This window comes from Aegilops tauschii, chromosome 1 (assembly GCF_002575655.3).
Source record: "Aegilops tauschii subsp. strangulata cultivar AL8/78 chromosome 1, Aet v6.0, whole genome shotgun sequence".
In the NCBI taxonomy this organism is placed as follows: domain Eukaryota; kingdom Viridiplantae; phylum Streptophyta; class Magnoliopsida; order Poales; family Poaceae; genus Aegilops; species Aegilops tauschii.
Genome location: NC_053035.3, coordinates 449531675 through 449592622, shown reverse-complemented (window position 1 = coordinate 449592622; position 60948 = coordinate 449531675). Strand labels below are relative to the sequence as shown.

General features: G+C 46.0%; 3 protein-coding genes across 4 annotated transcripts; 1 reads left to right on the top strand and 2 right to left on the bottom strand.

Annotated features, from left to right (window-relative positions):
* Positions 1-11213: 11213 nt before the first annotated feature.
* LOC109746120 (uncharacterized) lies at positions 11214-14637 on the bottom strand. The gene is made up of 4 exons (XM_020305235.4): positions 14425-14637; positions 13024-13146; positions 11767-11886; positions 11214-11666 (listed from the first exon to the last, which is right to left on the bottom strand). The coding sequence occupies exons 1-4, from the start codon at positions 14456-14458 to the stop codon at positions 11602-11604; spliced, it is 342 nt and encodes a 113-aa protein (XP_020160824.1). The 5' UTR covers positions 14459-14637; the 3' UTR covers positions 11214-11601.
* A 189-nt stretch (positions 14638-14826) lies between these two features.
* LOC109746112 (ER lumen protein-retaining receptor A) lies at positions 14827-17942 on the top strand. The gene is made up of 6 exons (XM_073500664.1): positions 14827-15086; positions 15224-15489; positions 16234-16349; positions 17263-17336; positions 17422-17485; positions 17572-17942. The coding sequence occupies exons 1-6, from the start codon at positions 14996-14998 to the stop codon at positions 17606-17608; spliced, it is 648 nt and encodes a 215-aa protein (XP_073356765.1). The 5' UTR covers positions 14827-14995; the 3' UTR covers positions 17609-17942.
* Positions 17943-24825: 6883 nt separating this feature from the next.
* Positions 24826-26465, bottom strand: LOC109746122 (enoyl-CoA delta isomerase 2, peroxisomal-like). Of its 2 annotated transcripts, none has more exons than XM_020305238.4 (2): positions 25436-26465; positions 24826-25242 (listed from the first exon to the last, which is right to left on the bottom strand). In XM_020305238.4, the coding sequence occupies exon 1, from the start codon at positions 26170-26172 to the stop codon at positions 25453-25455; it is 720 nt and encodes a 239-aa protein (XP_020160827.1). In that variant the 5' UTR covers positions 26173-26465; the 3' UTR covers positions 24826-25242; positions 25436-25452. The 2 variants fall into 2 exon arrangements, with proteins under 2 accessions (XP_020160827.1, XP_020160826.1); XM_020305237.4 differs by having other exon boundaries at positions 24826-25059; positions 25436-26463.
* Positions 26466-60948: the final 34483 nt, after the last annotated feature.

Here is a 60948-nt window from a genome sequence, read left to right as displayed (position 1 = left end):
CGTATATCTATTCCCTATAACCATAGCGTCATCGAACCTTAAGTGTGTAGACCCTACGGGTTCGGGAACCATGCAGACATGGCCGAGACGTTCTCCGGCCAATAACCAACAGCGGGATCTGGATACCCATGTTGGCTCCCACATGTTCCACGATGATCTCATCGGATGAACCACGATGTCGGGGATTCAATCAATCCCGTATTCAATTCCCTTTGTCTATCGGCATGTTACTTGCCCGAGATTCGATCGTCGGTATCCCGATACCTTGTTCAATCTCGTTACCGGCAAGTCTCTTTACTCGTTCCGTAACACATCATCCCGTGATCAACTCCTTGGTCACATTGTGCACATTATGATGATGTCCTACCGAGTGGGCCCAGAGATACCTCTCCGTTTACACGGAGTGACAAATCCCAGTCTCGATTCGTGCCAACCCAACAGACACTTTCGGAGATACCTGTAGTGCACTTTTATAGCCACCCAGTTACGTTGTGGCGTTTGGTACACCCAAAGCATTCCTACAGTATCCGGGAGTTGCACAATCTCATGGTCTAAGGAAATGATACTTGACATTAGAAAAGCTCTTAGCAAACGAACTACACGATCTTGTGCTAGGCTTAGGATTGGGTCTTGTCCATCACATCATTCTCCTAATGATGTGATCCTGTTATCAACGACATCCAATGTCCATGGTCAGGAAACCGTAACCATCTATTGATCAACGAGCTAGTCAACTAGAGGCTTACCAGGGACATGGTGTTGTCTATGTATCCACACATGTATCTGAGTTTCCTATCAATACAATTCTAGCATGGATAATAAACGATTATCATGAACAAGGAAATATAATAATAACCAATTTATTATTGCCTCTAGGGCATATTTCCAACAGGTTATCCAACCAAATATCCACACTTCCAATAATGAGCATCAAGAGTGTCATTGACCTTGTGAAAGCCATCTTTCATTACAAGGTGAAGTACGGCAAGGCATGGAAGGCGAAGCAAGCCGCATTCAAGATGTTGTATGGCAATTGGGAGGAAGCATACAACCGACTCCCTAGGTTGTTGTTAGCTTTGGCCGCCACAAACCCAGGCATGGTTCACGTGGTTGAGCCTCATGGGCACCAAACATTGATTCATAACGGGAGGACCATCCGAGTATTTGGCCGTGCATTTTGGGCCTTTGAGCAATGCGTGAGGGCTTTTGAGCATTGTCGGCCCGTCATCGCCATTGATGGCACGTTCTTGACCGGACAATACAAGGGCACTTTATTCGTTGCAATAGCAAGTGATGCCAATAACCGGGTGTTGCCTTTGGCTTTCGCTTTGGTTGAGGTGGAGAACAATGAAAACTGGGAGTGGTTCTTGCGTCAATTGAGAACAAGGGTATTACCGGCTGAAAGGGAAATTTGTGTCATACAGAAAGTAGAAGCATATTACCACCAATGCCTGCCCTATCTGTGATCCTGCAACACGCATCGTCCAGCTGCATATGAAAGAAAAATAATGTTAAGTTGACAGCAAGGTTGCATTGGTAATGAACAAATGAGTTGATAACAAAAGAAACCAACTACCTGTCGGTACAAGTACGCAAGAGTCGTTGAACCCCAGCTCCATTTGCTATCGAAGACGGTCAACGCCTTCAGCCACATCCATGGAGCGTTCTTGCCGTGGAGTCAGGAAACAAAGTCCTCGAGACAACGTACCATATATAGACACGAGCGTGTGTCTGTATCACATCATCAGTGGCATCCGCAGGGCAATGCGCAAAGTTTGCTTGAATCCACGTGAAAGTAGCTCCGGCTGCTTTCCTTTCCTTCTTCTTCGGCTCTTCTCCCTCCTCTACATCAGCCTCAGCCTCGGTAGGAGCCATACCGATAAGAGCAATCATCTGCTCGCGCCACCCATCAGAATCGGTGCTCATACAGAGAGGCATCCCGTCGATAGCAAGATCGGTGATCAACGAGACATCCTCGAGCGTCACGGTCATCTCCCCAGTCCGAAGATGGAAACTGTGCGTCTCCGGCCTCCACCGATCAGCAAGAGCGGACACCAGTGGAGCGTTCAGATTCGGCGTCGACCGGCTGACCAACTGAATCCACGGGAGTAGTCCTGCCTGCTTGATGTACGGTGTGTACCGCTCATCGTAAGGCATGGCAGGACCAGAGACCCCGTGATACCGAATCTTCAGAGGTTCAAGCTTCTGCAAAAAACAAGTAATGACAAATCTTAGGGCATGTCAATTTCAACTAAAGGAAAATTTGCTAAATATTTAGATTACTCATTATTACCAGCCCCTTCTCGCGCATCATGTAGGGCCGGTGTTGTGTGTCAATGGCATTGTCGAGAAGCCAAACCATCCTTACAAAGTTCAAACAATAAACATATATGAGTTCATCTCAAATATCGGTAAACACTCAACATTTCATATGTGTTCATCTAAACATCTCATATGTATTCATCTACAAGAATCTCAACATCTCCTTCTCACACAATGAATAAATGATTGTAAATTATCATATATATCTAGTATGTCATATGTGTTCAAGTAAATCAACATATAGCTACAAAACTCAACAGCTCATAATTATCTATAAAACTAGGCATCTCATATATATCTAAAAAAATTACAATCTATTGTGTGTGTGTGGGGGGGGGGGATCAAAGGTTCCACCTAATCTTGGGCAAACAAAGATACAAACCAAGCAAATTAAAGGTTCCACCTAATCTTGGGCAAATCCCTAAAATTGCAACGCATTTACGGAGGAAAAGAAAGGGAACAGAGGAGTTTACCTAGTAGGAGGGATTGGAGATCGAATCCGGGCCTCAAAACTTCAGATCTGAGAGGGGTGTGGGGGGATCCGAAGAGGGCGCCGCCGCCGCCGCTCTCTGTAAACAGAGCAACTTCCTCAGAGGGGGAAGAACTGCTGGGAGGGGCTGGCCCGATGCGGCTTAAGTCAATGTGCAGCGCTGCACTTTACACAGTGTGGCGCCTAAGCCTTAGGCGCTGCAATGCTGTCTGTGGGGCCGCAACTGGACCAGGGCTGCCACGCTGGTAGGAGGTGCGACGCCTAAGGCAGAGGCGCTGCATGGTAGTGTGCGTCGCCTAGCTGTCGGGCGCCATACGAAAGGGGCAGCTGAGTGAATTTTTTTCGAAAGCAGGTCAGTTTGTGATTTGATTTCGCCCTCAGGTCAAATATGTGATTTCTGCCACTCTGAACGTGTGTCTGGTCGACCGAAAGCTCGAAACAAGGCCGGTTTTCGAAGCATGAAACGACGACGTACGTAATGCTACGCCTACGTCGTCGGTCGCAACACGTACACACGCCGTCTTGTGTAAGCTGTAACTGCAATGCATGGGCGCGTGTGATCTGCACGGAGTAAAGTCTGCGCCGCAAGATGAGCAAAATCAAAATCACGCCAACGGCAGCGTTGGGGTAAAAAAACAAGAAGAAAAACGCACACTTCACCGAGTTGCTCGGGCATTTCCAAGCGTGCGCATGACTCAAAAGCAAAAGCAGCCGTGCTACTATACACATACGAAGGCCGAACGCGTGAGGGCCACTCAACCAAGCAGTGCGTGGTTCGTACGTAGTAACTCTGACGTAGAGTACGTATGAAGAAGGGTTGCCGGCTCTGCACTCCGCTAATTCCTTCCTTACGCTAACCGCTGGCAGCGACGAGCCAAGGCTGGCTAGCTAGCTACTAGATTCGATCTAGGGACAAAATGACAGGCTATGCCCTAACCCCGAGCTGCGTACACGGACCGGTAGTACGAGCATCCTGCGGCCTGATATTGGGCTGAACAGGAACAACAGCCACCATTGACCACGTACGTAACGTCGCGGGGAATCTGTGCACGGAAAAGTTACAGCACAGTAACACTAGTGCCATCAAACGGTGTGCGGCACGGCATTTGGCGTGCGTGTCCCGTGCCTTTTCGCGCGTGCCCCCGGGCCTCGTTGGCTTCGACCCACATGGACAGGCAGGGCGCGCCAAGGAGTGGCGATCGACACCGGCGGCAACAGAGCGAGCGGACAACACCGTGCAAGGAAACGCATAGCCCGAGACGAGCTGGTAGAGCGTTCATGTACGTATTGGATCTTGTTTATTTATGTGCTTCTGCTTGCCTAGCACTCCTCCTGATCGGATACTGCAGCCCATGACAAAAAAAAAAACCTGCTTCTTGTACCGACCGACCGGCGGTTAACTGCGCGCGGGCCAGTCCGAACCGGCGGTGGTTCCATCGCCGATCACATCTCAGATCCGCAATTAGCTCACCCTCGCTTCGTTTGCTGCAGCTATTCTAAGGGGCTGTTCGGTTTCATGTAGCTGGGCTCGACCACGATTTCTTCTTAATGTAGACGATATTTCCAACAGTAAACATTTTAGTTTATGATTATTTGGACATTTAAAATATTTTATAGCATTTAAATGTCCAAATGCAAATAACATAAGATTTAATCCAGTGACCTTATGATGTCCTAGAAAAGTGTGCATCATTTTTTTATAGGTTCTAAACCAAGGCAAAGATGATGAACATTTTAGAAGGGTATTTCAGGTTCATTGAAAAAGATTTTAGTAAACCCTAGTTGGATTGAGGGGGTGCTGGGGGTTTCTGTCATCCCCATTTCAACTTTCTGTGAAAAGTAAACATGATGCAGTCACTCTAATGCATGCACTAACTAGAGTGATTCCTGCTCGGTCGATCTTTATCCCCTACCTGTCTCCGTTCGCCACGGCGCGCGACGCTGGGGTAGGGTTTCAGTGTCCGCCCGGTCTACTCCATTAAGCGATCCGATGGAGAGGGGAGAAGGAAGTGGACCGGTTGATCCAGTTGATAAGTTGCTAGAGAAGCTGCATCTGCATGAAGAAGAGGACGAGGGTTTCCTCTGGGAAGAGGTGGCTGAACCGCCTGCCCGTGTAAAGCGGCTAGCAATCGCGAAGGTACACACCATCAGAGGATTCAGCCCCAGCGCTCTATATGCAGATATGCGATCTGCTTGGAACCCAGCGAAGGAGGTGATTTGGAGGCGGGTGGATGACAACCTGTTCACCACGCAATTTGGATGCCTGGGGGATTGGAATAAGGCTATGGTCATGGGGCCTTGGTTTTTCCGCAATCAAGCGGTGCTGATGGAGGAGTATGACGGCTTCGGTAACCCTAGATCGGTTGTTCTGGAGAAGCTCACTGTCTGGGCGCAAGTGCACAAACTCCCTGATAACTTTTTGCATGAACAGATCGTAAGGGGCATGTGCAGGCCAATCAGGGAAGTAAAGGAAGTTCAACTCAGATTACCTGCTGATTTTGTGGGCGAATTTGTCAGGGTCAAAGTGAGCATGAAAGTGGACAAGAAGCTAACCCGGTTTGTATCGATGACGAAGGATGGGAAGAGAGAGTGGTACCAAGTAAAATATGAAAAGTTACCGATGTTCTGTGGAGTTTGTGGTCTACTGGGACACTGGTATGAAGAATGCGGCAATGGAGAGCATGATGTGGACAAGTTGGAATGGGGGGATTTCATACTGGCAGATGGAGGTCGCAGCAGAGGAAGAGGAAAATCAAGGGTACGTGGCTATGGCGGCCATACGGGCTCAAGTGAAAACCCTCTGGGTAGGGGTGGACGTAGGGATGATGATGGTTTTGGACGAGGAAGGGGTAGAGGAGCTAATATACCCACTGAAAGCTGGCGTCTTAATGCTGTGTCTCTAGGTGTCCAGAATAAGGAACGTAACGACGGGGATGCACAAACAGAGGCCCTTCCGAGCCAAGATGTCCGGGCTGCAGATGGAGGTCTGCTTCGCAAAAGAAGCGCTGCTGACTCAGTCTCGAATTATGCAGATGGCATCGATCCGGAAACGGTGGCGGGAGCAATAGTACTGGTGGGAAAGGGATCTGAAGTGGCAGATATAGTACAACAATTTGATGGCAGCAGCAGCTCTTCAGACCTTTTAAGCACGCCGCAGAAAAATGCAAACAAGAAGAAGATGCGGGGTAATGATGGTGTTGCTGTGGATGAAAAAGCAATGGAGACAAGTGTAGATGATGCATTGGCGGCTCCCCGTGTGGGAGACCGCCAGGTACAATGAGTGCAATATGCTGGAACTGACGCGGTTTGGGTAATCCCGCGACAGTTCGAGAGGTTCGCGAGATGGCGACCAAATTTACCCCAGCCGTGTTGTGTTTAGTTGAAACTCAGATCCAAAACACGCGTGTTGAGATTCTAGCTTCTTCTTTTGGTTACAATAAATCTTTTGCAGTTAGTAGCTCCGGTCGGAGCGGTGGTCTTGTACTTTTTTGGAATGGGGAAATAAAACTTGAGGTGTTGGGCTATTCGAAGTATCACATTGATGCAAAAAATTCTGACCTGGGGTTGGCACCCTGGAGGTTAACCTGTATTTACGGTGAAGCGCAGGTCTCGGAGAGGCACAAGACGTGGGATACAATACGCTCACTTGCAGCATTATCAGGAGAACCATGGGTGATGCTGGGCGATTTTAATGAGGTTTTGCTCCATTTTGAATATGAGGGAGTAGGCCAACGGAGTCAGACACAGCTTGATGGCTTCAGAGAAGCCCTTGACGTTTGTGGACTAACTGACCTCGGCCACACGGGCTCCCCATGGACTTTTGAGAAGAGGGTATCTGGAGGCACTTACACAAGGGTTCGCCTGGATAGGGCGGTAGCTGATACAAACTGGTGCTCGTTATTTCCGGCTGCATCGGTTGTGCACGAGACAGCTGCTTGTTCTGACCATACCCCTATTTTGCTGAAGTTCTCGGATGATCTTATTAAGAAGGGTGGCCCTAAGCAATTTAAGTATGAGCTGATGTGGGAAACACACCCAGAATTAAAAGCTTTCGTGGACGGTGAGTGGAAGAAAGACCGCGATAGTCTGACAGTTTGTGAATTGAAGGATAAACTTCAACAACTTGCCGGTGATTTGTCTAGATGGGATCGTCAAACGTTTGGTAATGTGAGGCGGGTGATTAAAAGGATGAAACACGAGTTGGAGATCCTACGTGCTTTTCCAGGTCGAACTGGCCCCTCTGCACAAGAGCTCAAGATAACCGAAAATTTGGTAGAGCTATATCATCGGGAAGAAATCTTATGGAAACAGAGATCACGTGTTGATTGGTTAGCACAAGGTGACAAGAACACCCGGTACTTCCACATCAGAGCCACAATGAGGAGAAGAAAGAACCTTATCAAGTCTTTGACAAAAGGGTAACGGGGATGTTGTGACAGAAATTGACGAACTTGAGCAGATGGCGACTCAGTTTTACACAGAGCTATATACTTTTGAAGGGGTTACCAATATGCACCAAGTTTTGGACTCGGTTTCAACCAGAGTCACCCCTGCAATGAACGCTTCTTTGAATGCTTCATACACAGGGGAGGAGGTAAAAACAGCTCTTTTTTCACATGTTTCCAACAAAAGCTCCAGGTCCAGACGGCTTTCCGGCCCATTTCTTTCAAAAACATTGGGACATTTGTGGTGATGAAGTGACTAAAGTTGTCATACGCATACTGCATGGTGAGGAAAGTGCGGAGTGCATCAACAGTACATACCTGGTTCTCATACCGAAGGTTAAATCTCCTACTTCCCTTACTCAGTTCCGTCCAATAAGTTTATGCAACGTCCTGTACAAAATTGCTTCAAAAGTTGTTGCTAACCGTCTTAAGGAGATACTACCGGAGATTATTTCGCCAGAGCAATCAGCTTTTGTGCCAGGGCGCATGATCACGGATAACATTATTATGGCCTATGAGTGTCTCCATTTCATGAAACGGAATAAAGCTCTAAAGCATAGGAATTGTGCCTTGAAATTGGATATGATGAAAGCATATGACCGAGTGGAGTGGGATTATTTGGAGGCTATAATGCTCAAGCTGGGTTTCTCCGAGTTATGGGTACAAAGGGTAATGAGCATGGTAAAATCAGTCTCCTTCTCTGTTCTTTTCAATGGGAGAAAACTTGAGGAATTTAAACCTTCTAGAGGTATTCGGCAGGGAGAACCAATATCACCCTACCTTTTCTTGTTAGCAGCGGAGGGCCTTTCAGGCTTCCTCAAATCCAGAGATCAGTCGTCGCAAGTTGGAACCACCTTTTATTTGCGGATGATAGCCTGCTGTTTTTCAAGGCAAATAGTGCAGGGGCGAGGGAGGTGTCAAACTTACTGAATGCTTACTGTCAAGCTTCAGGCCAAAGGATTAACAGTAGCAAGTCCTCAGTCATTTTCAGTAAAGGTTGTCCAGAATCTACCAAACTGAAACTCTTAACGAAAAGTATCTGGGAATGCCATCTGATATTGGATCTAGTAAAACTGGGGCTTTCAAGTACCTAAAGGACAGGCTTTGGAGCAAGGAAAGGGGTGGATTGAAAAAGCAATCTCTGCTGCAGGGAAAGAAATTTTGATCAAGTCCGTAGCGCAGGCGGTCCCAGTTTTTTCTATGTCATGCTTTAAACTCCCGAGGGGGCTGTGCGAACACCTAAACAAACTCATCCGACAATTCTTTTGGGGCAGCAAAGAGGGCAAGCGAAAGCCCCACTAGGTCTCTTGGCACACAATGACACAACCAAAGAAGTACGAAGGACTTGGATTCAGAGATCTTGAGTTGTTCAACCTTGCATTATTAGCCCGACGGGCATGGCGTTTGTTGATTACGCCTGACTCTCTCTGTGCAAAGTTACTCAAGGCGATTTATTATCCGGAGGTGAACTTCTTGGATGCCGCTGTGGGCTCTCACCCATCGCAGGTATGGCGATTGCTGGTTGAGGGGAGAGACATGCTAGCTCAAGGCATAATAAGCAGGATAGGAGATGGGAAGTCCACGCAGATATAGTCACATAACTGGATTCCCAGAGACACCTCAATGAAGCCGATTCCCTGCTTGTCGCCGAACCCGCCCACTATGGTGGCGGAATTGATTGATCCCACAGCAGTAACGTGGAGAGCTGATATTCTACAGCAGCACTTTTTGCCGAGTGATGTTGAGGCCATCAAGAACATACCATTATGCACCATACCCATGTCAGACTTCTGGGCTTGGCAGTATGAGAAAAAGGCTCCTTTTCAGTGAAATCAGCCTATAAACTGCTAGCAGAAACAAATAGAAGAGGTGAGGATTTGCTTGGAGGGCGGACATCAGTTTCAGATTTGTCCCAGGAGGAGAAAGGATGGAGCTCGCTCTGGAATATTAGGATCCCTTCAAAAATCAAAACCTTCCCGTGGAGACTCGCGAGACAATCCTTACCGACAGAAGATGTGAGAAAGCAAAGGCATATGAGTATCGTCGAGAATTGCCAACTATGCGGTTGCATTGACTGCTGGCAACATTCTTTAACAGAGTGTTCGATGGCACGTTGTGTATGGGCTTTGGTTGATGAGGAGATAGTGGAAGTTATGGCTGGTATTCGTGAACCAAATGCCAAACACTGGTTATTTCAGGCTCAAGAATCACTCTCGCAAGCACAGTTTGTGGAGATGGCAGTCACCTTGTGGGCGATCTGGACAGCCCGGCGCAAAGCAATCCACGAGGAGGTCTACCAAAGTTCGATGGCAACGCACAAGTTTGTTCAACACTTCTTGTTTGATCTGGAAACAATCAGCAAGCTGAACCAGAGGACGATGAAAAGGCCATCAGTGGCTGCGCCTTCGAGGTTGGCTTGGACGCCCCCGCTGAGCGGACATATGAAAATCAGTGTTGATGCAGGCTTATCTGACACAGGTACAACAGCAGCAGCAGCAGCAGTATGTCGGGATAGTACAGGCTTGTACTTGGGCTCTTCGGCGCTGGTATTTTCAGGAATTACTGATCCTGGAGTGGTTGAAGCCTTAGCTTGCCGCGAAGCACTTGCTTTAGCAGAAGACCTCTCGCTTCAGAACTTTGTGGTGGCAAGTGACTGCAAAACAGTAATTGATGACATACAAAGAGGAGAGGGTGGAGCTTATATGACAGTCATCAAGGAGATCTCCATGCGAAGATCCTCTTTTAGTTCATGTGTTTTTACTTTCGAAGGTAGAGCATCGAACATTGATGCACACAATCTTGCCAAACATTCTTTGATATTTGATCAGGGCCGCCACTTGTGGCTAATTCACCCCCATGACCCTTCATGTATCCCGCTTCATACTTCAACCAGATGAATAAAGTGTGTTGGCAACTCAAAAAAAAAAATGCACTGACTAGGGTTGTGACAACGTAGTAACTCTAACGTAGTACGTACATGAAGAAGGGTTACCGGCTCTGCACTCCGCTAATTCCTTACGCTAATCGCTGGCAGCGATGAGCCAAGGCTGGCTAGCTAGCTAGCTAGATTCGATCTACGGACAAAATGACTGCGTACACGGACCGGTAGTACGAGCATCCTGCGGCCTGATATTGGGCTCAACAGAAACAACGGCCACCATTGACCACGTACGTAACGTCGCGGGGAATCTGTGCACGGAAAAGTTACGTAACAGTAGTACCATGAAACTGTTACGTAACAGTAGTACCATGAAAAAAACGATCAGGATTTCTCAAAAAAAAAAAGTAGTACCATGAAACGGTGTGCGGCACGGCATTTGGCGTGCGTGTCCCGTGCCCTTTTCGCGCGTGCCCCCGGCCTCGTTGGCTCCAACCCACATGGACACATCTCAAAAAAAAAAAAACCCACATGGACACAGGCAGGGCGCGCCAAGGAGTGGCGACACCGGCAACAGAACGAGCGGACAACACTGTGCAAGGAAACGCATAGCCCGAGACGAGCTGGTAGAGCGTTCATGTAGTACTACTCTAGTACGTAGTCCGTACGTATTGGATCTTGTTTATTTACGTGCTCCTGTTTGCGTAGCACCACTCATGATCGGATCCTCCTTGTACCGACCGACCGCCGGTTAACTGCGCGCGGGCCAGTTCGAACCGGCAGTGGTTCCATCGCCGATCACATCTCAGATCTGAAATTAGCTAACCATCGCTTCGTTTGCTGCAGCTACTCTAAAAATCAATCATGTAGCTGGGTTCGACCACGATTCTTCTTAACGTGGACGATAATGCCGCGTCTGAAGCTTGTCATTCTAAACGCAAGGGATATTCCCCTTTTTCCCCGCAAAAAAAAAACCGCAAGGGATATTGAGTACTACGTAAAAGCAAATTATTTGGGCAGTACAACAACAGTGGTGTTGGTACAGTTTCATAGGACCAGTTTAAAGGGACAAATCAAGAAGAAGCAATCAAGCAGTCTGTCCCCATTATGATTGCTATATAGAGCAATCAGCAAGCGCAACGCATGGATCAAAATCACAGCGACACCACTGGTGCAGCTCCCTTCAGCAGGACAGAGGAAAGGAGTAGATAGATAGCTCAAGGACTACAACCGCCCTAGCAAATAGCAATAGCCAGCAGCGTGACTGTTGATAGCCAATGACCCTTCCATGATTCATTCCACCGATATGATATGAACACGACCCCGAACCAGCGACAAACCAACGATTTTACGTAACTTACACGGACCAGCTTTATGTACTACTCTCCTCAAACGTGTGCACGTCTAGACGAGCATCGTTTCTGTATCAAGCGTCCGTTTTATGCCGACGCCGAGTTTTTATTTGTTCAGCCATCACGGATCAGGTTTGTCGGCTCACTCAGAACGTAATTGGGCAGCTCGTACTTTGCACCTGCATCCATACAGTTCTCACGGAAATTAGTTTCGAGAGAAAAGACGGCTGAACAATAATAGCGCAACTTGTGAAAGAGAAGACAGCAACCCAGGCTCACCTCTCTCGTCGTAACAAAGCGTGAGGTCAGGATTCGATACGATGATTCCGGCACTGTCCACTATGGTCTGCGCAAGGGTTAAATCGGCGTCTGTAGCGGCCCTGAGTGCGTCCCAAATCTCTGCACAAACAATGAGTAGCTCGTCACCAAGGCCATACTTGCAAAACCGTCTCGCCATTGTTAGAAGAATGGTGTTCAAAATTCAAAGCATCTGACCGTTGTATAAACCATTAACCTGTACTATCATCGGCTCAGACAACTTTTGCATGTTCTTAGCTGCTTGTATTGTAAAAACAAACTGAGCAGAAGTTATCCAGATCGGCGAATAGATTGACTGAACACAAATGAAATCGTCTGACTCCTTGTGGCTCTAGGATTGTACTTACATTTTATTTCGTAATTTTCTTTCATCTGATATGGCTTGAATATCAAGTACTGCTAATCAGTACCGTTGAGCCCAGGGGTCATTATCAACTCTTAATAATGAAATTCTTGTTATATCTTGTTCAAGGTCCTGAACTTTTCGCTCTGAAGAATTTTACTTCGGCAGATAAAATTTGATATGGCTTGAAAATCATGTACTGCTAAAACTAGTACCGATGAGCCAAGGGGTCATTATCAACAGGTCCTGAACTTTTCTGTCCTGGAGAATTTTAGTTGGACAAATAAAATTTAATATGTAAGGCGCGATAATTTGAACAGTGAATTTTGAGTATATATACCGAGAACAAATATATCTGTAGCCAACCAGAATAGCGACAGAAGTATGGACGCAGATTTGGTGAAAATCTGAATTTATTTTTTTAATATACATAGTCAACCGGTATACTCGCATATGAAGTTTCACATCCGTGGCAATCCGGGAAAAAATTACAAAATCGAAGCTAATCGAAGTTATATTAAAAAACACTGTTTAATAAATAGTATAGGCGCATTTGTATTTTCTTCACTAAGAATACCATGGGTGTCAATACATCATGAAACTTCACACCTGAGTAGAATGATCGACTAAGGTTCATACCGCAAAATTTTAGAATTTTTTATTTTTTCCTAGTATTTTTTATGAATTTAATATTCACATGGGTGCACGCGCACCCATGTTCACCTTTGCATTTTCGCAGAAGTATCAAAATAAAACCACAAAGAAATGTTACCATAACTTATAGAGACCACGAGCAACGTTGCAAATCCAACCACCCTCCTGAAGCTAAAACAGGGCATTAACTTCCAACCAACTACGTATAAACGGTTAAATACCTTTCTGTCCACCATAGTGTGGAGCTGTGTCCCAGAATTCATCACGCATCTGTTTGAGTTGCGCTGGTGTTATTGGCTGAGTGTGCTTCCAAGGCTTAGGCTTCCTTAGATTCTTACTGCTCTCTGTATTAATTAAACATAAAATGTTAGTTGATTACTGAATAAATCCAAAGGCATCAAGAAGTAGCTATCACGTTAAGGGAATTTGAAAATATCCCGCAAAGTCCGTTTCAAAAACAAAACAAAAAAAAAATCACAGAAAGGATATCATCTGTTAAGAGGCGATGATATAATTTTTCCAACACAGAAGCAGGACTCTAGTCCAGTAATTGCTGACAAAGAGCCATACGCCCATGTTTTATCAACTCACCACAATAATACCTAGCTCAACCGTATCCATAAATCAACAAACATTTTTACTGAAATGCTCCACCTCATAAAGTAATATCATGTAATTTTCTGAATGGCACAAGTGAAAGTACATCCTAAGTTACCTGGTCAGTAAGGAAGTGGAATCAGTGCTAAAAGTAGAAGGGCGCACTATATCAGTGATCACTGAACAGACAAATATTTAAAGGGGGAAAGATGTTCACTTTAAATAGACCAAGCATTGGCACAAATGAGTGCGTCTTTCTGAAATGCTCCACCTCATAAAGTACCAGGAACTAGATATAAAGTACCAGGAACTAGATACGGTGTTAGCAACTGATATAAAAAAATTGCGCTTAATCCTAACAAGCTCTATTCTATCAGAAAATGAAGTGTCACATTTGCTTTTGCAAGTTATCATTTTTCTGAGATCGTAGATGACAAATTTCATCTGATTCACAATCCAGACTAATGATAATTTTATTTTCCCACTAACCAAATCCAAATGCTAGCTACCTCCATGAATTCGCACTGCTGACTTCACTGTAAGCCTGACCGCAAAGGGGACCACGGACCAAAAATTACTCAGCAAACACTGACAAATCTAACGACAAAACGATTCGTAGTAATCGTCAGGTAACACTGGCTAAACCTCGTCCCCATGAACAACCCTGCCGCTCTTGTGCAAAAATAAGTGTTAACAAAATTCAGGCAACGAATTCTTTGGCTTCTTGGCGGGCGCTCTGAATCGATAGCTTCAGGTGTCCATTTTCGGTCAAACATCAACTAGAGTATAAGAAATTTAAACGGGTGGCAGTACAACAATTGAAGTCATTCATTATATAAGTAAGAAAAGCCGAGGAAACAGATCAACAGAACGAGTTAACCTTACTCCTCTAGATAAAACCGGACAATTCAACTCTGATATACGTAGTGATCTTTAGTCCAATTAGTACTAGGTAACAGGAAGAGAAGCACGACTGAAGACGAAGCAAGAGAAGATAACGCCAGGCAAGGAAGAGAGGATGGTACCATCAACTTTGGGTGTGGATCCAGCGCAGCCCATGGCCGCCGCCGATCAGGCGATCGGACGACGGGCGAACTCTCGGGGTGGAGCCGGATCTCGCGGCGGGAGCAGCTGAGGCTCCTCCGCTGGGAAAGGAAGAGGAGAGAGCAGAGCAGAGCAGGGTGGATTGCAGCGGAAGCGAGACGTCGAGGATCAGCGGCAGAGTGACGAGACTCCAGGCGACAAGTCAGGGAGAAAAAAAAAAGGAGAGCCGAGCAGAGAGAGGTGTCCCGCCACGTGGCCTCCCCCAACGGCCCACGTGGCCGTCAGGTACGGATCCACTCGCCGGCCGCCAGGTGGGCAGCACCAGCACCCGACACCCCCTCGAGCCTGACCCACCGCACCGACGGCCACTGCCACCCGGGCCCCACCTCCCGGACACAGAGCACGCCGCACCTCCCCCCTTCCCGTCCCTTCCATCGCCACGCCTCGCGTCCCCTCCGCCATTCCCCCGCCGCATCTGGAGCGAGCTCCCACCGAATAAACCCCCAAAACCTAGTCGCCGCCGTCGCCGTCGCCGGCGCCGCCGCAGCAGCCATGAACGCCTTCCGGTTCCTCGGGGACATGACCCACCTCTTCTCGGTCATCGTCCTCCTCCTCAAGATCTACGCCAACAAGTCATGCTCAGGTACCAAACATCCCGCCGTCCTCTAGGGTTCCGGCCGCCCCCCCCCCCCCCCCCCCCCCCCCCCCCCCCCCCCCCTTCCTTCCCCCTCCCTCTCCCCCTCGCCCGCCGCGTCGCTCACGGATCTGGCTGCGCCGCAGGGGTGTCGAGGAAGACGCAGGAGCTGTACCTGGCGGTGTTCGTGGCGCGGTACCTCGACCTCTTCACAGACTACATCTCGCTCTACAACTCCGTCATGAAGATCGTCTTCATCACCACCTCCGCCGCCATCGTCTGGTACATGCGCCGCCACCCGCAGGTGCGCCGCACCTACGACCGGGACCAGGACACCTTCCGCCACGTCTTCCTCGTCGCCGCCGCCTTCGCGCTCGCCCTCATCTTCAACGAGCGCTTCACCCTCCGCGAGGTGATGTCGCCTCATTGATCCCTACCTTGCATTCTTCCTTGCCTTTCCGAATTGATGTTGCTGCGAGATCTGAGATGAAAACGGTTACTTTCGCTTAATCTGTGTGCTATAAAGAAATATATATTTGTTCTGGTGTAGTAGCTAGTAGATTGTTTAGGGTCACAATTGGTGTGTGGGAAATTGGCTGCTAGTCCTGCGTGACACTGCCATTTAACAGATTCAGCTGAGTATGGCCAGTGGAGCCACATTGTCAAACCATTTTGCAGTTTGATCTTTCACAAAATACTGGGGAAATTGTTTTTATGCAGTGATGACCAGACTTGACTTAGATATATGGCAAATTCCAGAATAATCATATCAGCATTTCAATCTATTTACACAACAGTCTGGTACACTAGAAAGCTCCAGTATTAAGCTGAAGCCTGAAGGTGCCACAGTCCTAGAGAACTTACATGTTGAATAAAAGATGAAGAATATACATGTGTATATGCTGCGGTTGGAACTTCTAAGCTTTAGCGATTCTTTACAGTGTCCTCCACAGTGTGCATATAGTCAGCAATTCTTCTTATTTGGGTAAATTCAGTTTGACTCATCTGTCTGTATGTTCGCTTGTGTGCTACAGCTTATCTTATTTAGCTGTGATTTCGGTACTTAGTGACCCATAGTACATTAGTGAAATGTGACCAATTATAGCAATCATTATTATGGTGACTGAACTTCTCATAAAATGTTGTCACTGTACAGATATGCTGGGCATTTTCGATTTACCTGGAGGCAGTGGCGATTCTACCTCAGTTAGTTCTGCTCCAGAGAAGCAGAAATGTGGATAACTTGACTGGACAATATGTTCTGTTTCTCGGGTATGGGTTTATGCCAAATAGGCTTATCTTTTACTAACGAAACCAGTTTTCATCTCATGATTCATATAAGTTCTGTTGTACCCTACATGTTCATAAGATATTATGTATAAAAGGTCTAAAACCATCAAGTGTTGGATTGTTCACACCTCACAGGGCAAATTTAATAGCTGTTGTTTAGCTGTTTGAATTGATAGTCAGATTATGTGCAATCAAGTATTGAATTGTTCTAGAAATATAACCCTGTTTAGCTGTTGCAATCAAGTATTGAATTGTTCTAGAAATATAACCCTGAATGTTTATGGGATATTTAATTTAAATTGTTCAAGTTGAACACCAATTATTTTGAACTATTGATTGCATTGGAGTTAAATAGAGCACACCTGAATTGGTGCATCCATGCTTAGTTTTTTGGGTGCATTTGGTTAGACCTAGGTCAATCGTGAACTGAAACTTCCAAGTTTAATTAGTTGTAGCCATGTTGGTTACGTTGCGCTTAGCATATACTCCCTCCACTCCAAAATATAAGGTTTATTAATTTTCTGAAAAGTCAATCTTCTATATGTTTGACCAAGTGTATAGAGAAAAATATCAGTATCTACAATACCAAATCCTTACCATTAAGATTCATCATGAAATATATTTTCACATTTTATTTATTTGTTATTGTAGATGTGTATATATTTTAATACAAAGTTGGTCAAACATAGAGAAGTTTGATTTTTGGAAAAAAATAGTACACCTTATATTTTGGAATGGACTACATAGTATATTGTATTTAGTCTTGAATTAGACCTGTAAATTTGTGCAGAAATGGGTTTCAATCTTGAAATAACTGATCTTCTTATTGAAACTTGTGTCCCTGCATCTCCAGTTTGTTTCGTCTGTTTCTACTAAAACAATACTTGTTTTGCAGGGCCTACCGCGCATTCTACATTCTAAACTGGATCTACCGTTATTTCACAGAGGGTCACCAAAGCAGATGGATCCGTGAGTCCAAATCTTTTTTCGCACTCATGTTTCATGCCTCACATTTTATCACAATTACCATTCCCTAATTCTCTTTTTCCTTCAGCTTGGATTGCTGGTTTGGTCCAAACTGGTCTATACGCAGATTTCTTCTACTACTATTTCTTGAGGTAAACTGCATAGTGTTCTTTCACGACACACATTTCGCATGCACACGCTCCCCGGCTTCTGACAAATTTTATGCTGGCCATTGCAGTTGGAAGAACAACGTGAAGCTCGAGCTGCCTGCCTGAGCATGCTTTGTCCATGCGACAAAAAGCACACATTGCATTGCATGGGCCAGAAGTGTTGTCCAGATTGAGTTGATGATATTGGCATGAAGAGACTCGGTGGTCCTAGTGGATTATCTTGGCAAAAAGCTATATTACGTTTGAGATGCTAACAGTACACTAGTAGACTAGTTCCATTTTGTACCTGGGATGGAGAATCAGCGAATCCAAATTCATTTGGCCTGTCGTTTGCCCGCTCTGTTTCACCTGCTGTAAACAAACAAACGATGCGATCTCCAGTGGTCTTGCCCGCGCTATGTGAACTGTTGTGACTTTGAACTATATGTGTTTGTTCGTCGCTGCGCTGTGCCAGACAGCTTTGTGCTTGGCCGAGTATTACTGTCGTAATTACAAGTACCAGGTTTGCAATGGTCAGGAATGTTTTTTTTTTCTGTTGGGTAGACGATTTGTGCAGGCTAATGCATCATGTTCGAAGCCATTTGATCTGAATTGGTTCGTGATGCGAAATTGGCATGTCAGGTAGTTGTACCTAGGATGAAATTGACTGGCGGTACCCGACGCTACGACCTAGGACGAAATCGACCGGTACCCGAAGCTGGATCCGGACGAAGGTGAGGTTTCTGGTCGGGCAACCAAATTAGTGCGGGCAGCTCCAGTGCCCGTACATCATCGGTGATGCAAATACAAATTGAATAATCCTTTCTTCTACATCATCAGGGCCTGCTTCTCTCCTCATCGCACTAGCCTGCTAAAATTCAGCGACACTTCTGAGGGCAACTCCAACATGCTGCTGACGCAAACTGTTTGTGTGTGTCCGTTTAGGTCGAAACAGACACAAATCACGACCCAATATGCCGACGCAAATGGAGGAACGTCTGTTTTCTGTCCGCACGCGACCCAATTAAGGCCCAAATTTAGGTCGGGTTTGTGTTGGGCGGATATGGAGCGTACGCGCGCCACGCCCGCCTTTGTCCTCCCCCTGGCCCACCAGTCGGTGGCATATTGGTCATTCTCCATCCCTCTCATGATAGCCAGCACACTCGGCCACCCCCCTCGCTGCCGCAACTTGCACCCACATACCTTCCTCCGGCAGCACGCCACACTCGATGGTTGTTCTTGCCGGCATTGGTGGACTGTTTTGGCCGCCGTCGTAGCACCCCAACGTCCACGCCACCCCCTCGCCTTTGCCGTTGGCAGTAGCTCTCCGAGCGCGGCTACATCGCTGGACGGTCGCCGCCACTGTCGCCTGCATGCCAACGAGCCTGCTGCTTGGTCTGAGAGAGGCGCGGCTCTTCATCGGCCAGCGAGCCAATTTTTTTGAACTTTTGATCGCATTGGAGTTAAACTAAAATTAGACCACACCCGAATTGGTGTATCCATGCTAAGTCAGTTTTTGGGGTGCATTTGGTTAGACTGAAACTTCCAAGTTTAATTAGTTGTAGCCATGTTGGTTACATTATGCTTAGCATATACTCCATCCATTCCAAAATGTAAGGTTTATTATTTTTTCTGAAAAGTCAAGCTTCTATATGAATGACAAAGTTTACCAAATGATTATCATTAACATCAATTATGAAATATGTAGATTACCAAATTATTATCATTAACATCAATTATGAAATATGTTTTGACAATTTATTTATTTGGTGTTGTACATATGTATATATTTTTTACTATAAAGTTGGTCAAACGGGGAGAAGTTTGACTTTTGGAAAAACTAATACACCTTATATTTTGGGATGGAGGGAGTACATTGTATATTGTAGCTAGACTTGAATTAGACCTTTGAATTTGTGCTGAAATGAGTTTCAATCCCAGAATAACTTCTTGACTCCAGGCATCCACGCAAAATAGCATGAACACAATTCTGCTGAAGATAAAAACGGTGTGCCTGCATATACAGTTGCGTTCAATGTTTCTACTAAAACAATACTTGTTTTGCAGGGCCTACCGTGCATTCCACATTCTAAACTGGATTTACCGTTATTTCACTGATGGTCACCAAAGCAGATGGATCCGTGAGTCCAAATCTTTTTTTGCACTCATGTTTCATGCCTCACATTTTATCACAATTACCATTCTCTAATTATCATCTTTTCTCTAATTATTATATTTTTCTCCCAGCTTGGATTGCTGGTTTTGTCCAAACTGGTCTATACGCAGATTTATTCTACTACTACTCTCTCCGTTCCAAAATAAATGACTCAACTTTGTACCAACTTTGTACTAAGGTTAGTACAAAGTTGGATCATCTATTTTGGAACGGATGGAGTATTTCTTAAGGTAAACTGTGTAGTGTTATTGCACATCACACATTTCTCATGCACACACTCCTCGGGCACTCACAAACTTGTGTTGATCATCGCAGTTGGAAGAACAACGTGAAGCTCGAGCTGCCCGCCTGAGCGCATGCCTGGGGTCATGACTGAAAAGGTGCACATTGCGTGGCTCAGAAGTGTTATTGCGATTAGGTTGGTAATATTGGCATGAAGAGAGTCGGTAATGTGTTGAAAGTCGCAACTGGTGCACCTAAATCCGCCTCTGAGAATTGATGGACTGTATTGGCAAATGCTACTATTACGTTTCAGAATCTAACAGTTACAAACGTAGACTAGTTCCATTTTGTACCTGAGATGAGATGGAGGATCAGCAAGTCCAAATTCATTTGGCATGTTGTTTGCCCGCTCTATTTCACCCGCTGTAAACAAACAAACGAAGTGATCTCCAGTCTGCCATCATGTGAGGCGATGCAACTTTGAACTCCATGCGTTTTGTTTGCCCCTGTGCTGTGCGAGGAATCTTTATGCTTCATCCAGTATTTTTACTGTTGTACTCCCTCCTCCCTAAAATATAAGGCGTGGTTTCACTTTTCTGGTCTTCGTTGCACAACTTTGACTATGATTTTCATGTATTATATGTCTCTAAAATTAGTATACATACATATGAAGTAAAATTGTTTTGCAAGACAAATACGAAATGCTATTTATAAATGTTCAATCAATATACTTTAATATATATTAGTGGTCAAAGTCGTGTATCAAAGACCGTAAAGTCAACCACGCCTTATATTTCGGGAAGGAAGGAGTATTATAAGTACTCCCTCCGTCCGAAAAAGTTTGTCCCTCAAATGAATGTATCTAGTACTAGGGACAAGTTTTTTCGGACAGAGGGAATAAGAGTTTACAATCTTCAGACCTGTTTTCTCTCGCTGGGCTGACGAACCATACAAGTTTTAACGCATGTCTTAAGCAAAGTCGTGTATTTTACTGGAGCACGTGTTCAGTAGGTTGCCATCTATTCGTGTGGTCATTGGACCGATGAAGTCGGCCCCTCCTGGTGAAGTTTTGCCTTGTGGAACTATACAACCGGACTGAGCAAATCAGGCCCTAAACTTGGCTTGTGGAACTATTTAGAGCATCTACAACCGAATTGAGTAAATCTGACTCTGTGAGTGTTACCGGACCGCACTGGGTAGACCTGGCTTCCTAAGAGCATCTACAGCCGGGCGCTTCTTTCCCTTGTTTTTCGGAGCTCATAGTAAGAGCCTCTCTGGATGAGCCCTTGTGTCTTACTTCTATCTTAAATGAATAGGTAGAACACCCGCCAATTTTTCCCTACAAAACTGGATTTGAATCCATGTCCTCCTACGCAAACATGATCTCATGGTGTTAGGCAAACCGAATATGCCTGTATATTCGGTTATACTCTACCATATTTGAAGCCGGTATGTTTCCATATAATCAGGCCATTATGGGTAGGATTTGTATTGATAGTTTCCATGTACGTCTTGTAAACTCTTCTATTAATATGAGACAACAGGAAACCCACGATTGTGTGGTCAATCAATCTCGTCTTTCATGGTATCCGCTCCGCGTTCCTCCCAACTTCACGCTTTCGCACCTCTCTACTACCGCCGGCGCCCTAGGGTTCCAACCCGCCCACACCGCCACACCTCTCTTTCCGCCGCCATGTCCGATGACGGCACCAACCCCCTCGCTGCTCTCTGGGCGCAGGCCACGGCCATCCAAAGCGTCAAGTCTCTGATCCCCGTCACGCTTGATCTCAAGGCCTCCAACTTCACCAAGTGGCGCAACTTCCTCACCGTCGCCGTGACCAAGTACGCCCTTGCCGATCACCTCGTCACGGTGGCCCCTCCGGTCGATGCAGAATGGCTGCGGCTGGACTCCACCGTCCTCTCTTGGTTGTACGGGTCTATCGCCGCCGACATCCAAGACATGGTCATGGAGGAGACGACCACGGCCTATGCTGTCCTGACGAGCATCACCGCCCTCTTCCGCGACAACCAGCAGGCGCGTGCTGGCTACCTCGGTCAGAAATTCCGCAACATCGAGCAAGGCGACAAGACCATCACCGCCTACTGCCTCGAGCAGAAGACAACCGCGGATGCTCTCGCGGACGTGGGTGCCGCGGTCAGCGATGACGCACTCGTCTGGAACACCATCAAGGGACTTGACGAGAAGTACGAGGGCGTGGCTTCCCTCGTGCCACTCCTGACGCCGCTCCCTACCTTCCTTCAGTTCAGGAACATGCTCCTTCTCCAGGAGCTCAAGCCGTCCAACGCGCGCTCGTCCTCCCCAACAGCTTTCTACTCTGCTCCATCAACTGGAGGTCACCATCGCGACGCCCCTGCCCCTCCCGTGCAGTACACTCAGGCCGGTAACTCCGGCTATGGCGCTCCACCGACCCACCCCCACGTCACCGGCAAGTACAAGGGCAAGAAGAAGAAGAACGGTGGCGGCGGTGCCCCTCCTTTCCCGAGCCCGCAGAACCCCTGGACCGGGGCCATCCACATGTACCCGATGGTCGGCGGTGGATACGGCGCGACCACCTAATCCCCGGCTGGGTATGGCAACCCCGCCGGTCTCCTGGGGCCACGACCCCCAGCCCCGGTGCCCCGCACTCCTGCCCAGGGTTACATGGCGCTGCCTGCACCGCTCCAGCACGCGACGGCCTCTTATCCCGGCTACCCTCCATACGGCGCTGCCTCTGCCCCGACATGGGATCCATCCGCCCTTGCGAGCTACTTCAACACCATGAGCCTCCACGCGCCAACAGACTGGCACATGGACACATGAGCTTCTTCTCATATGTCTTCGGACGCTGGTAACCTCAACTCACTCTCCTCCAATCCTCCTCATAAGCATGTTATTGTTGGTGACGGTTCCTCTATCCCTGTCACCAACTCCGGTCATGTTTTCCTTCCTACTTCTGATTCCACTCGTAGTCTGACTCTTCGTGATGTCCTTGTTACTCCATGTATTGTAAAGAATCTAATTTCTGTTCGGCAATTTACCACTGATAATCTCTGTTCGGTTGAATTTGACCCTTGGGGTTTTTCTGTGAAGGATCTCAAGACAGGGGCCGTGATTCTCAGGTGCAGTAGCACGGGTGATCTTTATCCGCTCACCTCCACGTCGACACCATCGCCTCTCCATCGCCGATTCCCAAGTCTGTTCGGGGTGCTCTTAAGGACCCAAACTGGCTCGCCGCCATGACCGAAGAGTACGGTGCTCTTCTCGCCAACGACACTTGGGATCTTGTGCATCCTCCCAACAATGCCAACGTTGTCTCCGGCAAATGGGTATTTCGCCACAAGTTCAAGCCCGATGGCACCCTAGATCGCTACAAAGCACGTTGGGTGTTGCGCGGGTTTTCTCAGGAGCACGGTGTGGACTTTGGAGAGACCTTCAGCCCGGTTGTCAAACCGGCAGCAATCCGGGTTATTCTCTCTGTTGCTCTCTCCCTCAATTGGAAGATTCGTCAACTTGATGTCAAGAACGCCTTTCTTCACGGGAGACTTTCCGAAGTGGTTTTCTGTCACCAGCCCACGGGGTTTGTTGATTCTGCCCGGCCTAATCATGTGCGTCGTCTCAACCGTGCGCTCTATGGTCTGAAACAAGCTCCCCGTGCATGGTACCAACGCTTCGCGACTTTCATCACCGCCTTCGTCTTCACCTGCTCCAAGTCGGATACTTCGCTCTTCATCCTGGATGGTCTTTTTGGTACGACATACCTACTCCTCTACGTCGATGACATCATTCTCACAGCATCTTCATCGACTCTGCTTGAGCGTGTCATCACAGCTCTCAGCGCCGAGTTTGCCATGACTGACTTGGGTGAGCTACACCACTTCCTCAGTCTAGCCGTTCGTCGTGACTCCAGTGGGATGTTCCTTTCCCAGACGCAGTACGCTCTCGAGATTCTCGAGCGTGCTGGCATGAGCTCTTGCCGACCTGCATCTACACCTGTGGACACATCACCTAAGCTTGCTGCTACCGCTGGTTCTCCCGTGGATGATCCTACATAATACAGGAGTCTTGCCGGTGCTCTCCAGTACCTGACGTTCACTCGTCCAGACATCGCCTATGCCGTGCAGCAGATCTGTCTTCACATGCATGACCCACGCGAGCAACACCTGTCCTTGGTTAAGCGTGTTCTCCGATACGTCAAGGGCACCTTACACCATGGTCTCCAACTTGTGCCGTCTACCACGGGCTGTCTCATTGCCTACACTGACGCTGACTGGGCTAGCTGTCCTGATACCCGTCGTTCGACTTCGGGTTATTGTGTGTTCCTTGGTGACAATCTTGTCTCTTGGTCCTCCAAGCGTCAGCACACCGTCTCTCGCTCTAGCGCCGAGGCCGAGTATCGAGCCGTTGCCAATGCTGTTGCTGAAGCTAGTTGGCTTCGTCAACTTCTCAACGAGCTTCATCGCCCTCTCCCTAGTGCCACCATTGTCTTCTGCGACAATGTCTCCGCGGTGTACATGTCCACGAATCCGGTTCAACACCAACGCACCAAACACATCGAGATTGATCTTCACTTCGTTCGCGACCGTGTTGCGCTTGGGCACATTCGAGTTCTTCATGTGCCTTCTTCGCGGCAGTTCGCAGACATTTTCACCAAAGGCCTACCATCACCTTTGTTCTTGGATTTTCGATCCAGTCTCAGCGTCCGAGAATCTCCCGCTGTGACTGAGGGGGGATGTTAGGCAAACCAAATATGCCTGTATATTCGCTTATACTCTACCATATTTGGAGCCTGTATGTTTCCATATAATCAGGCCATTATGGGTAGGATTTGTATTGATAGTTTCCATGTACGTCTTGTAAACTCTTCTATTAATATGAGACAACAGGAAACCCACGATTGTGTGGTCAATCAATCTCGTCTTTCACATGGTTCCAATAAAGAAAAAATATCGAAAGAACAAAATGCATCCTGGCACGTCATATGTCGATTTTGTAGATGAGAATCTCACTGCAGCAGCAGCAAAATAATCAGTCCAACAGTCACACACACAGGCATTCTGTTTATTTCACACTTCCAAAGCAAGAGAAATACAACGTCTGCAGAAGTAGTATGTAGTGCCTGCTTCATTCAGATCATCGACGGTTGATCAATGTACAGTTGCAGAATACAAGAGAGACACTCTGCAGGAGAAAAGGCAGGTCCGTTCAGGAGCTTGAAGAAAGATTGTAGGCAAGAACTATGATGAGACAAATCTTGGTGCAGTCGTATTCAGATTTCACAAGGCTGTACATAGTGTTAGTTAAGCACAGCTAATAGCTCGGGTACTCACGCCTTGCTCGCAGATTGTGCCGCTTCATCTCTAACTGGAATTATACAAACAAAACAAAATGCTAAGCACAATTAGAGTGAGCCCTCTAGCTGTGTCTTGTGATGACCTGAATCAGATCGAAGCTACTCTCAGGTACTACAAGTAGAGAATAGCGATCTCCATTATTCAGAAAGTTCAGCAAACACCTCGTCAGAGACTGGGGATACAGAGTTGCAGAGGAGACTGACCTCCCCATCTCCCCTGATCAGAGTCTGGAAGCGAAGTGCCTGCTCTTCTCCTCGTCGCTCTCCACGGCAATCCCGACGGCCCTGCACGCATCGGGGAACGTGGAGACCCTGATGGACGCGTACACGGCGCCGTCCCACTCCCTGGCCGCGAGCTGCTCGGCGAGCTTGACGGCCTCGGCGGCGGTCTCGGGCGCGCCGGCGCAGACGGCGTCGACGATCCCCATCTCCCTGGCCTCGGGCGCCCTGAGCTTCCTCCCGCGCAGCGCGACGTCCCGGAGCGCGTGCGCCTGGGTAATCTTGGCGCGGAGCAGGCGCGCGACGTAGGGCGGGAGCGGGAGGCCCATGTAGAGCACGCCGCGGTCGGCGCGCATGAGGCGGTAGTCGTGGCAGAGCGCGAGGAGGAGCCCAGCGGCGGAGGCGTGGCCCGTGACGGCGGCCACGGTGGGCATGGGGAGCGCCAGCAGGTCGGCGGCGATGGGGCGGAACGCGTCGACGAGCTCCCGGAGCCGCGCGCGGGAGCCGCCCGCCCGCCCGACGTCGAGCCCGTTGGAGAAGAAGCGGCCCTCGGCGACGGTCACCAGGGCCGCCCCCGGGCCCTGGGGCTGGGCCTGGGCCGCCGCGAGCACGGAGGCGAGCGCGGAGCGGATGGAGGCGATGAGCGGGTGGCCCAGGCGGTGCTCGCCGTCGCCCGTGAGGGTGAGGACGAACACGCGGCCGCGCTGCTCCAGGGTGCACATCGTGGCCGGCTGCGGGGCGTGGATTGTGGGACCTCGGAGCTGGTTGGTTGGTTGGTGTCTGACCGGGACGCGGTGCTTGCGTGCGGATTTAACACTCGGCGCCTCGTCGGGCGCCCTCGTCGTTGTTTATTCACTCGGCGGAGGAAGTGCCGCTGAATTTTAGCAGAAGAGGGTCGAGTTTCAGGCCGGCGGCCGGGCTTGGCAGATTAGCAGCTGCCTTCCCGCAAGGAGTGATCCACGATGCGCTTTAGTTTTCCGTAGCGACTCTAGGTGTGAAGATGTCCGGCCGGCCATCCCATCGAACCGCGGGACCTATATCTATCTCCAAAGCGATGACCCATTTCGTCCGGCCTCGTTTTGCTATTTTGTCCGGCCTCGTCTCTTTATAGTTGCGGACAAATAACGCGGCCTAACGTGTCGACGTAAACGGAGGTGTGTCTGTTTTTTTGTCTGGAGCGACTCATTGCTACTGGCACAAATTTAAGCTGATTTTTCGTTGCCGTGGACAAGACGCACGACGCCCGCCCTTGTCCTCCCCTAGTCCGCCAGTCGGTTGCACAACCACTTCATTTCCTCCCCTAGTCCCCTCATGCTATGGCCGACCCGCCAAACCACGCCGCCGCCTCCCTCCCGCCGGCCACTGTCGACGGCGTGGCTGCCCGCCCTAAGAAGGAGCTGACGCCGGAGCAAAGGGCCGCCGAGTCGGAGAAGAGAGCTGGCCGGAGGAAGGTAGCCGCAGAATAAAAGATGTCATCGCCACCCGCGCCACAGCCCGCGCGGCGCAAGGTCGTCGTCGTGAAGAATGATCTGCTCATCGCGCATATCACCCAGCGTGTCCTTCTCATGCTCGGGATTCGTGGTAAGCCGGCCATTCTCGCCGCCGCCGACGCAGCCAGTGTAGGCTCGTCGGTTGGGCTCCCGCCACATCCAGAGTCGTCGCGTACCTCCAAGCCGCCGCCGCCGCAGCCAGTGTAGGCTCGTCGGTTGGGCTCCCGCCACATCCAGAGTCGTCGCGTACCTCCACGTCGCCGCCACCGCAGCCAGTGTAGGCTCGTCGGTTGGGCTCCCGCCACATCCAGAGTCGTCGTGTACCTCCACGACGCCGCCAGTGTGCGGGTTCTACCTCAACACGTCCCGGGCGCGTTCCGCTTCTCCGGGTCATCTAGGGGTGGCTTGCCGGAAGTGTGTGAGCACCCACCGACATTCCCCGTGCCGGCAGCCGTCGAGATAGAGTTTGATCCGAGAAGAACCAAAGGAGATGCTCGAGATAAATGGATGAACAATGGCAAAGACATGAGTTTTTTGTATGCCGGCGTGTGGGCCAACATGATCTACGGCCGGGATGCACGAACTATGGCTGAGAGAGGAGTATTTTTTGTGTGTTGGCATGGGTGCCGACCGCTGGCATATTTGCCGGCATGAACTACGACCAAGAGAGACCCCCTTTTTTCTGTGCTTGGCATGTATGCCGGCCGCCGCTGACACCATCACTGGCATGAACTACAACCAGTTCTATGTTTGCAGTTTTGGTTTTGGCTTTTCTTTTGCTGCTTTCTCATTTTTCTTTGGGTTTATTAAACACAAGTCAACATTTTTCATGAATATCAGGTACATTTTTTAATACACATTTAACAGTTTACAAATACACGATTGACATTTCTTCAAATATATGTTTTGATGCCTATTTTCCTTTTACATACACATTGTACATTTTTATATTCATGAAGAGCATTTTTTATACACATAATAATAATATTTATTAAAATGATTAATATTTTTTATATTTCTTTGATGTCTACTTTTTTACATACACCTTCTACATTCTTTGTATACATCAGGAACATAGTTCAATACATGTTTAACATTTTTCAAATAGATGATTAATAGTTTTCATTTTTATGTTTTGATGCCTACTTTTTCCATACACGTTGTACATTTTTGTAGACATTAGATTTTTTTATACATGCTTAGCTTTTTTAAATACATGATTAACATTTTTTATTTATGTTTTGATGCCTACTCTTTTCATACATATTGTGCATTTTACATACACCTTGTATATATTTTTATACACTAGGAACATTTTTAGTCATGTTTAACATTTTTCATCTTTTTTGTTTTGATATGATTTTCTTCATATACATTAGAAGCATTTTTCTGTACAGGTTTAACAATTTTCAAATGCATGAGCATCATTTTTTTTAATTTTATGTAAAGTTTTTTAATATATATATATATATAATATTTCCAAATATGTAAAAGTGAAAAAAGAAGGAAAGAAAACAAAAAATGCAAAAAAAATACGAGCGTTTATGGCTCCTGTGCTAGGCCGGCCTATTGGCGCGGGGCCTTCAGGTGAGCGCTCCTACTGCCTTGCTATAAGAGAGGCACAATCGTGCCTCAATCGGACATGGCAAACTCAGCCCAAACGTTAGGGCTGACCGACACCATCATACCCAGCCCATATGTGGGGTGGATAGGGGGACGCGTTGACGCATCCGGCATGACGATCCGATAGGCCGGACCCATTTCAATTCCGCTCCAAATTGACCTGCATTTCTCGCGTCCGTGCCGCCACCCTTGTATGATGTCGCATATGTCGTCTCCGAGTATCATGGCTGCCATCATCAGCATGGATGATGCCTTGGTGGAGTCTGTGGCAGTCTCGTCCGTAAGGGCCAGTTGCAAGATGGAGAACGTAGCCCGGAGGGAGCGCCGAAGGAAGCAGTGCGGGCATGAAGTGACATAGAAGGTAGCCGCGGAGAGGGCCGATGCGGACGGCCGGTGATATGAAGATGGACTTGGGTGCATCTGGTCTGGCTACCGCGACCGATCCGTCCATAGTGGCCGCGGGAAAGAAGAAATCGTCGGTAGAGCCCAACTCCGTTTTGGCCTCCCAGTGGTTGGGCATCCTGAATAGCTTTCTGGAAGACACCGACGCCGACGAGACGGTGAATGACTCGCCACAACTTCAAAGGCAGCCGACAACCTCGCGCAAGGCCTGCGTCGGGCATGCCCACATGTTGTTTGATGATATACCCAAGATCCGGTACATTCTTTGCCCCCATATGACATTTGCATTGGTTGATTCATTTGTTGCACATACCATTCAATCAATCCAGGGATGATAGTTTAATTGTGATGCATATTGTAAGACGAAATAATGCTAAACTTTATTAGTGGTCAAGAACATTTGCATTTTGACATGGGACCAATTCCCCTTTGTTAAAGTCGGGCAAAGTGGAAGAAGGTAGTCAAGCCAAAAGGTCCTGCATTCACACCCTTTGAAAATGTTTTGTTGATTCAATCTTGCCACTGGTTGGCCACAAGCATGGATCCAATATGTGAAACTGAGCAAAATGGTGTTAAATATTGGCCCCAAAAAAACACAATATATGGACTCGCCTTGGTCTTCAACGAGCGCTTCACCTTCCGCGAGGTGATGTGACCTGATCTGTGCCTTGCATTGTTTGTTCCTTGTCTTTTTTGAATTGTTGGTGTTACGAGATCTGCGAAGAAATGGTTACTGAAGGAGATATGCCCTAGAGGGAATAATAAAGTTGTTATTTTATATTTCCTTATTCATGATAAATGTTTATTATTCATGCGAGAATTGTATCGATCGGAAACCTAAATACATGTGTGAATACATAGACAAACACTGTGTCCCTAGTAAGCCTCTACTTGACTAGCTCGTTGATCAAAGATGATTAACGTTTCCTGACCATGGACATGAGCTGTCATTTGATAACGGGATCACATCATTAGGAGAATGATGTGATGGACAAGACCCATCCGTTAGCTTAGCATAATGATCGTTCAGTTTATTGCTATTGCTTTCTTCATGTCAAATACATATTCCTTCGACTATGAGATTATGCAACTCCTGGATACCGGAGGAATACCTTGTGTGCTATCAAACGTCACAACATAACTGGGTGATCATAAAGATGCTCTCCAGGTATCTCCGAAGGTGTTTGTTGAGTTGGCGTAGATCAAGATTAGGATTTGTCACTCCAAGTATCGGAGAGGTATCTCTGGGCCCTCTTGGTAATACACATCATAAGAAGCCTTGCAAGCAAAGTGACTAATGAGTTAGTTGCAGGATGATGTATTACGGAACGAGTAAAGAGACTTGCCGGTAACGAGACTGAACTAGGTATGAAGATACCGACGATTGGATCTCGGGCAAGTAACATACGGATGGACAAAGGGAATAACGTATGTTGTCATAAGGTTCGATCGATAAAGATCTTCGTAGAATATGTGGGAGCCAATATGGGCATCCAGGTTCCGCTATTGGTTATTGACCGGAGAGGTGTCTCGGTCATGTCTACATAGTTCTCAAACCCGTAGGGTCCGCACGCTTAACGTTCGTTGACGATATAGTATTATATGAGTTATGTATGTTGGTGACTGAATGTTGTTCGGAGTCCCGGATGTGATCACGGACATGACGAGGAGCTCCGGAATGCTCCGGAGGTAAATATTGTATATGGGATAATAGTGTTTGGCCTCCGAAAGGGTTCCGGAATTCACCGGAAGGGGTTTTGGATGTTTCCTGAAATGTTTGGGTATGAGAACACTTTATTTGGGCCAAAGGGGAAAGCCCACGAGGTTTTTGGAAAGCGCAAAAGGAAGTTTTACAGAGTCCAGGGGCCACGTCTGGTCCTGGAGTCCGAGAAGGACTCTTGCCTTTCGGGTAAAACCGACTTTGAGGAGGCTTTTACTCCAAGTTTCGACCCAAAGGCTCAACATATAAATAGAGGGGCAGGGCTAGCACCCTAGACACATCAAGAATCACCAAGCCGTGTGCCGGCAACCCTGTCTCCTCTAGTTTATCCTCCGTCATAGTTTCCGTTGTGCTTGGCGAAGCCCTGCGGAGATTGTTCTTCACCAACACCGTCACCACGCCGTCATGCTGCCGGAACTCATCTACTACTTCGCCCGTCTTGCTGGATCAAGAAGGCAAGGACATCATCGAGTTGAACGTGTGCTGTACGTTCGGTACTTGATCGGGACGGATCGTGAAGGTGTACGACTACATCAACCGCGTTGATAAATGCTTCTGCTTTGCGATCTTCACGGGTATGAAGATGCTCTCCCCCTCTCGTTGCTATGCATCTCCTAGATAGATCTTGCGTGAGCGCATGAATTTTTTTGAAATTGCATGCTACGTTTCCCAACAGTGGCATCCGAGCCAGGTGTATACGTAGATGATATGCACGAGTAGATCACAAAGAGTTATGGGCGGTCATCGTCATACTGCTTACCACCAATGTCTTATTTTGATTCAGCGGTATTGTTGGATGAAGCAGCTCGGACCAACCTTACATGACCACGTTCATGAGACCGGTTACACCGACGGACATGCAACTAGTTTTGCATAAAGGTGGCTGGCGGGTGTCTGTTTCTCCTACTTTAGTTGAATCGAATTTTACTGCGGCCGGTCCTTGTTGAAGGTTAAAACAGCAAACTTGATAAATCACCGTTGTGGTTTTGATGCGTAGGTAAGAACGGTTCTTTTTAGAAGCCCGTAGCAGCCACGTAAAACTTGCATCAACAAAGTAGAGGACGCCTAACTTGTTTTTGCAGGGCATGTTTTGATGTGATATGGTCAAGACATGATGTGATATACGTTATTGTATGAGATGATCATGTTTTGTAAAAGTTACTGGCAACCAGCAGGAGCCTTATGGTTGTCTCTTTATTGTATGAAATGCAAACGCCATGTAATTGCTTTTCTTTATCACTATGCGTTAGCGATAGTTGTAGAAGCAATAGTTGGCGAGACGACCACGACGCTACGATGGAGATCAAAGTGTCAAGCCGGTGACGATGGAGATCATGACGATGCTTTGGGGATGGAGATCAAAAGCACAAGATGATGATGGCCATATCATGTCACATATTTTGATTGCATGTGATGTTTATCTTTTATGCATCTTATTTTTCTTAGTACGGCGGTAGCATTATAAGATGATCCCTTAACTAAATTGCAAGGTATAAGTGTTCTCCCTGAGTATGCACCATTGCGACAGTTCGTCGTGTTGAGACACCACGTGATGATTGGGTGTGATAGACTCTACGTTCAAATACAACGGGTGAAAGACAGTTGTGCACATGCGGAATACTCGTGTTAAACTTGACGAGCCTGGCATGCACAGACATGGCCTCGGAACACTGGAGACCGAAAGGTCGAACGTGAATCATATAGTAGATCATCAATATAGAGATGTTCACCATTGATGACTACTCCATCTCACGTGATGATCGGACATGGTTTAGTTGATTTAGATCACATATCATTTAGATGACTTGAGGGATGTCTATCTAAGTGTGAGTTCTTAAGTAATATGATTAATTGAACTTAATTTATCATGAACTTAGTCCTGATAGTTTTTGCATATCTATGTTGTAGATCAATGACCCGTGCTACCGTTCCCTTGAATTTTAATGCGTTCCTAGAGAAAGCTAAGTTGGAAGATGATGGTAGAAACTATACGGACTGGGTCCATAACTTGAGGATTATCCTCATTGCTGCACAGAAGAATTATGTCCTTGATGCACCGCTAGTGAAAGGCCTGCTGCAGGAGCAGATGCTGATGTTATGAACATCCGGCAAGCTCGATCTGATGACTACTCGATAGTTCAGTGTGCCATGCTTTATGGCTTAGAATCGGGACTTCAAAGACGTTTTGAATGTCATGGAGCATATGAGATGTTCCAGGAGTTGAAGTTAATATTTCAAGCAAATGCCCGAGTTGAGAGATATGAAGTCTCCAACATATTCTATAGTTGCAAGATGGAGGAGAACAGTTTTGTCAGTGAACACATACTCAGAATGTCTGGATATCATAATCACTTGACTCAGCTGGGAGTTAATCTTCCAGATGATAGTGTTATTGACAGAGTTCTCCAATCACTGCAACCAATCTACAAAGGCTTCGTGATGAACTATAATATGCAAGGGATGGAGAAGACAATTCCCGAGCTCTTCGCAATGCTCAAAGCTGCGGAGGTAGAATTCAAGAAGGAGCATCAAGTGTTGATCATTAACAAGACCACTAGTTTCAAGAAAAAGGGCAAGGGAAAGAAGGGGAACTTCAAGAAGAATGGCAAGCAAGTTGCCACTTCCGGGAAGAAACCCAAAGCTGGACCCAAGCCTGAAACTGAGTGCTTCTACTACAGAGGTACTGGTCACTGGAAGTGGAACTGCCCCAAGTATTTGGCGGATAATAAGGATGGAAAAGTGAACAAAGGTATATTTGATATACATGTTATTGATGTGTACCTTACTATTGCTCGTAGTCGCGCCTGGGTATTTGATACTGGTTCGATTGCTCAAATTTGCAACTCGAAACAAGGGCTATGGATTAAACGAAGATTGGCTAAGGATGAGGTGACGATGCGCGTCGGGATTGGTTCCAAGGTCGATGTGATCGCCGTCGGCACGCTACCTCTACATCTACCCTTCGGGATTAGTTTTAGACCTGAATAATTGTTATTTGGTGCCAGCGTTGAGCATGAACATTATATCTGGATCTTGTCTAATGCGAGACGGTTATTCATTTAAATTAGAGAATAATGGTTGTTCTATTTATATGAGTAATATCTTCTATGGTCATGCACCCTTGAAGAGTGGTCTATTTTTGTTGAATCTCGATTATGGTGATACACATATTCATAATATTGATGCCAAAAGATGCAAAGTTGATAATGATAGTGAAACATATTTGTGGCACTGCCGTTTAGGTCATATTGGTGTAAAGCGCATGAAGAAACTCCATGCAGATGGACTTTTGGAATCACTTGATGATGAATCAATTGATACCTGCGAACCATGCCTCACAGGCAACATGACTAAAACTCTGTTCTCTGGAACAATGGACCGAGCCAATGACTTATTGGAAATAATACATACCGATGTATGCGGTCCGATGAGTGTTGAGGCACGCGGCGGGTATCGTTATTTTCTGACCTTCACAGATGATTTGAGCATATATGGGTATATCTACTTAATGAAACACAAGTCTGAAACATTTGAAAAATTCAAAGAATTTTAGAGTGAAGTGGAGAATCATCGTAACAAGAAAATAAAGTTTCTACGATCTGATCGCGGAGGCGAATATTTGAGTTACGAATTTGGCCTTCATTTAAAACAATGTGAAATAGTTTCACAACTCATGCCACCTGGAACACCATAGTGTAATGGTGTGTCCGAACATCGTAACCGTACTTTATTAGATATGGTGCGATCTATGATGTCTCTTACCGATTTATCACTATCGTTTTGGGGTTATGCATTAGAGACTGTGATGACCCACAAGTGTAGGGGATCTATCGTAGTCCTTTCGATAAGTTAGAGTGTCGAACCCAACGAGGAGCAGAAGGAAATGACAAGTGGTTTTCAGTAAGGTATTCTCTGCAAGCACTGAAATTATCGGTAACGGATAGTTTTGTGATAAGTTAATTTGTAACGGGTAACAAGTAACAAGAGTAAATAAAGTGCAGCAAGATGGCACAATCCTTTTTGTAGCAAAGGACAAGCCTGGAAAAACTCTTATATGAAGGAAAACGCTCCCAAGGACACATGGGAATTATCGTCAAGCTAGTTTTCATCACGCTCATATGATTCGCGTTCGTTACTTTGATAATTTGGTATGTGGGTGGACTGGTGCTTGGGTGCTGTCCTTCCTTGGACAAGCATCCCACTTATGATTAACTCCTATTGCAAGCATCCGCAACTACAAAAGAAGTATTAAGGTAAACCTAACCATAACATGAAACATATGGGTCCAAATCAGCCCCTTACGAAGCAACGCATAAACTAGGGTTTAAGCTTCTGTCAGTCTAGCAACCCATCATCTACTTATTACTTCCCAATGCCTTCCTCTAGGCCCAAACAATGGTGAAGTGTCATGTAGTCGACGTTCACATGACACCACTAGAGGAGAGACAACATACATCTCATCAAAATATCGAACGAATACCAAATTCACATGACTACTTATAGCAAGACTTCTCCCATGTCCTCAGGAACAAACGTAACTACTCACAAATCATATTCATGTTCATAATCAGAGGGGTATTAATATGCATAAAGGATCTAAACATATGATCTTCCACCAAGTAAATCAACTAGCATCAACTACAAGGAGTAATCAACACTACTAGCAACCCACAGGTACCAATCTGAGGTTTTGATACAAAGATTGGATATAAGAGATGGACTAGGGTTTGAGAGGAGATGGTGCTGGTGAAGATGTTGATGAAGATCGACCACCTCCCGATGAGAGGATCGTTGCTGATGATGATGGTGATGATTTCCCCCTCCCGGAGGGAAGTTTCCCCAGCAGAACAGCTATGCCGGAGCCCTAGATTGGTTCCGCCAAGGTTCCTCCTCGTGGGGGCGGTGTTTCATCCCGAAAGCTTGCTTATGATTTTTTCCAGGGTAAAAGACTTCATATAGCAGAAGATGGGCATCGGAGGCCTGCCAGGGGCCCCACGAGGCAGGGGCGCGCGCCCCCACCCTCGTGGATGGTGGGAGGCCCCCTCTGGTACTTTCCTCACTCAGTATTTTTTATTAATTCCAAAAATGACTTCCGTGGAGTTTCAGGACTTTTGGAGTTGTGCAGAATAGGTCTCTAATATTTGCTCCTTTTCCAGCCCAGAATTCCAGCTGCCGGCATTCTCCCTCTTCATGTAAACCTTGTAAAATAAGAGAGAATAGGCATAAGTATTGTGACAAAACATGTAATAACAGCCCATAATGCAATAAATATCGATATAAAAGCATGATGCAAAATGGACGTATCAACTCCCCCAAGCTTAGACCTCGCTTGTCCTCAAGCGGAAGCCGATAACGATAAATATGTCCACATGTTTAGAGATAGAGGTGTCGATAAAATAAAATACGGACATGAGGGCATCATGATCATTCTTATAACAGCAACATATATGGATATTGTCATATGATTCCTTATGCTCAAGTAATAATCTATTCACAATGTCAAGTATGAATCAGAAACTTCATTGAGAACTAACAAACTATAATCTTGGTCATTGAAACAATTGCAATTTATCATAACATCGGAGAGTCTATGTAAGAGCTTTTCAGCAAGTCCACATACTCAACTATCATTTAGTCTTTCACAATTGCTAACACTCACGCAATACTTATGGGTATGGAGTTTTAATCGGACACAGAGAAAGATAGGGATTATAGTGTTGCTTCCCAACCTTTTACCTCAAGGGTAATGTCAACAATAATAGTTCATGCTAACTTACATCCAAGTGGATATATATATCAGGATCTTTCCAACACAAGGTGCTTGCCAAATGATAAAATGTAAAAAGGAAAGGTGAAGATCACCATGACTCTTGTATAAGGTATGAGACAAGAATAAAAGATAGGCCCTTCACAGAGGGAAGCAGAGGTTGTCATGTGCTTTTATGGTTGGATGCACAAAATCTTAATGCGAAAGAACGTCACTTTATATTGCCACTTGTGATATGGACCTTTATTATGCAGTCCGTCGCTTTTATTGCTTCCATATCACAAGATCGTATAAAGCTTATTTTCTCCACACTAATAAATCATACATATTTAGAGAGCAATTTTTATTGCATGCAACAATGACAACTTACTTGAAGGATCTTACTCAATCCATAGGTAGATATGGTGGACTCTCATGGCAAAACTGGGTTTAAGGATATTTGGAAGCACAAGTAGTATCTCTACTTAGTGCAAAGAATTGGCTAGCATGAGGGAGAAAGGCAAGCTCAACATGTTGGATGATCCATGACAATATACTTTATTTCGGATATAAGAAAACATAACCCATTACGTTGTCTTCCTTGTCCAACGTCAACTCTTTAGCATGTCATATTTTAATGAGTGCTCACAATCATAAAAGATGTCCAAGATAGTATATTTATATGTGAAAACCTCTCTTTCTTTATTACTTCCTATTAATTGCAACGATGACCAAAACTATGTTTGTCAACTCTCAACAACTTTTAATCATCATACTCTTTATATGAGAAGTCATTACTCTCCATAAGATCAATATGATCTCTTTATTTCTTTTTATTCTTTCTATTTTCTTTAATTCCCTCAAGATCATAGCAAAATAATCAAGCCCTCGACTCAACACTAATCTTTATTATATATAGCTCACGGACTCGATTACATAGAGGGATCATAAAGCAAAATTCAAAACTAAATCATACTAAAACTTTATTCTACTAGATCAAGATATTACCAAAAGGATCGAACTAAGAAAAACGATAATGATAGGAGTGTGATGGTGATACGATACCGGGGCACCTCCCCCAAGCTTGGCAGTTGCCAAGGGGAGTGCCCATACCCATGTGATTATATCTCTTTCCTCGGGGGTGGTGATGATGGATAGTCGCACATCGAGCGTAGGAGATCCTCCAATTTGCGGATAATGCCCTTGAGTGCGGTGATATGCTCCTTCAACAAAATATTTTCACGTGTGAGATACTTATTTTGTATACGAGCTAACTCAATCATCTTGAAAGCTTCGATCTCAGTTGGGGAAGAAGATTGTGATGAGGTTGAAGGATGTCTTCTTCTTCTGCTGCCGGAGCTTGATCCTCCATGGCCTTCTTGATTCCATCATCCTTGTTGATCTCCCGGGTTCTTCTCTCTTCAGCTCTATCTCCATTAGCCAAGCATCGTTATCCTCATTGTTGGAGGAGGGGGACGACATGATGCCTGGCCTTGACAACTCTGGCAGAAAACAGCTCGAAACAAAAACAGAGGATATTTGCGTGATACGGTGCTCAAAACCTTCGGGAGATTATATAATGAATTTTTACCGACCAAAAGAAGTGTCGTGCAAGAAAACGGAGTCCGGAGAGCGCGCCCTCCACCCTCGTGGACACCTTATGTCCTTCCCGGACTGCTTCTTATTTTCCTATTTTCTTAAATATTCCAAAACGGAGAAAAATTACTATTAGAACTGTTTTGGAGTCGGTTTACTTACTGTTCCACATACCTATTCCTTTTCAGAGTCTGAAACGTTCTGGAAAGTGTCCCTTATTATTCCTCTGGGGTTACGGTTTCAATAACATTAGTTTCAACATTTATAGGATTACCTAAGATATAATGTTTGATTCTTTGACCGTTCACCACCTTCGGATTTGTGCCTTCGAAGTTGTTTATTTTTATGGCACCAGAATGATAGACCTCCTTGATAACGTAAGGACCTTCCCATTTAGAGAGAAGTTTTCCTGCAAAAAATCTTAAACGAGAGTTGAATAGCAACACATAATCACCTACATTAAACTCACGCTTTTGTATCCTTTTGTCAGGCCATCTTTTAACTATTTCCTTAAACAGTTTGGCATTCTCATAGGCTTGGGTTCTCCATTCATCAAGTGAGCTTATATCAAATAGCCTGTTCTCACCGGCAAGTTTGAAATCATAATTGAGCTCCTTAATAGCCCAATATGCCTTATGTTCTAGTTCGAGAGGTAAGTGACATGCTTTTCCATAAACCATTTTATACGGAGACATACCCATGGGATTTTTATATGCAGTTCTATAGGCCCATAATGCATCATCAAGTTTCTTGGACCAATTCTTTCTAGATCTATTAACAGTCTTTTGCAAAATTAATTTGAGCTCTCTATTACTCAATTCTACTTGACCACTAGACTGCGGGTGATACGGAGACGTAATTCTATGATTAACATCATACTTAGCAAGCATTTTACGAAAGGCACCATGAATAAAATGTGAACCACCATCAGTCATTAAATATCTAGGGACTCCAAACCTCGGAAAAATAACTTATTTAAGCATCTTAATAGAGGTGTTATGATCAGCACTACTAGTTGGAATAGCTTCTACCCACTTAGTAACGTAATCAACAGCAACTAAAATATGTGTATACCCATTAGAGGAAGGAAACGGTCCCATATAACCAAAGCCTCGGACATCAAATGGTTTAATAACAAGTGAATAATTCATAGGCATTTCTTGATGTCTACTAATATTACCAATTCTTTGACATTCATCACAAGACAAGACAAACTTACGGGCATCTTTAAAGAGAGTAGGCCAATGAAAACCGGATTGCAATACGTTATGTGCAGTTCTATCTCCAGCGTGGTGTCCTCCATAGGCCTCGTAGTGACACTTGCGTAGGATCTGTTCCTGTTCATGCTCAGGTATACAACGTCTAATAACACCATCTACTCCTTCTTTATAAAGATGTGGGTCATCCCAGAAGTAATGTCTTAAATCATAGAAAAACTTTTTCTTTTGCTGGCATGTGAAACTAGGTGGTATAAATTTAGCAACAATGTAATTAGCATACCATGGAGCAGTGCGAGAAGCATTTATGAAAGCTAATTGTTCATCAGGAAAGCTATCATCAATATGTAGTGGGTCATCAAGAACATTCTCTAACCTAGACAAGTTGTCTGCAACGGGGTTCTCAGCTCCCTTTCTATCAATAATATGCAAATCAAATTCTTGTAGCAAGAGAACCCATCTAATAAGTCTAGGTTTAGCATCTTTCTTCTCCATAAGATATTTAATAGCAGCATGATCAGTGTGAACAGTTACTTTAGAATCAACAATATAAGGTCTGAACTTATCACAAGCAAATACAACTGCTAAAAATTCTTTTTCAGTAGTAGCATAATTTCTCTGGGCACTGTCTAGAGTTTTACTAGCATACTGAATAACATTTAATTTCTTATCAACTCTTTGTCCTAGAACAGCACCTACAGCATAATCACTAGCATTGCACATAATTTCAAAGGGTAAATTCCAATCAGGTAGCTGAACGATAGGTGCAAAAATCAAGGCTTTCTTAAGTATTTCAAATTCTTCTAAACAATCATCATCAAAGACAAAAGGACTACCTTTTTTGTAAAAGATTAGTCAGAGGCCTAGAAATTTTAGAGAAGTCCTTAATGAACCTCCTATAAAAACCGGCATGACCAAGGAAGCTTCTTATACCTTTAATGTCCTTGGGACACAACATCTTTTCAATAGCATCAACTTTAGCTTTATCAACTTCAATACCTCTTTCAGAAATTTTATGCCCCAAGACAATACCTTCATTAACCATAAAGTGGCACTTCTCCCAATTCAAGACAGGGTTAGTTTCTTCACATCTCTGCAAAACTCGATCAAGGTTGCTCAAGCAATCATCAAAAGAAGTTCCATAAACGGAGGAATCATCCATGAAAACCTCAACAATCTTTTCACAAAAATCAGAGAATATAGCCATCATGCATCTTTGAAAGGTAGCAGGTGCATTACATAAACCAAAAGGCATACATCTATAAGCAAAGGTACCGAAAGGGCAAGTAAAGGTGGTCTTTTCTTGATCCTCTTTTGACACAGGTATTTGAGAGAAACCGGAATAACCATCTAGAAAGAAAAAATGTGTATGTTTGGATAATCTTTCTAGCATTTGATCAATAAAAGGTAAAGGGTAATGATCCTTTTTAGTAGCTTTATTTAATTTACGAAAATCAATTACCATCCTATAACCTATAACAAATCTTTGTGGGATCAATTCATCTTTATCATTAGGAACAACGGTAATACCTCCCTTCTTAGGGACACAATGGACAGGACTTACCCACTGACTATCGGCAACGGAATAAATTATACCTGCCTCCAGAAGCTTTAGTATTTCTTTTCTTACCACTTCTTTCATCTTAGGATTCAACCGTCGTTGGTGATCAACAACTGGTTTAGAGTCCTTCTCCAATTTTATTTTGTGCTGGCATAGAGTGGGACTAATGCCCTTAAGATCATCAAGAGTATATCCAATAGCAGCACAGTGCTTCTTCAGAGTTTTCAATAATTTCTTTTCTTCATGCTCTGAAAGGTTAGTACTAATAATAACAGGATATATCTTCTTTTCATCAAGATAAGCATATTTAAGAGTATCAGGTAATGGTTTAAGCTCAAACACGGGATCACCCTTGGGTGGAGGAGGATCCCCTAGGATTTCAACAGGAAAATTGTGTTTCAAAATAGGTCTCTCTTTAAAGAATACTTCATCTATTTCCCTTCTTTCATTCATAAACATATCATTTTCATGGTCTAGCAAATATTGTTCTAAAGGATCACTAGGAGGCACGGCGATTGAAGCAAGACCAATAATTTCATCTTTACTAGGTAATTCCTCATCACGGGGTTGTCTACGAAATTTAGCAAAATTAAACTCGTGAGACATATCCCCTAAACCAATAGTAACAACATCCTTTTCGCAGTCTATCCTGGCATTAACGATATTCAAGAAGGGTCTACCAAATATAATGGGACAAAAGCTATCTTGTGGGGAAGCAGGAACAAGAAAATCAGCAGGATATTTAACTTTCCCACACAAGACTTCAACATCTCTAACAATCCCGGCTGGTGAAATAGTATCTCTATTGGCAAGCTTAATTGTAACATCAATATCTTCTAACTCAGAGGGTGCAATATCATGCATAATTTCTTGGTATAAAGAATGAGGTATTGCACTTGCACTAGCACCCATATCACACAAGCCATGATAACAATGATCTCCTATTTTAACAGAAATAACAGGCATGCCTACAACAAGTCTATTTTTATTTTTAGTATCAGGTCTAGCAATTCTAGCAGTTTCATCACAGAAGTAAATAACATGCCCATCGATATTATCAGCCAAGAGATCTTTAACCATAGCAATATTAGGTTCAACTTTAGTTTGCTCAGGGGGTTTGGGTGTCCTAATATTACTTTTGTTGACCACAGTTGAAGCTTTAGCATGATCCTTTAATCCAACAGAGAAAGGTGGTTTCTCAACATAAGTAGTAGGAATAATAGGATCATTATAAGTGATAGTCTTTTCTTCAACTTTAATAGGTGCAACTACTTTTACTTCAGTTGGAGGATTATATTTAAACCACTTCTCCTTAGGGAGATCAACATGAGTAGCAAATGATTCATAGAAAGAAGCTACTATCTCAGAGTCAAGTCCATATTTAGTGCTAAATTCATGAAAAACATTGGTATCCATAAAAGATTTAACACAATCAAACTTAGGTGTTATACCTCACTCCTTACCTTCGTCGAGGTCCCAATCTTCAGAGTTGCGTTTAATTCTTTCCAATAAATCCCATTTGAATTCAATAGTCTTCATCATAAAAGAATCAGTACAAGAAGTATCGAGCATGGAGCGATTATTGAGAGAAAGCCGAGCATAAAAATTTTGAATAATCATTTCTCTTGAGAGCTCATGATTGGGGGCATGAATACAACATAGACTTAAGCCTCCCCTAAGCTTGAGCGATGCTTTCTCCTTCGCGAGGCCAAAAATTATATATATATAATTACGATCACAATGAACAAGATGCATAGGATAAAACTTCTGATGAAATTCCAATTTCAATCGGTTGTAGTTCCATGATCCCATATCATCACATAGCCTAAACCATGTCAATGCCTCTCCCTTCAAAGATAAAGGGAAGACCTTCTTCTTGATAACATCCTCGGGCATACCTGCAAGCTTAAATAATCCACAAACTTCATCCACATAGATTAGGTGTAAATCGGGATGCAATGTTCCATCTCCTGTAAAAGGATTAGCTAGCAGTTTCTCTACCATACCCGAGGGAATTTCAAAGTAAACATTTTCAGTAGGTTCAGCAGGTTGAGGAGCAATTCTGGGCTCTACTGTTCGGGGTGAAGATACCCCAAACAAGCCCCTCAAAGGATTACTTTCCATAGTAACAAGTGACAGTAAATTTTAGCACACTATATAAATTTTTCCTTACGAAATTCCACTTACCAAAGGCGCTTCACTCCCCGGCAACGGCGCCAGAAAAGAGACTTGATGACCCACAAGTGTAGGGGATCTATCGTAGTCCTTTCGATAAGTAAGAGTGTCGAACCCAACGAGGAGCAGAAGGAAATGACAAGCGGTTTTCAGTAAGGTATTCTCTGCAAGCACTGAAATTATCGGTAACAGATAGTTTTGTGATAAGGTAATTTGTAACGGGTAACAAGTAACAAGAGTAAATAAAGTGCAGCAAGATGGACCAATCCTTTTTGTAGTAAAGGACAAGCCTGGACAAACTCTTATATGAAGGAAAACGCTCCCGAGGACACATGGGAATTATCGTCAAGCTAGTTTTCATCACGCTCACATGATTCGCGTTCATTACTTTGATAATTTGGTATGTGGGTGGACCGGTGCTTGGGTGCTGTCCTTCCTTGGACAAGCATCCCAATTATGATTAACTCCTATTGCAAGCATCTGCAACTACAAAAAAAGTATTAAGGTAAACCTAACCATAGCATGAAACATATGGGTCCAAATCAGCCCCTTACGAAGCAACGCATAAACTAGGGTTTAAGCTTCTGTCACTCTAGCAACCCATCATGTACTTATTACTTCCCAATGCCTTCCTCCAGGCCCAAACAAAGGTGAAGTGTCATTTAGTCGACGTTCACATGACACCACTAGAGGAAGGACAACATACATCGCATCAAAATATCGAACGAATACCAAATTCACATGATTACTTATAGCAAGACTTCTCCCATGTCCTCAGGAACAAACGTAACTACTCACAAATCATATTCATGTTCATAATCAGAGGGGAATTAATATGCATAAAGGATCTAAACATATGATCTTCCACCAAGTAAACCAACTAGCATCAACTATAAGGAGTAATCAACACTACTAGCAACCCACAGGTACCAATATGAGGTTTTGATACAAAGATTGGATACAAGAGATGAACTAGGGTTTGAGAGGAGATGGTGCTGGTGAAGATGTTGATGAAGATTGACCCCCTCCCGATGAGAGGATCGTTGGTGATGACGATGGTGATGATTTCCCCCTCCCGGAGGGAAGTTTCCCAGCAGAACAGCTCTGCCGGAGCCCTAGATTGGTTCCGCCAAGGTTCCGCCTCGTGGCGGTGGTGTTTCGTCCCGAAAGCTTGCTTATGATTTTTTCCAGAGTAAAAGACTTCATATAGCAGAAGATGGGCATCAGAGGCCTGCCAGGGGGCCCACGAGGCAGGGGGCACGCCCAGGGGGGTAGGGCGCGCCCCCACCCTCGTGGATGGTGGGTGGCCCCCTCTGGTACTTTCCTCGCTCAGTATTTTTTATTAATTCAAAAAATGACTTCCGTGGAGTTTCAGGACTTTTGGAGTTGTGCAGAATAGGTCTCTAATATTTGCTCCTTTTCCAGCCCAGAATTCCAGCTGCCGGCATTCTCCCTCTTCATGTAAACCTTGTAAACTAAGAGAGAATAGGCATAAGTATTGTGATAAAACATGTAATAACATTCCATAATGCAATAAATATCAATATAAAGGCATGATGCAAAATGGACGTATCAGACAGTTGCGTTCATGTTAAATAGGGCACCGTCTAAATCCGTTGAGACGACACCGTATGAACTGTGGTTTGGAAAGAAACCTAAGCTGTCGTTTCTTAAAGTTTGGGGTTGCGACACTTATGTCAAAAGGCTTCAGTCTGATAAACCCGAACCCAAATCGGAGAAGTGCGTCTTCATAGGATACCCTAAGGAAACAATTGGGTACACCTTCTACCACAGATCCGAAGGCAAGATCTTTGTTGCCAAGAATGGAAACTTTCTAGAGAAGGAGTTTCTCTCGAAAGAAGTGAGTGGGAGGAAAGTAGAACTTGATGAGGAATTGTACCTTATCTTGAATTGGAAAGTAGCTCATCACAGAAAATTGTTCCTGTGATGCCTACACCAACTAGAGAGGAAGCTGATGATGATGATCATGGAACTTCAGATCAAGTTACTACCGAACCTCGTAGGTCAACCAGTGCATGTTCCGCACCAGAGTGGTACGGTAATCCTATTCTGGAAGTCATGGTACTAGACCATGACGAACCTACGAACTATGAAGAAGCTATAATGAGCACAGATTCCGAAAAATGGCTTGAGGCCATGTAATCTGAGATGGGATCCATGTATGAGAACAAAGTGTGGACTTTGGTGGACTTGCCCTGATGATCGGCAAGCCATAGAGAATAAATGGATCTTCAAGAAGAAGACTGAAGCTGATGGTAATGTTACTGTCTACAAAGCTCGACTTGTCGCGAAAGGTTTTCGACAAGTTCAAGGAGTTGATTATGATGAGACTTTCTCACCCGTAGCGATGCTTAAGTCTGTTCGAATCATGTTAGCAATTTCTGCATTTTATGATTATGAAATCTGGCAAATGTACGTCAAAACTGCATTCCTTAATGGATTTCTTAAAGAAGAGTTGTATATGATGCAACCAGAAGGTTTTGTCGATCCTAAAGGTGCTAACAAAGTGTGCAAGCTCCAGCGACCCATCTATGGACTGGTGCAAGCATCTCAGAGTTGGAATATACGCTTTGATGAGGTGATCAAAGCATATGGTTTTATACAGACTTTCGGAGAAGCCTGTATTTACAAGAAATTGAGTGGGAGCTCTGTAGCATTTCTAATATTATATGTGGATGACATATTGTTGATTGGAAATGATATAGATTTTCTGGATAGCATAAAAGGATACTTAAATAAGAGTTTTTCAATGAAAGACCTCGGTGAAGCTGCTTATATATTAGGCATCAAGATCTATAGAGATAGATCAAGAAGTTTAATAGAACTTTCACAAAGCACATACCTTGATAAAGTTTTGAAGAAGTTCAAAATGGATCAGTCAAAGAAAGGGTTCTTGCCTATGTTACAAGGTGTGAAGTTGAGTCAGACTCAATGCCCGACCACTGCAGAAGATCGAGAGAAATGAAAGTCATTTCCTTTGCCTCAGCCATAGGTTCTATCATGTATGCTATACTGTGTACCAGACCTGATGTGTGCCTTCTTGCTATAAATCTGGCAGGGAGGTACCAAAGTAATCCAGGAGTGGATCACTGGACAACAGTCAAGAACATCCTGAAGTACCTGAAAAGGACTAAGGATATATTTCTCATTTATGGAGGTGACAAAGAGCTCGTCGTAAATGGTGACATCGATGCTAGTTTTGACACTGATCCGAATGACTCTAAGTCACAAACTGGATACGTATTTATATTGAATGGTGGAGCTGTCAGTTGGTGCAGTTCCAAGCAGAGCGTCGTGGCAGGATCTACGTGTGAAGCGGAGTACATAGCTGCTTCGGAAGCAGCAAATGAAGGAGTCTGGATGAAGGAGTTCATATCCGATCTAGGTGTAATACCTAGTGCATCGGGTCCAATGAAAATCTTTTGTGACAATACTGGAGCAATTGCCCTAGCGAAGGAATCCAGATTTCACAAAAGAACCAAACACATCAAGAGACGCCTCAACTCCATCCGTGATCAAGTCAAGGATGGAGACATAGAGATTTGCAAAATACATACAGATCTAAATGTAGCAGACCCGTTGACTAAGCCTCTTCCATGAGAAAAACATGATCAACACCAAGACTCCATGGGTGTTAGAATTATTACAATGTAATCTAGATTATTGACTCTAGTGCAAGTGAGAGACTGAAGGAAATATGCCATAGAGGCAATAATAAAGTTGTTATTTTATATTTCCTTATTCATGATAAATGTTTATTATTCATGCTAGAATTGTATTGATCAGAAACCTAAATACATGTGTGAATACATAGAAAAACATTGTGTCCCTAGTAAGCCTCTACTTGGCTAGCTCGTTGATCAAAGATGGTTAAGGTTTCCTGACCATGGACATGAGTTGTCATTTGATAACGGGATCACATCGTTTGGTGAATGATGTGTGATACGTCTCCAACGTATCTACTTTTCCTAACGCTTTTCCTCTTGTTTTGGACTCTAATTTGCATGACTAGAATGAAACTAACCCCGGACTGACGCTGTTTTCAGCAGAACTACCATGGTGTTGTTTTTGTGCAGAAATAAAAGTTCTCAGAATGGAACGAAACTTTGTGAGGATTTTTTTATATCAATAATAAGAATTTCTGGAGCCAAGACCTGCCGGAGAGGGGCACCTGGGTGGGCACAACCCACCAGGGCGCGCCCCCCTCTCCTGGCGCGCCAGGGTGGGTTGTTCCCACCTGGTGGCCCCACTGACCCTGAAACCGATGCTATAAAATCCTATTTTCGGAGAAAAAAATCAGGGAGAAAGAATTATCGCGATCCACGAGACGGAGCCACCGTCACTTCCTGTTCTTCATCGGGAGGCCAGATCTGGAGTCCGTTTGGGGCTCCGGAGAGGGGGATCTTCGTTCTTCATCATCACCAACCCTTCTCCATCGCCAATTCCATGATGCTCCCCACCGGGAGTGAGTAATTCCTTCATAGGCTCGCTGGTCGGTGAGGAGTTGGATGAGATTCATCATGAATCGAGTTAGTTTTGTTAGGGCTTGATCCCTAGTATCCACTATTTTCTTAGATTGATGTTGCCATGACTTTGCCATGCTTAATGCTTGTCACTTTGGGCCCGGGTGCCATGAACTCTGATCTGAACCGTTTATGTTATCATCATTATATCCATGTTCTAGATCCGATCTTGCAAGTTATAATCACCTACTACGTGTTATGATCTGGTAACCCCGAAGTGACAATAACCGGGACTTCTTCCGGTGATTACCGTATTTTGAGGAGTTCATGTATTCACCATGTGTTAATGCTTTGTTCCGGTTCTCTATTAAAAGGAGGCCTTAATGTCCCTTAGTTTCCAATATGGACCCCGCTGCCACGGGAGGATAGGACAAAAGATGTCATGCAAGTTCTTTTAATAAAGCACGTATGACTATTTATGGAATACATGCCTACATTATATCAATGAATTGGAGCTAGTGACGTATCACCCTAGGTTATAACTGTCACATGATGAATATCATCCAACAAGTCACCGATCCAATGCCTATGAATTTGTCCTATATTGATCTTGCTAAGTTACTACTGCTGCTGTTACTGTTACACTTGCTACAGAATTACTGCTATCACTGTTACTGTTACCGTTGCTGCTGTCACTACTATCAAAACTATCAAACTACTTTGCTACTGATTACTTGCTGCAGATAATTAATCTCCAGGTGTGGCTGAATTGACAACTCAGCTGCTAATACCTTCAAATATTCTTTGGCTCCCCTTGTGTCGAATCTATAAATTTGGGTTGAATACTCTACCCTCGAAAACTGTTGCGATCCCCTATACTTGTGGGTTATCAAGACCTTTTTCTGGCGTCGTTGCCGGGGAGCATAGCTATATTTGTTGAGTCAATTGGGACTATTATCGAATTATTACTATGAAGAATCTGAAGGATCCAAAGACTAAGATATTTCCCTCAAAGACGAGGGGAGGTAAGGAACTGCCATCCGGTTCTGCTTTAGATTCACCTTCTGTTATGAGTAACTTGCAACACCACCACATGCTATTAATTCTAATATGTCGCAAGTTATTGATGATGCTACTTCTACTATGAAAGATGCTTTTGATGATGCTAGTACCTTGCTTAATGATGAGGTGCCACTTGGTGAATTTCTTGATGAACAAATTGCTAGAGTTATACAACATGATATTGTTGAATCTGATGATGAGCTTGAAACTGAAACTCCTGAAACACCTGCTAGAACTAGCCTTCCTAGATATGAATTGCCTAAGGTACTGGAAGGTTATGTTATGAATGAGGAGACAACTAGAGATATACTTGCTTGTAAGGATAGAGATGATCTAGAAAAATTATTATGCAAGTATAAAGAAAAATCTCTGAATGCTAGAATGAAATGTGATCCTAAGTTTGCTACTTCACCTATCTTTATTGATGATAAGGATTATGAATTCTCTGTCGACCTAGACTTAATTACTTTGGTTGAATCTGATCCTTTCCATGGTTATGAAACTGAAACTGTTGTGGCACATCTTACTAAGTTGAATGATCACTGCTACGTGTCGGTCCTAAACAAACTGGTTTTAACCCCTTTCCGTCACGGCATTTGGAACCGTCGCCAAGTGAGTGTGGGAGATAGGGGGGGTCCTTGCCACACGACCCAGAAACCGTCGGGGATAGGGACCCTACAGTACTCCTACTCGTTTCTGCTCGCATTGCCATCGCAGTCGGTATTCTGTGGTGCTACGTTTACGATGCGCGGCCCATCACAAACGGCTCACTATTATAGAACATGTATGATGCGCGGCCCATCACAAACGGTTCACTGTTAAGAAGATTAGCTAATCGTCATACGCGTGTCGGACAGGATTACGAAACGTCGGACCATCGTAACATCGTCGTACACGACAACTATCGCACAGCTATTCTGTGGTGCAACGTGTACGATGCATACTTCATCAGAAACAGTTCATGGTTGCGAATCGTGTACGATAAGGCAACTAACACAAACGTTTAGTTTGCCTGCACCGTTTGTGATATTGTCTAACATCGCACACGCTTTGGAAACGGCAACTGTGTGCATGCTTGCACACGTTTCCTCTTTGTGAACCGTCTCGGATTATGGTGTATATCGCAAACGTTTGTGTTTTACAACCGTGTGTGACGTAACAACCTGGAGAGTGTAATTTCACCGTAATTTAATTGTTGCTATTTCAAATTGTATCGGATTTGAATTTGAATTTGAATGTATGCTACAGCTTTATTCATATCAATCAGGTTCAAACAACCGATGCATTATTCGATTCATAGGTACATATGTTCAAGAATTACATAAGAACCAAATAAAGAATGATGAACCACAGTTGTATACTTGTACTATTAAAGAAGGTAAAGAAAGAGGCGAAATATATTCTGGTTGCTGAACTAGGTGAAGCGGAATGCCCATATTGTGCCCTCCTCCATGCAGAAGGCACACACGACTCTAGTCCAACCCCTTGTGATGGCCGACCGCCCATCCTTCACGATCTTCATGAAAACATCTAGATAATCATCGTGTTCTGGTAGAAATACTTTAACCTTTGCATGCCCACCAATCATGTAGTTTGAGAGGTAATCTTGAGTAAACTGCTTTGGCAACCACTACAAAGGAAAAAGATTCAGACATTGTCATCTAACACAACTCATTATGGGTAGTAAAAAGAAGGCTGCAGAGTTCTTACTTACCATCCTGCAGTTCGCAGTTGTCTTGGATAAAGTGTAAACAAATAGTTTAATTGACATCTTTGGACCCATTTTACTAACAATCTTTATCAGCTTCCTCACTTGATGCTAGTTCATCGATATCTCATTGCCCCATATGCAGAAAGGGTCGAAGCGCGGATCTTTACCAATGACATATGTACCTAAAAGCACCAAGTTAATATTAGAAGCTAAACAGCAATTGCACAATGATGTAGTACAACACTCTTTTATAATATGTCTATATACATTTGTATGTGGTAGTCCATTTGAAATCTCTAAAAAGACAAATATTTAGGAACGGAGGGAGTATCTTATAACATCCAATATACTCACATATTAGATGAGTTAACATCTTATATTATGGGCCGAAAGGAGTTTAGTGCATTCTTACAAATTATCGGCTGATTAACTGCTGCTGTATCCAGGGGTTACAGTTAGTTTGAGCTAGTTCGGGCTCAAAATAGCCCTAAAGTATATCTAAACATGAGGGCTAGTTTGAGCTAGTTGCATCTATAACCCACCCAAAAAAACTATCCAACCCAAGAGGTGCTAATTGGAGCTAGTTCTCCTAGTGCATTTATTGTCAATCTAACCCTGCCATCCAAACAACTCTTTGGATGGAGTTAGTTCAGGGTTAGTAATGAGCTAGAAACCAACTCTAACCTCTAGCTAAGTTGAGTATCCAAACAGGGCTGTGTTGTTGTTGTTGTTGTTGTTGCTGCTCTTCTACGTATATCTAGACATCATTAGAACATTAATGTAACACTCTTCCTTGTTGCTATGTAGCCTAGGATTGCATATTTAGACATTAAGTACAATGCATGTTGCTATGTAGCCTCAGATATATTACATATGGCCCTAGTTAACCTAACGATAAATGGGTTACAGATATATTCAGTTAAAAGTCCGATTCACCGATTAGTCCCTTATCAGCCGCCGGCCTATATGGTACCAGCTACCGATATCCTGAATAGTGAGAAGATATAAGCCATGGGATGAAACTAACCTCGATGGAAAACAACATTCATTCCTAAAATTGTCCTGTGTAGGAACATCGAGAAGCATGTTAAGCACAACAGGCTAAACATCAACCAAAACTATACATGGCAGACAAAATAATCTACAAAAGATAGCTTCAGTGTGCAGGTTTAAGCATGCTAGTAAAGCAAAACAAGTGGAAAGGTGTGCTAACTGCAACAGGCTTAACATTTAACAACAAGCAAACATAGTAATTCAAACTGGTATTGTGCCGGTCTAAGTACACTGGTTATTGTTAAATAAAAATGGAAAGACATGTTAACTACAAGATCCAGCAACCAAATGTAGTCATTCATAGTGGTATTGTTGAAACTGGTACTGATGAAATTAAACTGCACAGTTCATACTTGCACATAGAGAACATCACGTTGTGAATAATTGGAATAAACAAGGCATACTACGAACAACCAAAGATAGCATTTGAAACTGGACATATGCTAACTACAAACAACCGAACAATCAAAAAACTTTAAAAGAGGCATATGCTAGCTATAACAGGCTTAACAGCAAGCAAATATATGCATTCCTATCGGTATGTTTAAAACTGGATTGATGAAATGTACCGCACAGTAAATAATTGCACATATAGAGCATCTCATTGCGAACAACTGAAATAAACAAGGCATACTGCAAACAACCAGATATAGCAATTAAAACTGGATATATTCTCACTACACTACAAAAGGGTCTCGACAAAACAAATCATGGGTTTCCCCCTGTGAAGAGGCACGGCAAAACAAATCATGGGTTTCCTCACTTGTCATAGATGGGCTCGTTCCCGTGGGAAGAGCACGCACCCTCGATGCGCTCCATATTGTCGCAGATGGGCTCCTTCCCCTTGGAAGAGCACAGCTGTAGGGTGCCCTCCCTGATGTCGCAGACGGGCGCTTTCCCCTTGGAAGAGTGTCGGTGTCAAAACCGCGGATCTCGGGTAGGGGGTCCCGAACTATGCGTCTAGGATTGATGGTAACAGGAGACGGGGGACACGATGTTTACCCAGGTTCGGGCCCTCTCTATGGAGGTAATACCCTACTTCCTGCTTGATTGATCTTGATGAATATGAGTATTACAAGAGTTGATCTACCACGAGATCGTAATGGCTAAACCCTAGAAGTCCAGCCTGTATGACTATGGTAATGTGTATCCGCCTATCCGGACTACGCTCTCCGGTTTATATAGACACCGGAGAGATCTAGGGTTACATGGGGTCGGTTACATAAGAAGGAATCTTCATAGTTGGTCGCCTAGCTTGCCTTCCACGCCAAGGAGAGTCCAATCTAGACACGGGTATAGTCTTCGGCCTTCATATCTTCACAGCCCATCAGTCTGGCCCAATGAATAAAAGGTCGGACGCCCGAGGACCCCTTAGTCCAGGACTCCCTCAGTAGCCCCTGAACCTGGCTTCAATGACGAGGAGTCCGGTGCGTAGATTGTCTTCGGCATTGCAAGGCGGGTTCCCCTTTTTCCGAACTCCAAGATAGTCTTCAGATGCGATGATTGTATCTGGACCTGTTACACACACCATACACAACCGCAGAGAGAATATATATTTTTACACGAGTTCCATCCGCTGACAACTTTTTTGTAGCACGACTTTACGTCCGATCGGTCATAATTCGAAAGCGCTTTGATGTTCGACGCCCCACGTCCCGAGACACAGTTGCCATTGGCACGTCTTGTCACAACAGAGATCGTGTCCCCTTATCGCGGCATTCTCATCAATGCGGGCATGGGTAACCCAACCGTGCCGTTTATACAGCCCTTGGGAATAGGTGAATCTTAAGGCGAGTGAGGAGGCGTTTAATAATTGCTGCCTTTATAAGGGGATAAGGATTCCCTCTTCCTCTTCTTAGCTCTCTCTCTGTCTCCGCCTTTCTAATCTCGAGCTCCAGCGCCCAAGTTCTCATCTCCTTTCCACTCAAGTAACCATGTCCGGATCCGGTGGTCAGGGCAAGTGGATGGTCTCCTCCGTCAAGGAGGAGGACATTACTAAGCTTCGGGCGGCCGGATATTTGGCGAAGGAGATCGCCCACCGTCTGCCGGCCGAGGGACAAGTCGTCCCCACGCCGAAGCCCACCGAGAGGGTAGTATTCATCCCCCATTTCTTCCGCGGGCTAGGGTTTTCACTCCACCCTTTCGTCCGCGGGCTGATGTATTATTATGGGATAGATTTCCATGATCTGTCCCCGAATTCCTTCGTCAACATCTCGGCGTTTATCATCGTGTGTGAGGACTTCCTCCGCATCCAACCCCACTTCGGGCTATGGCTCAAAGTCTTCAACGTGAAGCCGAAGGTGGTGGATGGCCAGCACGCAGAGTGCGGAGGAGCCATGGTGAGTAAGCTGTCCAACGTCTCCTGGCCTAAGGGCACTTTTTTGGACACAGTAAAGGAATGGCAGAAGCAATGGTTCTATATCACTGAACCTCGCGGCACCACCTGGGCCGCAGCTGCCGAATTCCGCTCCAGCGCTCCCATGCGACTCACCTCCTGGGTTGAGAAGAGTCCGGACTGGTGTTCACCGGACGAGCTGATAGCGCTGCAGAGGCGCGTTCAAAGCATGGTGACCAAGAATGTCAAGCTTGTCGATGTAATCCAGGTGATGCTGGTTCGCCAGATTCTTCCGTGCCAGCGCCGAAGCCGCCCTCTGTGGGAGTTCAATTCGAAGAAGCACCAGGCCTTGGTAAGGCTCTTTGAGACTACTCACGAAGGCGCCTGGAAGTTGCTTTTTAAGGGCAACGAGAAGCCACCGGCCACAGATTCAGACCGTGGTCACGATTGTAAACACCCCACCAGCAAGGTATGTTATTTTTGATGTACCCCCAACTTAATTGTTTCGAGGATGATGTGTGAGCTTTTATTATTGCTTTTTCAGGACTGGATGGAGAGGACGAAGCAGATCCAGTGTCTGGCTCTGCTGCCTGAAGAACCAGTCATCCCGCGTATAGCGAAGATGCTGGTGCCGACGCCATACAAGGCGCCGGAGAAGAAGGCCAAGAAGAAGGCAAAGGGGGTCAAGAGTGGCCCCCCTCGCAAGGGCACTTCGAACGTGACGTCTGAAGACGACGAAGCTCATTCCTCTGTCCCTGAGGAAAATGACGAGGAAGAGGAGGAGGAGGAAAACAACCCTCCCCCTGAGGAGAGGAAGAAGAAGAGGGCGGCTTCGGCGCATCTGGAGGCGGAAACGCCCAAGAAGGGGAAGGGCGTCCCAGCGGTCAACACCGCGTGGGACGTTGATAGCAGTCCGGAACGACGCCCCCACACTAAGCCCCAGGCCGCATCGTAAGTGACATGGCTCGCTCGTGCGCACATCCGGCCCTTTCTCTCCATTATCTTGACATAGTTTAACTGTACTATTGCAGTCCGGCCCGCGACCTAATCCAACGATCCTCGTCTGGAGGTTCGTTGGCTCCGTCGGAGATGGCGAGCATGTCGCCACCGCCTGCTTATTCCCCCGGGGCTAGGGATGACACCAAAGTGTTGTCCCGGAGGGCCGCTCCGAACCGGGGAGGAGCCCAGGACGCTGTCTGGGAGGCGCCACGAGGCAAAGCCTCCACTGCCGGACACATGGGGGAGCCGATCCCCACAGAGACTGGCGAACAGGGCCGCATCCAGTCCGGCCCTCAGCCGAATATGATTTCGGAGACCCCTATGGCTCCGGAGTCAGGCGAGCAGCCCCCTTTGAAGGAGGGGGGTGCGCCGCTTCCATCGGTGGCCCCTGTCCATCCAGGGGTGCCGGATAACCCGATGGAGGCGCTACGAGGCGCCTCCGTTATGGACGAGCACCGTGTCCTTATGGGTGCAGTGATCAAGAAGGTTCAGTCCGCCAAGAGTGGACTGAATGAAGCCTGCAGCAACCTGTTGACAGGTTTCGAGGTAAGAAAGAGAAGAACCCCGTGTAGACAGTAGCCCCTGAGACACTGTCCGGTGTTCGGCAAGAAGAACCGGACAGAGGATCAATCATTTGATATATGAGACTAACGTAATATGTATGGATAAGCAGGCGTCGCTGTTGGCCGCAACCTCACATGCTGCCGAACTCTCTGAACTGAAGCAGAGGCTGGAGCGGACCGAGAACGAGCTCGGCAAGGTTAAGATTCGGCTCCAGAGAAGCAAGGTGAATGACGACTTGTTGTGTGTTCGGAAAGAACAAGCGATGTATACTGACCGTAGTTTCGTAATATGTGTAGGAGCCGCGACCGAGGTCGAGGCCCTAAAAAAGGCCCTGGGTGAAGCCGAGGAGAAGGCTGTTCAGCAGCAAGCCGCTCGAAAAAAGCTCGAGGCCCGGGTCAAGGAGGTCCAACAGGAGCTCCAGGATGCGGTGAAAAAATGCGAGACCTTGGAGCATAATGCGTCGGTTCAAGAGGCCGAACTCGCCAAGGCTCGTCAGAGCACGGAGACCGCACGGAGCGAGGCCCAGGCCGCCCTCCAGGAGATCCAGGAGGCCAAGAAAATCACGGCTGGTAAGACATCTAAGCTGCAAAGCAAGTATGCAGAGAAGCAGTACCTTTTACTAACCTGGGTTCGGAGTTCCCAAGGGGCTTTTGCGGATTTACCACGCAGTGTATCAGATGCCGCGGAGTTCTACTGAGCCGATGGAGGGGGTTCTATGGAGAAGCTATTCTGGTCGCAATATGCGACGCCAGAGCATCCCGTGTCCTTCACCGATCAGCTGAAACAGCTAGTGGAGCTGCACAGGGTGGCGGAACTACCCATGAAGGATTTGATGATCCGGCTATGGCCAGCCGAAGCTATGCCCGACAGCTACTTCGGACTCGTGAGGCGGCTAGTGGAAGCCTGTCCGCGGCTCGACACCGTCAAGCGGTCAGCCTGCATTGAAGGTGCTCGCATGGCATTCGCCCGTTGCAAGATGTGGTGGGCGAAGATGAACGCCGTCGACGTGGCCAGAGGGCCGCCAGAGGGCCGCCAGAGGGCAAGGAGCACCGCACACCCGAGCGGTATTTTGCGGATGTCCTAGAAGGTTCTCGACTTGCAGCAGCACAGTGCGGGCAGGACATGATTTTTGAATGAATACATTCATGTTGTCCTTTTGCCTTGTATTATAAAAACAAAGCCTGTTTTGTAATGTAATTTCATTATGCTTTAATTGTTTCCTCCTGTGCGGCCATGTTGTTTGTATTCTGAGGGTTGGCCAGTCGTCGGCTTGTGCCCTGGCGTAGATAGTACGGAGGTGTTTGGGATGGAATCTAAACAATCTTGATCCAATTATATGGTCCTTTGAAGGAGTTGTTTAGCGCAACGAACAAGGCAATCAGACTATACGGCTTAAACACCCTCACTTAGCCATAGGAGTTTTATAATAAAGCAAGTGCGCAGCCCCTGGTCCAAGCCAGGGTGCTGTCAGCATCTGATCGGGAAGTGCCGATCTTTTGCATAATGCGGAAAAAATCTCCAACGATTTTGTAACCCTCGAACAGCTGACCGGCTCTCGCCGTATCATGACAGTCAGTTTTCGGCTTTCTCTACTGAGGTGCTCATCCGGTCAAGGCCAGGGCACAATCGCAGTAGTTCTCCCTTTACTAGCCTAGCCGATAGAGCGGAACATAGGGTAGCAAGCACAGGAGCCGGGCAACCCAACTATTGACCAAAGACATGATTCGGAGCCAATGCATATAATGCTAAATTCGGAATGCCGAACTTATATACAATAAGTGTTCAGACTTTGTTGCCATATTGCGGGGCGATAAGTAGCCCCTGGGAAATATGAAACGTACAAAAGAGTACCGATGCAGCCGATAGGCAGATCAAAATAAAGTGAAGTAAGAAGCGAAAACCACAGAGACTGGGTCGCAAACCATTTTTATTATAATTGGATGGATACGTCAAGGCGTATCTTGTACAGATAGTGCGATACGCATCTGGGCTATTTAACATGCCGGAATCAATAGGGCGCAGCATGCGGGTCCTGAGAAATAAGTATAAATACCGTCAAGAAGAATGTATAGAGGTTACCTTACGCACCTATGCTGCTTGCCTCCTTTGTATGTCGATCCTTCAAAGGGACTGGTGATCAGGCCCGTGGGAAAAGGAACTTGAAACAAAAAGAAAAAGGTGAAAGTATGTGTGTCCGGGATCGGTAGATCCCGGGTTAGCTTGTGCCTCCGTCGATGTCCATGGGATTTTGAGTGCGTAATTATGTACGTGTGGTGCGAATGCCACTACTTCATTGGGACTTGGACGGAGGCCGAATTGCTAATCGAGCTCTTGACGAGCCGCGCTGTCCTGCTGCAGTGTAGTCCGGAACCTCTTAATGATGTCCAGGGGCTCGACAGCCGTACTATGGTGCTGCTTGAGAAGGCTGCTCTGTACCTCTGCTGCTAGGGCGGCGGTGTGCTCCTCTGTTCGGAGGGAGCGTTCCATATTGCCATTGACTGTTATGACGCCGCGTGGACCAGGCATCTTGAGGTTGAGATAAGCATAGTGTGGCACTGCGTTGAATTTAGCAAACGCGGTTCGTCCGAGCAGTGCGTGGTAGCCGCTGCGGAAGGGGACGATATCGAAGATTAACTCTTCGCTTTGGAAGTTGTCTGGAGAACCGAAGACCACCTCCAGCGTGATTGAGCCCGTACAGCGGGCCTCTACGCCTGGTATGACTCCTTTAAAGGTAGTCTTGGTTGGTTTGATTCGTGAGGGGTTAATGCCCATATTCCGCACTGTGTCCTGATAGAGCAGGTTGAGGTAGCAGAGCAGGTTGAGGCTGCTACCACCGTCCATCAGGACTCGTGTGAGGTGAAACCCATCAATAATTGGGTCAAGGACTAGTGCGGCTGAACCGCCGTGGCGGATACTAGTTGGGTGATCTCGACGATCGAAGGTGATCGGGAACGACGACCACGGATTGAATTTTGGGGCGACTGGCTCTACCGCATAGACGTCCCTAAGTGCTCGCTTACGCTCCCTTTTGGGGGTGTGTGTAGCATATATCATGTTGACCGTTTTGACTTGAGGAGGAAATTTCTTCTGCCCCCCAGTGTTCGGCTGCCGGGGCTCTTCGTCCTCGTCCTCACTTTGTGATCCCTTTTCTTTGTTTTTGGCATTTAACTTGCCAGCCTGCTTGAAAACCCAACAATCCCTGTTGGTATGATTGGCTTGCTTATCCGGGGTGCCGTGTATCTGGCATGGATGGTCGAGTATGCGGTCCAGGCTGGAAGGTCCTTCGTTGTTTCTTTTGTAGGGCTTCTTCCGTTGGCCGGACTTGGAGCCACTGAATCCGGCGTTGACTGTGGTGTCATCGGTGTTGTCGCCATTGCTTCGGCGTTTGTGTCTATTGCGCCGGAGCTTGTCGGTGCTATTCTTGGCCTCAGTGGGGCCTGCCTCGCTGGCTGTGTTTTTGCTACGAGCCAGCCAGCTGTCCTCACCCATGCAAAAGCGGGTCATGAGTGCCGTAAGGGCTGCCATAGATTTCGGCTTTTCTTGGCCGAGGTGGCGTGCTAGCCATTCGTCACGGATGCTGTGTTTGAAGGCTGCTAGGGCCTCGACATCCGAACAGTCAACGATCTGGTTCTTTTTGGTTAGGAACCTAGTCCAGAATTTTCTGGCTGATTCTCTAGGTTGTTGAACTATGTGGCTTAAGTCATCGGCGTCTGGTGGCCGGACATAAGTTCCTTGGAAGTTGTCCAGGAAGGCTTCTTCCAAGTCCTCCCAGCTGCCGATAGAATTTTCAGGCAGGCTGTTAAGCCAGTGCCGAGCTGGCCCTTTGAGCTTTAGTGGGAGGTATTTAATGGCGTGGAGGACATCTCCTCGAGCCATATGGATATGGAGAATAAAATCCTCGATCCATACTGCAGGATCGGTTGTGCCGTCGTATGATTCGATATTGACGGGCTTGAACCCCTCGGGGAATTCGTGATCCAGTACTTCATCTGTGAAGCAGAGAGGGTGTGCGACACCTCTATATCGGGCCGCATCACGGTGTAGCTCTGATGGAGTCCGTCTGCGGCATTCGGCCCGGGCGTGGTTAGGTTTGTCCCGTCCGAATAGGTAGCCGTCGTCGTGCCTCGAGGCACGTCCTCGCGATCCGTAGATCGATCTTGTATGTGCTGCTCTACTGTCCAGGGTCTGCCGGAGGTCGTACGTGTGACCCCGAACTCTTCCATCTTTATTTTTACGGGGCGGTGGGGCAGGCTGCTGTTCGGCCCGAGTTGGCGCTTTATCCCGACTGCGGGGTGGCCAGTCGGCCGCCCTGTCTCGACCACGTGGTGGTCGTTCCGCATTACGCGAGGGAGATATGTGCTCTGGTGTCTCCTCATCGAATTGAGGTAGCAGTCTGTGTTTCCGGTAGCTCTTGGCTGGGCGCTTGAGGCCGTATTCCTCGGCTATCGGGACATTAGTCCATCTGTCGACGAGCAGATCTTGTTCAGCTTGAAGCTGCTGCTGTTTCTTTTTCAGGCTCTTTGCAGTGGCTATGAGCTGAAGCTTAAAGCGCTCCTGCTCCAGAGGATCCTCAGGCACGATGAAGTCTTCGTTGCCGAGGCTTGTCTCCTCCTCAGAGGGTGGACGGTAACTATCGTCCTCCGAGTCATCTTCTATGGCCTGTTCATCAGGGTTGTCTTGCCTATTGTCATGTTCCTCCTGTTCGGATGTAGCCCCGAAAGGGTCTTCATTGTTTTCGGCGTCGCCCGGAGTACTATTTTCTCCGGTGCTAGTGTTGCCATCTTTTGAGCGACGAGGCTTAGAACGGAGTTTGGGGCACCGGCGCTTGGACTGCATCTCGGAGGGTTTATTCGCATCTGGCTCTTCTTTTTCGTCGCCAGATCCTTTGGGTGTATCAACCATGTACACGTCGTACGAAGAGGTGGCCGTCCAACGTCCAGTGAATGGCGGGTCTTGGCCTTTCTCCTTGTCGGCATCGTCGTCCATACCGTCGATGTCTTTGGAGCCATAGTCAAGCACGTCGGTTAAGTCATCAACCGTGGCTATGAAGTGGGTGGCGGGTGGGAAGCTTAATTCCTCGTCATCCGCCTCTAGGTCGAACCGAACATAGTTCGGCTGTGAGTCCTCCTCCAAGGACAACTTCTTTAAAGAGTTTAGCACGCCACCCAAAGGTGAATGCTGGAAGATGTCTGCGGCGCTAAATTCGAAAATCGATAACCGATCCAGCTCGGTGTCCGCAGGCGTACCTGGTCCGGAACGTATAGCCGGAGACGAGTCCGGAGTTCCATTGACGCAAACATTGCAGGATGTCGAGTGCGTGTGTGGTTCCAACACCGCGGACTTTCTGGCCTCGAAGAGCACGATCTGCTTCGGTTCTAAGGCCATTGCAGCAACAGGATCCATCTCCTGGATGTGATCCGATGACAGGTCTAAGTCATGTTCATCGGGGCGAGGGGGAGCGATCGCTACGGCCTCAAACCCATTGAAGATCGAGTCTCCACGGGTATCCGCGACATAGTTCAAGCTTCCAAATCTGACCTGGTGGCAAGGGGCGTAGCTGTCGATCTGCTCCAGACAGCCAAGCGAGTTGGCCCATAGTACGAAGCCGCCGAACACAAAAATCTGTCCGGGGAGGAAGGTTCTTCCTTGGACAGCGTCATTATCGACGATTGAAGGGGCCACCAAACCTTTCGTCGACGGCACAGTGGAACTCTCAATGAAAGCACCGATGTCGGTGTCAAAACCGGCTGATCTCGGGTA

Excerpts from the sequence above, each read along its gene's own strand:
- LOC109746122 (XM_020305238.4), bottom strand. The coding sequence starts at position 26,172 with ATGTGCACCCTGGAGCAGCGCGGCCGCGTGTTCGTCCTCACCCTCACG.
- LOC109746112 (XM_073500664.1), top strand. The coding sequence starts at position 14,996 with ATGAACGCCTTCCGGTTCCTCGGGGACATGACCCACCTCTTCTCGGTC. Across the intron at positions 17,337-17,421 it reads TCACCAAAGCAGATGGATCC|CTTGGATTGCTGGTTTGGTC; the intron begins GTGAGTCCAAAT and ends TTTTTCCTTCAG. Across the intron at positions 17,486-17,571 it reads TTCTACTACTATTTCTTGAG|TTGGAAGAACAACGTGAAGC; the intron begins GTAAACTGCATA and ends TGGCCATTGCAG.
- LOC109746120 (XM_020305235.4), bottom strand. The coding sequence starts at position 14,458 with ATGGGCTGCGCTGGATCCACACCCAAAGTTGATG. Across the intron at positions 13,147-14,424 it reads ATCCACACCCAAAGTTGATG|AGAGCAGTAAGAATCTAAGG; the intron begins GTACCATCCTCT and ends TAATTAATACAG. Across the intron at positions 11,887-13,023 it reads ACACTATGGTGGACAGAAAG|AGATTTGGGACGCACTCAGG; the intron begins GTATTTAACCGT and ends TTGTTTGTGCAG.